This window comes from Eucalyptus grandis, chromosome 5, assembly GCF_016545825.1.
Source record: "Eucalyptus grandis isolate ANBG69807.140 chromosome 5, ASM1654582v1, whole genome shotgun sequence".
NCBI classification, from domain to species: Eukaryota; Viridiplantae; Streptophyta; class Magnoliopsida; order Myrtales; family Myrtaceae; genus Eucalyptus; species Eucalyptus grandis.
In genome coordinates, this window is record NC_052616.1 from 48,120,240 (window position 1) to 48,192,328 (window position 72,089).

Sequence of the window (72,089 nt, forward strand, 5' to 3'; positions counted from 1 at the left end):
TGTGGCAAATGTATCTCCGGAAAGCGAGTTAAAATACGGGGTATGTGAAGTCCATTTTTTTTTTTTCTGGAAGTACTAGCTCCAGTTTCAATGAGCGCAATGATAGAATTAGGCTTGTCATATTTGGATGGGTATATTTTGGCAGAGAAATATGAGAGAATAGAGGAAGTGTATGCACAAAGATCTTGGATTATTGGTGATTGGGGCTATTCAACATCATTATCACAAAGTGATACTCTAGTTTGCTTTTTTATTTTCTGGATCAAATGAGAATTTCTTCCTATGGCTTTTGGATCATTTTTAGAAAAAAAAGATCTTTCTTGTTGCAAACATAGCATTTGTCAAAAAATTTATGCTTTCTAGAAGAACCCCATCTAGAGCCTTTTTTTGCAAGAATCTTCATTTTCACCTTCTCCCGATACCAAAGGAAAATCTTTTGAAGGGTTTTCGCTTCTTGCATCTATCACCACAAGATTCTTTCTTTGAGCATCTAATTATTAACTCGGGTTTTCGGCAAGCTCGATTGAGTTCTTTATTGCTTTGAAAATAACTGCTAAAAGCCTTAAAGCGAATACAGAGATCATCAAGAGCAAGATGTAATTCTTGTTGAAGTTCTCCAATGTGAACATCAATAATTTGTTTTACTTGGCCTGAAGAGATCTATCCACAAATTGTCCAATTTCTTTCGGATAGAGGACAAGAATATTTGCTTCAGATTTGGATTAGTTCTAAGAGCATAGAATAATTTAAGCATTTCTTGGAAATGCTTATTCAAATGCTTTTCTCGCAAAGAGCAACATTTTCTCTAAAAAAAAATCTCTTCTTCTAAGCTCAAGAAAATCTTTTAGTTTACCAATAAAGAAGTGGTGGATTACACGGATCGTTTAATGGAAATCTCTTTGGAGTGAAAATGCCATTTGATCCCGATTATTATAAGTTCTCTACTAATCTTTTAAGAGTCCCGTAAATCTACTCACAAAATCGATCAGTATATCAAACCGATTTCGACCATTAAGTTCTCTAGTATTGAGCCAAGTATGAAACTCCTATAATCTTTTTGGCCATTTTGAGTATAGACTATCATTGAGGGTGAAGTAACATTTTAAGGTTGAAGACTAATGGTCTGGGTTTGGGTCATAAAGGTGCCATACTTCTGGCTTAGATGAATTTGATTGCATTTCTGCCTTAGGGGGATAGCAATAAAGATAGCATGTTCAAGAGACTTTGGTGTTTCTGGTTCAGAGTTTAAAGTGTTTTCATAGGAATAGGAATCTAATTTTGAAGTCAATTTAGAGATGTTTTGTTTGGAAGAGTCAAATGTAGCAATGGTTGAGACCTCTTGTTGACTTTGGTCTCGCAAAAGCCTCAAGTGGATTTGAGATCATATAGGCAAAGGAGGCTCTTGGAAAGGTTCCAGCTGGCTTCTTTTCCTCTTTTAACTTCTTTTGCCTTTCCATTTCCTTAATATGATTTCAAGTATAACAATATCAAAGTAGCTAGAACTAACACCAAGACTTCTGCATATACCAGAAAATATGCAATAGATTTTAAATGAAGAGTTAAAAAAAAGAGAAGATTGTATACGGATTTTATAGTGGTCCGGTTTAGATCATGTCTAAGTTCACTCTCTTACGCTGACAGCAAACTAGTTGAACTTCACTATTGGATCAACAGAAGATTACAACTTATGAGTGCAAGCACTCAGTGGTAGAACTCTTTAACTTACTAAGTCACTCTTTTTGTGTTTATCTCTCTTGATGACAATTTGCAAAGCTCAAAGACAAAGACAAGTGGTTGAGAGAAGCTTCAAACTTTGGAATTCTAAATTCACGTTTCTATGTCCATCTTGATCGAATGACCTCCTTTAAAAATCCTCAACGCCATACTAGTCATTGATATTCTCCACAGGAATTTCTTCCAATCAAGTTGTTGGAAAGAATCCATCAAAGGGATCTTGTGGCCATTAGAAGACATGATTGAAAATTTCACTGATTCTAGTTGCTCATACAATTAGAAATAGGTTTTCATAAGTAGAAGTTCCTCATGAAGAACTTATTGTCGTATTGATCTTATCAATTTGTGATTGACTTAATCAATGTATATGTATAAGGAAAGTGAAGTCCTTGGCAAGAAAATAATCGTTGAAAGAAATTGTTTCCAAAAAAAGTTCATTCTGAATTTTTGTCGTATGTCATTGAGTTTGGTTCTAGACTCTTCCTCGTTCTGGACACAATCTTCTTTTGTACTTCATTAGAGTGGGAAATACTTCTGGGATTGAATAGGCTTAGACAATAGTCTTTGATAGATCCTCAAAAACAACTCACAAGCAATTTGTACTTAAGATAAGCATTAGAAATAGTAAGTTTTGTCAACTTCAAAATCTTGGTAGGAGTTTTCTAAACAAATATCATTTCGATTTGTCTTTGGGGCTTCTTCAAAGATTGAAGTAATCGATGTAACCTTAGGAGGAATCACTTCCATTTGAGTTAGACTCCAAGGTTGAGAAAATGGGTCTGAAGGAAAAATAGACTTTCCTCTTGAAGAGTTTGATCTATCTCCTCAATTTTTCAAATTCAGCCGTTTAATTCTCTAGATAATGATAAGGAAAACAAATTTGCTAGATTCCATCTATTGTAGTTTCTTTTGGAATGTCTCAAGCAATTTATTTGTGACTAGAGCCATTTAATCAACTTTCTAGTCAACATGATCAATAAATCTTAAATTGGTACACTTATAATAAATTTATCCTCTGTTAACTTTTTCCAAATTTTACCATTAAACTTATTGATGTGGATGAAGGGTGGGCGCGGTCAAGCGGCTTTGGTGAGCTCAATAATGCTTGGACGACGATGAAGGGTGGTCGACGGCTGCAAGGGGTGTTAGCTGGTTTCTCTGGTTCTTTGGCTTGTGTTGCAGCAACAATGGAAGCTAAGGAAGTAAGATGGAAGAAGGGCTATTGCTGGCTTGAGGGGGACAAATGGCCACCAAAGTCTTCTCTAAATATCTCAAACACTCAAGTGTAGGCCCCCAATGTCCACAGCTGTGCCCAGTTGCCTCATCCCCACCAAATCTTCCTCAATAAGCCAAGGATGAAGTTGAAATGTTGCACCCCACAAGACATATGAATTTCCAAGCGTTTCACATTCAATTCAACTCAATTCCTCTTCAATTGGCCTCAAATCAATGGCCAAATTTCCAAGGTAAGAACCCACATCAAATTCCATAATTTTCTCCATCATTTGATCCAACGAGAAGGCCAAAACTGCACTCAATTTAGTCCATTCGGATTCTTGAATCAATTTCACCAAATTTTTATTTTTTGCCGAAAATCCAGGCTCGTCGAAAATTCTTCAAAGGATGAGTCGACATTTGTAATATAAATCGTGACATGACTGAACTTTCAACTTTTGAAATCGGATTCAATTTCGTGGTTAATTTCAACCGGACACGATTTTAGCATGAGTCAACCTACCATAAAGCTTTTAGAATATTTAGCGCCTTTGACCCATGGTCGATTATTTTTGATCCACATTGTTTATCTTCGACTCATAGGTGACTCTCGGTTTTCGTAAAAATCTTGAGGTTTCAAATACGAGCACAAGGCGTGACATCTTGAAAATTCAGTTTTGTTTTCAATTGAATAAGTTGAGCCTTTCATCGATGCGACTATAGTACTTTTCTCTGAGATGGCCACTCACGAGATAACTAGCTTATCAAGTGAAGTTGTTAAGGAATATAATCACAATAGACTTGAGAATTCGACTAGAAATCGACTACTCAACCGTTCTAGTCTGCAAGGGTCATTACGGCACAGTTAAAAATCGATCAGAAGTCAGAGATAGGTCAGTTCGACTGAGATGTGTGGCTAAATGTGGGTGATCCTACTAATTTACAAAATTCTCGTCGATCGGCACTAGACCAAATTTTCTGTCGTTTTGGCACCCAAAGTTCATATTTGAAATCTTGAGATTTTCATGACAACCGAGAGCCACCAATGTGTTGAAGAGGTACGTGTCGCTCGAAGAAAATCGACCATGGATCAATTGTACTAAAAATCCTAAAAGCTACCTAAAAGCTACCTAATAGGTTAGGTCATGTTAAAATCGTATCGATTGAAATTAAGCACAAATTTAAACCTGATTTCAAAAATTGAAATTAAGCACAAATTTGTCATGTCATGATTTATTTTAAAAACATCGACTCACATTTTTCAGGAATTTTCGTCGACTTCGAGATTTTTATGGAAAATTGATTCGACGATATGGAAAAGAATGTAAATTCAAATGGGCTAGTTTGAAAGGATTTTTGGCCTCTGTGTGAGCTATTTGGTGAAAGAAAATTGTGTGGGCTTTTTCTTCAACAAAATTGGACATCAATCGGAGAGATTTGTTAAGAAATCGGATTCCGGGAAAAATGAAATAGAATTCGGAATTGAGGAAAATGACCAATTTTGCTGTCCAAAGTTGGTTATTTGGGGAATTTGCATGCAAGAAAACAAGTGAGGATCAAACATTTTAGCGCAGATATTTTTTGGGACCAAATTGGATGAAATTGAAGTCCAAAATGGATAAAATTCGTAGGCTAGAGGGGTTGTCTTATTTTGGCCTTCAATTGGACTTCAAATTGTGCAAGTTGGTGTCGAAATTGGTCTTAGATGACCAATTGATATTATCAGTTGAAAGTGAGCTGAAGATAAGCTTGAATAAGCACTCAAGTATTCAAGATTTTTGTGTTTGATTTTCTTTTTCTCCTTTCCCCTTCACTGGACTCCCTCGCACACGTCTCACTCTATTTCCCTCTCTCTCGCACGTCTTCTCCCCCCATCCAACAACTCTACTGTGGTCTTCCATTTCTTTTTCCTTTGACTTTGTGGGTTCCATCTTATCCTTCCTCTCTACCGACATCTTTCCCTCTCTCTCTCTCTCTCTCTCTCCCTCCCTTTCCCTTTTATTTTTTGCACGTTCATTCCCCCTTGGCTAACACACTCTATCCCCCTTATCCCCTCTCTCTCCTTCGGTCCCTCTCTCTCATCCCTTCTCTTTTGCTTTCTATTTTGTCGAAGACTTTAGCCTGCATGTTCTCTGCGCCCTCCATCTTGTGCTTCCATTTTCCCTGTAGCAACCCACCGAAGCTGCCACAAAGTCCACGCCTCCACATTTAGTTAAATTGCAACCCCTACACACTGAAGTCAACCCACCAAACTTCTCTCTGCCTCTGCCCTTGTCGCATGCTTGTCCTTCGCTCACGCCAACCCCATGATCGCCATCTCTCTCTCTCGGTCTTTGTTGTGATCGACCGCTCCATTTCCCTTCCACCAAAGCCGCTGGCTTCATATGCTTGACCAAGCCGTGCCGCTGCAACATCGTTCATCCTCAAGGCAAGCAGGAGCCAGCCCACTTGGACAGACCAGCAACCCCCTTCAAGACCACAACAACGATGAGCTTTGCAGGGCCAATTTCGGCCTCGATATGGTCCCCATTGATGCTGTTGCTTTGGAGTTTATCGGCCACTATCGTGTCGCCGTTGCCGTGAACCGGTTTTCGCATTAATCTAGTGAGTTTACTCCCTAATCCTTGCTTAGGAAGTTAACGATATTTAAAGATTGATTAGTTTAGGTTAAGCTTGGATTAGGCGGTTAGTTAGAACAGATTAGTGATTTAATAATTTGATATTGCATGTTAAGTGGTTAGAGTAGTGCAAATAGGTTTGGAAATTTTCCGAGCCCATCTTGACTTTTAGTTAGGCTTATTCGGCTTAAGTGTGCATTTTTGCTATTTATTAGTATTTATTAATTAATTTTGGTAATTATTTATTTATTTATTTAGAAATTAGACCAGGATAGTCGGTGACTGGAATTTCATGCTGATTGCATTGGTGTGATTGATTTATTTAATCGACTGTTATTTTGTGCAATTTGACTGTAAATTGTAATTTTGGGAATTTATCCCAAAATTTAATAATTTCGGTATTTAATTAGAAAATCACCGGGCGTCGGTTTATAGCGCCAATTTTTTTTATCGACTATATAATTAGTGGGAGTTTATAAAGTAAATGTATTATATTTTTGGCGGAGGCTGACCGTATACCAACACATGATTATTTTGATCAGGTATGATAAAAGTGATAAAACGGTTGGTTGGGTAGAACGGTATATTATATCAGCCTGAGGGCTTGGTATATTAGCTTAGAGTGAGCAGTATACCCTAAGTATCACACAGCTTTGGTGAGCTAAGTACTACACAACTTCGGTGTGGCATCCCGGAAATTCAAAGCCAAGCTTTAAGGTGTGTTAAATGTCTTTAATTAGGTGATCGAATTTTATGGCTTATGCTTTAGCCAATTTGTCCTTTAATTTGATGAATTTTGCTTGTATTGTGGAAATTTAAATTTAAATGCTTGGCCATATGATTTAAATTTCAATAATTAAAATATCCCAAGACTTTGGCCAAGATGAAATTTGAATTTAGAAATATTTATAGAAAGGAATTCAAAAAAAGAAAAAAGAAAAAGGGGATTAATTTTCGAAATGGGCCTTGAACCCATTAGCCTAAAGCTTGGTGGGCCAAGCTAGTCGGCCATTAGGGCCCAATAGGTGGCTGTCGACCAGCCCAAAGTGAGTGGCCGGTTGGGCCTAAGCCCAAGCCCATTCAAAATTCAAAAAAAAAAAAGATTATAAGTGGCCAAAGGAAGAGCATGCATTGGTTGGTCATTAGGTGGATCAATCATTGTAAATGATGGGATTAAGGGATATAAAAAGAGAGAGAGAAGAGGAGTGGCCGGTTCCTCTAGCTCCATTCGGTAGAGATAAGTGAGAGGGAGAGAGATTTCGAGAGAAAGGGAGAGGAGGGACCGAGAGAGAGGAGGTGGAGCCGAGAGTTGCCGCCGCCCGTCCGCCGTACGTCCGCCTAGTCCGACCACCGTACGCCGTCGTCCATCGCTGTTTGTTCATCTTGGAGGCAAGTGGAGTCCTTAACTTCTCTTGCATGTCTGTTTTGTTGGTTGCATGTTCGGTTTTAGGTGTGATTTGGGCAAAAACCGAGGTAAGGGTTGGATGTGTTCAAGCTATGTGACTGTTTTCGTTTGGTTTGTGGTAGTCAGTATCTTAGTCGAGCTTGCATGTGTACTTGGAGTGCGATTTTGGCTTCGGTGTCTTCATGAAAGTTGAAGCTAACATCTTGTAGTATGACATACTCGAATTTCATGGAAAACGATGGTGATATGTGGGGTCAAAAGCTTTGTTATACGGAGACCTCAGATCTGCGAAATCTTCACTGACCTTTTGTTGATTTCTTGGTTGCATGTTGATTTCTGTTGGAGATCTCACCTTGTTGTCTTCTTGAAAGTTGTAGGAAACACCTTAAGCTACAACATACTCAAATTTGAAGCAAAAATAACAAGTATAACTTGGTGAATCTGTTAGATCTTGGAGATGGTTGATTCTGGTGAGGTGTACCGAGACACCCGAGACTTCATGGGTTAAAATGGTGACCATAATCTGGAGATGGTTGTCTTCAGAAGGAACGAAAGAGATTTGATGGGTGAAATCTAAGAAATACGGAGGAGTGTGTTCTGGACGTCGCGGTAGAGATTCCAGAAGCTTCGTAGGGCTATAGAAATTAATCTAAAAAGAATTTGGCTTAAAGTTCTTAATGAAAAAGGTACGAAAATGTGTTGGATATCACCCTGTAAATTTTCCTAATTTTTGAAGACCGAATGGTTATTTTAATTTAATTTATTCGGAAACTGTGCAGTGGGTTTAAATCCGAGAATTTTAGGATGTTTTTGGAGGAAATTGTGAAATTGTGAAAAATACGACTTGGCCACGAATTTTATATAAAATTTTAATCCTATAAATGATTATTGAATATTATGATTTTGGGAAAATCATAAATATTAAATATTTATTTATGAAAATAAATAAATATAATAAAATAATAAAATAATAATAAAATAATGAAATAATAAAATAAAATAGATTTTTATTTGGCCATGGATTCAATTCCATTTGTGTGGCACTTGTGTGATGAGGTCTTTGTACATGCATTAAGTTGAAATACTTATGTGATTAAGCTATGACATGTGCATGACATGCGAATTGAAATGCAAGTGTGATATGTTTGATGCCATGCCAAATTTCCATGTTAAATTGAGATAAAAGATAAATGTGGATGAGAATGAGGTTGTGGTGGAGGATGTTGTCTGGTGGCCTGGTGGCGTAATTCCAGAGATTCCCCGGGAGTTTCGGGATGCCCGAATGTGGGGGCCTAAGCCCCATCGGAGGTTTCGTCCGAAGGGAGTGACTCGCGATGCCGGGATTGGGGTGCGAGATCCCGGCTAGAAGGGTAAAGGCCGGAAGCCTGTCGGAGGTTTCTGCCCGAAGGGAATGCCTCGTGATGCTAGTTGAGATGCGAGATGCCCGGAATGTGGGGGGCCGGAAGCCCAGTGGCCATGAGATGGCTGGAATGCTGGGATCCCTGTCGGAGGTTTCTGCCCGAAGGGATGGTGATGATGGTGAATTTGATGATTTGAGAAAAGATAATGTGGGGATCAATTGATAAGTAAAAGTGGAAATTGATCTATGATGTGATATGCATGGTGATGCATGGCTAATGATGATATGACATGCATGGTGATGCATGGCTAATGATGATATGATATGCATGGTGATGCATGGCTAATGATGATATGATGTGATATGCATGGTGATGCATGGCTAATGATGATATGATATGCATGGTGATGCATGGCTAATGATGATGTGATATGCACGGTGATGCATGGCTAATGATGATGTGATATGCACGGTGATGCATGGCTAATGATGATGTGATATGCATGGTGATGCATGGTTAATGATGATGTGATATGCATGATGATACATGGCCATGATGATGATATATATGCTATAATGATGCATGAATACGCTTGACATAAAAAAGGTAAGCAATGCATTGTATGATGGTATGCATGGTGCACCGAGTTGTTATTGGATTTCCTTATCTGCCGAGTGGTTGTACTCACCCCTTTTGGGGATAACATTTCAGATTAGCACTATGCCGCTACCGCTGTTTCGCGTGGGGTATTTTACGGTCTACCGTCGATGTTGAGGTGGAGTGTACGGAGATAGATTGTCCTCTGTGCTCGGATTGACGTTTATTCGAGTGCGATGCTTAGTTATGTATGATATCGGCTCGGGGGGGCCTGTCATACAAGAGTTCTGTCTGTGCACATTCGACGGGATGGAGCGATGCGAGGGATGCTGCCGCCACCACCACCTGACACACCGGGTTGGGTGTGAGACCTATATGCGAGGAGTAGGAGCTAGATCACTTTTTGATGTAGAAAACCGACGCTTTCGATGGGAGGGTTCCTTGTTCACATGATGTTAGGGGTCGAGGTTTCTTTTTGAGAGTTTAGGTAGGACATGGCGAGTCCTAACCCTTCTTGTTTTTTGTACCGACCCGAAGGAAACCCCATCATGCTTTATATATGTATGTAAGCCAAGCGTCGAAGCTGTTTATAAAAATCATTATGTTTAGTTGGTGTGTATTTGTATCATGGGTTAGAAGGGAGATAGATGACGATGTGAATTTTGCTTCCGCTATGAGTCGCGCATGGGACCGCTTTAAAAAAAAAAAAAAAATGCCTGTAATCTGGCAAGGCTTAATTTGGCCAAGAGATAGAGATGGTAAAAGATGTAACACCGGCGCTGGTGACGACCTGCGAAGGGTTCGGGGTGTCACAGCCTCCCTTTTTGGTATCAGAGCGAATGGTTATAGGTGGAGTGATAAGGATCCTCATTTGGAAATTGATGAACATGATGACAATACACACCATAGGGTCCAAAACGAAATAATTGAATAACGGGTGATGAGAAATCCACTCGTAGATCCCTAGTAGTTTGTTTTGAGTTATTTTAGGTGCCAGTAACATGTATATGTTACTTATGTAGTGATAGTAGTTGCTTTGAGTGGAGGCAGTGAGTCTCAGATTATTCCTGAGGCAATGCTTGGAAATTGGAGGAGAGTCATGGTGCGAGCTGGAAGTGCTCATCCATCGAGGGCTGAAGCCTCTGCTGCAAGGGCTGAACCCCGAACGGAAGATATCCTGCAGGCATTAGCCAATATTGGAAATCTGATGGAGAGGTAGGCGCAGCAACAGCCCGGAGCAGAACGTCATACTCAAGGACTAGTGGAGCAGTTTTTGAAGCTGAAGCCACTTAAGTTTAATGGAATGGGAAGTCTTGAGGAGGCAGAGCAATGGATTGATGGGATGGAAAGAATTTTCCGGCTGTTGGACTGCACCGATGCTGAGAAAATAGTCTTAGCAGAGTACCAATTGGAGGGAAATGCGAAGTTTTGGTGGAGAGCTTCGAAGGATATAATCTTTCCACCAGTGCCGATGTGAGCCGGGAGGAATTTGTTAGAGCCTTCAATAGGAAGCATTTCTCATTGTGCTAAGGATAGGAAGATTACCGAATTTGTTCAGCTAGAACAAAAGGGGTTGGGTAGATCGGTATGAGGCTAGATTTTCTGAATTGTCTAGATATGCTCCTAGATTGATTGAGGATCAGGAGGAGAAGGCTAAGAGATTCCTGAAAGGGCTGAGGAATGACATTAGAAAGCATTTGGTGCCTTTGAACATAAGAGATTATAATGAGATTTATGAAAGGGCGCAGTTAGTGGAGCAGGAGCTGTTGAGGGAGCGGTTGGAATTTAAGAAACCATTGAATTTTAGTGATGTGAAGAAGGGGAAGAGGCCTTATTCTGGTCAAGGTCATACCTGGAATGTGAAGAAGAAGGGTAATTTTGGAAATTTTGGAGGGGCAAGGAGTGGTCTGAACATAGGGAAAGCACCCTATTAGCCTGGACAACAGAAATGTGTTGGTTGTGGACAAGTGGGACATCTTAGGAGGAATTGCCCGCGAGAGGTGTCGCAAGTGAGTGTTGGCTCAGTGCGACAGGGATATCAGAGTCTGTTAGGTCAAACCCGCAAGGAAATCCTCAGAGACCACCTGCACAAGGAAGGGTGTATGCGATCACCCAGGAGGAAGCGGAAGCTTCCAAGAATGTTATCTCAGGTACGATTCTTATTAATGGTGAAAAGGCATATGCATTGTTTGACACGGGTGCAACGCATTCGTTTGTGTCTGAAAGATATAGATGCTTGAAAAAGATAGAAGTTATGCCGCTTGAGACGCCTCTTTGTGTTTCCACGCCTTTAAGGGATATGGTATTGTCTACATTGGTGTGTGAAAATTGTAAGATCTCAATGGGAGGAAAGGATATGGAAATAGACTTGGTTGTAATGGCTATGTATGATTTTGATGTTATTATAGGAATGGACTGGCTTCGTAAGTATCGAGCTAGAATGGATTGTTATAGAAGAGTGGTGCAATTTGTTCTACCTAATCAGTCTAGTTGTGAATTTCTAGGAGGTCAAACCCATTTTCCTGTAACTCTTATTTCGGTAGTAGAAGCATGTAAGTTACTTGACGGAGGATGTCAAGGGTACCTAGCCATAGTTAGAGATTATGCCAGGGAGGAGCCTAATCTCGAGGAAGTTCGTGTAGTTAACGAATTTCAAGATGTATTTCTGAGGAATTGCTCGGATTGCCGCGGAGCGGGAGATTGAATTTGAAATTGAATTAATGCCTCGGAATAGGACCAATATCAAAAGCCCCGTATAGGATGGCTTTAGTTGAATTGAAGGAGTTGAAAGTGCAACTGCAAGAATTGCTTGATAAAGGATTTATTAGACCAAGTGCTTCACCTTGGGGTGCACCGGTCTTGTTTGTGAAAAGAAGGATGGGTCAATGCGCTTGTGTATTGACTATAGGCAGTTGAATCAGGTGACTATTAAGAATAAGTACCCTTTGCCTAGAATTGATGATTTATTTGATCAACTTCAGGGAAGTTCGGTCTTTTCTAAGATTGATTTGAGGTCGGGATATCATCAGTTGAGAATCAAGAAGGAGGACATTCCTAAGACTGCGTTTAGAACTCGTTATGGGCACTATGAGTTCCTTGTTATGCCATTTGGATTGACTAACGCCCCTGCTGCATTTATGGATTTGATGAATAGGATATTTCAGCCTTACTTGGACCAATTTGTGATTGTGTTTATTGATGATATTTTGGTATATTCAAAAGGGCCTAAAGAGCATGAGCAGCATTTGAGGATAGTTTTGCAGACTTTGAGAGAGCATAAGTTGTATGCTAAGTTTAGTAAGTGTGAATTCTGGTTGGATCGGATAGTATTTTTGGGACATGTGGTGTCAGGAAAAGGAATTGCAGTAGACTCGGCAAAAGTTGAAATGGTAGTAAATTGGCCGAGATCGACAACACCTACTGAGATACGGAGTTTCTTAGGATTGGCTGGTTATTATAGAAGGTTCATCGAAGGATTTTCAAGGCTAGCAGGACCTTTAACTAAGTTGACCCGAAAGAATGTGAAATTTGAGTGGAATGGAGAATGTGAAAGGAGTTTTCAGGAGCTCAAAAGGAAATTGACTTCAGCTCCAATTCTGACTATACCTACTGGACCTGATGGTTTCACGGTGTATAGTGATGCATCTCACAAGGGACTAGGATGCGTGTTGATGCAGCATGGCAAGGTTGTAGCCTATGCATCCAGACAATTGAAACCTCATGAGCTAAATTACCCGACGCATGATTTAGAGCTAGCAGCTATAGTGTTTGCCTTGAAGATATGGAGACACTATTTGTATGGGGAAAAGTTTGAGATCTATACGGATCATAAGAGTTTGAAGTATTTGTTCTCACAAAAGGAGTTGAACATGAGACAAAGGAGGTGGATGGAGTTGTTGAAGGATTATGACTGTGAGATAAGATATCATCCGAAAAAGCGAATAGAGTAGCGAGATGCTCTTAGTCGAAAGTCGGCCGTAGAGATAGCTAGTTTGAGGATGGCGAGAATGGAAATTGTTGGAATCAGAAATTCCGAATTTAAGTTAGAAGTGGATTGTCTTCTTGGTATGCTTAGTGTATTAAGGATTGAGCCAGAGATTATCCATAAAATTAAAATTCTGCAAGAATCTGACCCAGAGATTTTGAAAGTGAAAGATGCTGTATCTTTAGGGAAAAGATCGGAATTTCAGATCTCTGATAATTGAATAGTAAGATGTCAAGGATGACTTTGTGTTCCCGACAATGAGGAATTAAGGAAGGAAATTCTGTCGGAGGCACATAAGAGTAATTATAGTATCCACCCAGGTAGTACAAAGATGTACAGAAATTTGCGTAAGCAATTTTGGTGGAATGGTATGAAGGCAGATACGGCTAAGTACGTTTCTCAATGTTTGACATGTCAGCAAGTAAAAGCAGAGCATCGAAAACCCGCAGGACTTTTGAGACCATTAGACATTCCTGAATGGAAATGGGAACATATAACGATGGACTTTGTGCAAGGATTGCCAAGGACATCAAGTAGTCACGATTCAATTTGGGTTATAGTGGATCGTTTGACTAAGTCGGCACATTTCTTAGCAATTCGTATGGACTACCCAATGGATAAGTATGCGGACATGTATGTAAGTCAAGTGGTACGCTTACATGGTGTTCCAGTGACCATTACTTCAGATCGAGATTCGAGGTTCACTTCGAATTTTTGGAAAAGTCTTCAAATTGCATTAGGATCTAAGCTTCAGTTTAGTACAGCTTTTCATCCCCAGACAGATGGTCAATCAGAAAGAGTAATCCAGATATTAGAGGATATGTTAAGGGCTTGTGCAATCGATTTCAAAGGAAACTGGGATGAGAGATTGCATTTGGTAGAGTTTGCCTATAACAATAGTTTTCAGAAGAGTATAGGCATGTCACCTTATGAAGCATTATATGGAAGGAGATGTAGGACTCCTGTCTGTTGGAGTGAAGTAGGTGAAGGGAAATTGACAGGACCTGAATTGGTACAAGTTACCGCTGAAGCTGTCGATATTATCAAAGAAAAACTTAGAATAGCTCAGAGTAGACAGAAAGACTACGCAGATAGACGTAGGAGGCCTTTGGAATTTAGTATAGGAGATCATGTATTCCTTAAGGTGTCTCCAATGAAAGGAATATCTCGATTTGGGAAGAAGGGAAAGTTAAGCCCTAGATTTGTCGGACCTTTTTAGATACTTGAGAAAATAGGTGACGTGGCTTATCGTTTAGCGTTACCTCCTAAGTTAGGAAATCTGCACGATGTGTTTCATGTATCGATGTTAAGGAAGTACCAGCCGGATCCTGGTCATATACTCGATCATGAAGCCATCAAAATGGATGAGAAAGTGAGGTATATTGAAGAGCCTGTGCAGATATTAGATCGAAAGGAGCAAATTCTTAGGACCAAAAAGATCCCATTGGTTAAGGTGTTATGGCGACATCATGATGTGGAGGAAGCCACATGGGAAAGTGAGGATCAGATGAGGGAAAAGTACCCTTATTTATTTCAGGAAGGCGCGAGTAGTGCTTGAATTTCAAGGACGAAATTCTCTAAGGAGGGGAGAATTGTGGCATCCCAGAAATTCAAAGCCAAGCCTTAAGGTATGTTAAATGTCTTTAATTAGGTGATAGAATTTTATGGCTTATGCTTTAGCCAATTTGTCCTTTAATTTGATGAATTTTGCTTGTATTGTGGAAATTTAAATTTAAATGCTTGGCCATATGATTTAAATTTCAATAATTAAAATATCCCAAGACTTTGGCCAAGATGAAATTTGAATTTAGAAATATTTATAGAAAGGAATTCAAAAAAGAAAAAAAGAAAAAAGGGGATTAATTTTCGAAATGGGCCTTGGACCCATTAGCCTAAAGCTTGGTGGGCCAAGCTAGTCGGCCATTAGGGCCCAATAGGTGGCTGTCGACCAGCCCAAAGTGAGTGGCCGGTTGGGCCTAAGCCCAAGCCCATTCAAAATTCAAAAAAAAAGATTACAAGTGGCCAAAGGAAGAGCATGCATTGGTTGGTCATTAGGTGGATCAATCATTGCAAATGATGGGATTAAGGGATATAAAAAGAGAGAGAGAAGAGGAGTGGCCGGTTCCTCTAGCTCCATTCGGTCGAGAGAAGTGAGAGGGAGAGAGAGATTTCGAGAGAAAGGGAGAGGAGGGACCGAGAGAGAGGAGGTGGAGCCGAGAGTTGCCGCCGCCCGTCCGCCGTACGTCCGCCTAGTCCGACCGCCGTACGCCGTCGTCCATCGCTGTTTGTTCATCTTGGAGGCAAGTGGAGTCCTTAACTTCTCTTGCATGTCTGTTTTGTTGGTTGCATGTTCGGTTTTAGGTGTGATTTGGGCGAAAAACCGAGGTAAGGGTTGGATGTGTTCAAGCTATGTGACTATTTTCGTTTGGTTTGTGGTAGTCAGTATCTTAGTCGAGCTTGCATGTGTACTTGGAGTGCGATTTTGGCTTCGGTGTCCTCATGAAAGTTGAAGCTAACATCTTGTAGTATGACATACTCGAATTTCATGGAAAACGATGGTGATATGTGGGGTCAAAAGCTTTGTTATACGGAGACCTCAGATCTGCGAAATCTTCACTGACCTTTTGTTGATTTCTTGGTTGCATGTTGATTTCTGTTGGAGATCTCACCTTGTTGTCTTCTTGAAAGTTGTAGGAAACACCTTAAGCTACAACATACTCAAATTTGAAGCAAAAATAACAATTATAACTTTGTGAATCTGTTAGATCTTGGAGATGGTTGATTCTGGTGAGGTGTACCGAGACACCCGAGACTTCATGGGTTAAAATGGTGACCATAATCTGGTTATTTGACCTAGATCCCTTCATGAAAATTGTAAAGGACATATTGTTACATAACATACTTAAATTTCAGAAGGAACGAAAGAGATTTGATGGGTTAAATCTAAGAAATACGAAGGAGTGTGTTCTGGACGTCGCGGTAGAGATTCCAGAAGCTTCGTAGGGCTATAGAAATTAATCTAAAAAGAATTTGGCTTAAAGTTCTTAATGAAAAAGGTACGAAAATGTGTTGGATATCACCCTGTAAAGTTTCCTAATTTTTGAAGACCGAATGGGTATTTTAAGTTAATTTATTCGGAAACTGTGCAGTGGGTTTAAATCCGAGAATTTTAGGATGTTTTTGGAGGAAATTGTGAAATTGTGAAAAATACGACTTGGCCACGAATTTTATATAAAATTTTAATCCTATAAATGATTATTGAATATTATGATTTTGGGAAAATCATAAATATTAAATATTTATTTATGAAAATAAATAAATATAATAAAATAATAAAATAATAATAAAATAATGAAATAATAAAATAAAATAGATTTTTATTTGGCCATGGATTCAATTCCATTTGTGTGGCACTTGTGTGATGAGGTCTTTGTACATGCATTAAGTTGAAATACTTATGTGATTAAGCTATGACATGTGCATGACATGCGAATTGAAATGCAAGTGTGATATGTTTGATGCCATGCCAAATTTCCATGTTAAATTGAGATAAAAGATAAATGTGGATGAGAATGAGGTTGTGGTGGAGGATGTTGTCTGGTGGCCTGGTGGCGTAATTCCGAGATTCCCCGGGAGTTTCAGGATGCCCGGAATGTGGGGGCCGGAAGCCTGTCGGAGGTTTCGCCCGAAGGGAGTGACTCGCGATGCCAGGATTGGGGTGCGAGATCCCCGGCTAGAAGGGTAAAGGCCGGAAGCCCTGTCGGAGGTTTCTGCCCGAAGGGAATGCCTCGTGATGCTAGTTGAGATGCGAGATGCCCGGAATGTGGGGGGCCGGAAGCCCAGTGGCCATGAGATGGCTGGAATGCTGGGATCCCTGTCGGAGGTTTCTGCCCGAAGGGATGGTGATGATGGTGAATTTGATGATTTGAGAAAAGATAATGTGGGGATCAATTGATAAGTAAAAGTGGAAATTGATCTATGATGTGATATGCATGGTGATGCATGGTGATGCATGGCTAATGATGATATGATATGCATGGTGATGCATGGCTAATGATGATATGATATGCATGGTGATGCATGGCTAATGATGATGTGATATGCATGGTGATGCATGGCTAATGATGATGTGATATGCTTGGTGATGCATGGCTAATGATGATGTGATATGCTTGGTGATGCATGGCTAATGATGATGTGATATGCACGGTGATGCATGGCTAATGGTGATGTGATATGCACGGTGATGCATGGCTAATGATGATGTGATATGCATGGTGATGCATGGTTAATGATGATGTGATATGCATGATGATACATGGCCATGATGATGAGATATATGCTATAATGATGCATGAATACGCTTGACATCAAAAAAGGGTAAGCAATGCCATTGTATGATGGTATGCATGGTGCACTGAGTTGTTATGGGATTTCCCTATCTGCTGAGTGGTTGTACTCACCCCTTTTAGGGATAACATTTCAGATTAGGACTATGCCGCTACCTGCTGTTTCGCGTGGGGTATTTTACGGTCTACCGTCTGATGTTGAGGTGGAGTGTACGGAGATAGATTGTCCCTCTGTGCCCGGATTGACGTTTATTCGAGTGCGATGCTTAGTTATGTATGATATCGGCCTGGCTGGGGGCCCTGTCATACAAGAGTTCCTGTCTGTGCACGTTCGACGGGATGGAGCGATGCGAGGGATGCTGCCGCCGCCACCACCTGACACACCGGGTTGGGTGTGAGACCTGTACGCGAGGAGTAGGAGCTAGATCACTTTTTGATGTAGAAAACCGACGCTTTCGATGGGAGGGTTCCTTGTTCACATGATGTTAGGGGTCGAGGTTTCTTTTTGAGAGTTTAGGTAGGACATGGCAGAGTCCTAACCCTTCTTGTTTTTTGTACCGACCCGAAGGAAACCCCATCATGCTTTATATATGTATGTAAGCCAAGCGTCGAAGCTGTTTATAAAACTCATGATGTTTAGCTGGTGTGTATTTGTATCATGGGTTAGAAGGGAGATAGATGACGATGTGAATTTTGCTTCCGCTATGGGTCGCGCATGGGACCGCTTAAAAAAAAAAATGCCTGTAATCTGGCAAGGCTTAATTTAGCCAAGAGATAGAGATGGTAAAAGATGTAACACCGGCGCTGGTGACGACCTGCGAAGGGTTCGGGGTGTCACATTCGGTGAGCAATTAAGTATCGCATAGCTTCGGCGAGTAATTAACTACCGCATAGCTTTAATGAGCATTAGTCATATACTATATCAGCCTGAGGGTTTCATGTCACGCCCCGATCCTCGAACGCGTGCCCATCCCTCACCTAGTCGATTAATAGCGATGTCCCAGGACGCATCACCGACCTTATTCATTTAATATGCGCAAGCGGAAGTATAAAGAAAATCCCCAGACAATAAAACGATGGGATAGATAAGCATGGCCATATTTTTCATATTGAAACTTATAACCAAACTTTTATACAAAACACAAACCAGAGTACTTCCCAACTATTCACAACTTTTTACTCTAACTCTATTCACATCAAAATGGACTTCACAAAAGAAGTTGGAATCTCAGTCCATCCGGGTCGTACTCAAGATCCCTCTCGGTATTATCTTCTTCTTCCAAAAATCCTTCTCCTTAGGTTTCATCTCAGAGTTCTCCTTATCAGATTCCTCCTCCTCATCTCCTCATTGGGATCTTGAAATGTTGTCCCACAACCGGGATGAGACTACGTCTCAGCGAGTTCTACCCCACTAAGACTCAATTAGGGAACCAATACACTACTCGGTTGCCTAAGCACAGCATGAGTGAGAGGACTTACCTTGGCCTCAGTCTTAACCTGCAATTCAAGGTTATATACAAATGCTTCATAAATCATAACGAACAATCAATCAAATCACGAAAATCTGATTAAATCATTGATCAATCGAACTAGTCAATTACATGTCAGACAGACCATTTTAGGTCATTGATTCCACACCATATAACCTCCCATCGGGCACTCGGTCACAGAGCCACATCAATGGTCTTAGGCGTCAAGTTCGCCAACAATTGCATGCGTTCATTAAGGCGCCGTTTTCGCTAGTGGCATGCTTAGTCACCAAACAACACATGCCTATAACCATGTATTCAACAGACAATTGTGTGCGTTCTTTAAGGCGCCGTTTTCGCCAGTGATGTTCTTAATCACCGAACTACACATGCTTGTGATAATGTGTTTAATAGACAAGTGCGTGCGTTCTTTAAAACGCCCTTTTTGACAGAGATGTCCTTAATTACCAAACCATACAAGCCTATAACAATATGAGTACTAGACCGATACATGCATTCTTTAAGGCACCATTTTCGCCAGTGATATCCCAATCACTGAACCACCTAGGTCCACAATAATGTATGTACTAGACCGATACGTGCGTTTTTTAAAGTGCCATTTTTGCCAATGATATCATAAATCACCAAACCACGTAGGCCCATACACCATGTCTGATCGGTTCAAGCCCAGAGTATTTCGGATTCACTCTCACGATTCTACTCACTTTATAACCCAACTAAGCATTATAAATGCTAAATAAACATACTCCGTCAACAATTTAGGATAAATCCCTAAAATATTACAATTTATTTAATTCCATGCAACGTAGAGCTCAATTAAATAAACGGACTGTGCCACGACAATCAGCACGAGATTTTGGTCGTCGGCCATCTCAACCTTAATTTCCGAAAAAATAAAGAAATAATTAATTAATTTTGAAAATTAAATAATTAATATTAAAAATTCAATTTAGCTCAAAATAAAGCCCGATTAAATAAACGGACTTTACATGGTTACAACATAATCTTCCAGTCATTGACCATCTCAGTTGAATTTTCGAAAAATAATTAATTAATTAATTTAATTCCGAAAAATAATATTTAAATACCAAAAATTTCACTTAGGCCCGAATTGTCAAATTGAAGCCCCATAAAGGGTCGGAAAAATCCCGAGCTACCCTCAATAAATAGTACACCATGTCTACTTGCTAAATACACATTCAATTTGTCTAATTTGCATCACAATTAACTAATAACACTAATCTAACCACCTAAACCTAATTAAATAAAACTAAACAACCATTAAGTATAATTAGCCCACTAAGCAAGGATTAGTGAGATTACTCACCAGAATTGCACGCCAATCGGATCAATTCGATGGGGATCACGTGAGGAACGATAAACCCCAAAGCAAGGCTAGGGTCCGCGGCTCAGAAACGGCCCAAAAGCGGTCTCGAAGAGGGGTGGAAACACATTCGTGGGTTTCTGCCCTTGGCTGGCCGGAGCTAGTCCGGTGGCTAAAATGGCGAGGTGAGGCTGGCAAAGGGTGAGGGGGACGTTGGGAAGGCCGGGCGGTGGCTGGAAAGAGTTGGGCGGTGGCCGGAGATGGCTGAATGCAGCTGAACAGAGGCAAGGTCGCACGAGAGAGGACGCTTGGGCATGAGGGGACGGCGGCGAGCGGTGGACGCGCGAGTGCGGGCGGCGATGCTGGTGGCAGTCCAGCTCTGGTACGGCGGCGACGGGTGGCTGACTACTACTTCTGGTTCAGTCCGCTTCTGTCTTCGCACAAACTAAAAGGAAAAAGAAGGGCGGCGACGGCTAAGGGGCGTGAGGGAGAGGCGAAGGCGAGCGGTGAGCGGCGGAGCACGGGCGATGATGGCGAGTTGCTCTGGTCTTCTCCTATCGGTGCTGCTGTCTCCACTTCTTCTTTGCCGGTTCGTTGGGCGTCATGCGAACAAGGGGAAGGAGAGAGAGCGTTGAGAGAGAGAGAAAGAGGCAAAGTGGGAACTAGCAAGAGGGAAAAAAGGGGAATGGTTGGCGTGGGGAGGAGGGTTTCGCACAAAAGGAGGGGAGAGGAGAGAAGAGAGAGAAAAAGAAAATTTAAAAAAAGTAATCAAATAGTAAAAATCCTACTATTCAAATTACTTTTATTATTTCCCCTTTCTCTTTTTAATTTCTTCCGATCTTCAATTTTTCCTCGATAATTTCTTTCCCGAAATTTCGGACTCGTCAATAATTTGACGAATAATGAGACAGATCCTAAAAATGAATTGTGACATGCTTAAATATTGGATTCCCGAAATCAAATTAAATTTTATGGTTAGAATTGATTAGCTGCGATTTAGCCCAATCCAACTAATTAGGTAGCTTTTAGGGATTTTACCGCAGATACATCCCTTGACGGCTTCACCCAATAGATTAGTTAACTCACGAGTGATCAGCTCAAAGAAAAATGACCATGAGCATGTTGACGAAATACCCATTTCACTTTATCGAAATGGGGTCGAATTTCAGGATGTCACAACTCTTCCCCTCTTATAAAAATTTCATCCTCGAAATTTAAACCATTACACACTTTGATCAAACAGGTGGGAGTACAACTACCTCATCAATTCTTTAGTCTCCCAGGTTGCTCCTTCAGTACCATGGTGTTGCCAGACCACTTTGACCAACGAAATGGTCTTGGTATGCAGAACTTGCTCTTTGCGATTAACAATCTGAACCGGGCTTTCGACGTATGTCACACGGTCATCCACATCCAATTCCTCGAAATTGAGCATGTGGGTCGGGTCAGGCTCGTACTTCCTTAACATCGATACGTGAAAGATGTTATACACTTGCGCAAATCTTGGCGGCAACACAAGATGATACGCTAGGTTTCCGATTCTTTCAAGGATCTCAAACGGACCTACGTACCTCTGACTCAGCTTGCATTTCTTACCAAAGCGTGAAGTTCCCCTCATTGGTGACACTTTCAGAAAAACGTGATCACCAACTTGGAATTCCAAAGACCTTCGACGCTTATCTGCATAACTTTTCTGCCTGATCTACGCTGTCTTTAATCTGCCTCTGATCACTGCCATCACATCTACTGATTGCTGAACCAACTCTGGGCTTGTGATTTTCCTTTCCCCGACTTCATCCCAACGTACTGGAGTTCTGCACGCTCTACCATACAACGCTTCAAAAGGAGCCATCTTGATGCTCTGCTGATAACTGTTGTTGTAGGCAAATTCTACCAGGTGAAGCTGATCTTCCCAACTTCCTTTGAAGTCCATTACATAAGCTCTCAGCATATCCTTGAGGATTTGAATCGTCCTCTCGGACTGGCCATCCGTCTGAGGATGATATGCCGTACTATACTAAAGTTTTGTACCTAAAGCACTCTGCAAGCTCTTCCAAAAAGCAACAGTAAACCTCGGGTCTCTATCAAATGTTATCGTAACCAGCACTCCATGTATACGAACCACCTGACGACGTACATGTCTGCATGCCTATCAAGACTGAGGTCCTTTCGAACTGCAATGAAGTGAGCCGACTTTGTCAGCCTGTCGACTACTACCCAAATCGAATCATTCCCTCTCTGACTCCTTGGTAGTCCATTCACAAAGTCCATCATGATATGCTCCCATTTCCACTCAGGGATCGCAAGAGGTTGTAAAAGTCCTCCCGGCTTGCAATGCTGGGCTTTTACTTGCCGACAAGTCAAACACTTGGCGACATGCTTGGCAATGTCCGCCTTCATACCTGACCACCAATAGTGTTGACGCAGATTCTAATACATCTTAGTGCTTCCAAGATGATAACTACTACGATGCGCTTCATATAAAATTTCTTCTCTAAGCTCTACATCGTCAAGTACAACCAAACGTCCACGGAGCCTTAGTACCCCATCTTCAGAAACCTGAAAATTAGCCTTTCTTTTATCGGTATCCTCCTGAAGAATTTTTTGTAAGTCTGGATCTATCGGTTAGAGTTCTTTGAATCTGACCTGGACATCCGGTTCAATTCTGAGGGTGGCCATAAAACTTGAAAGGTGGCCTACCTCAAATTTGAATTTTGAATCCGAGCTCCCTCGATTAAGTTCCACTCCTTAACCAAGATCCGCGCCACTAAAGACTTTCAACTCATTGCATCGGTGACCTTATTCGTCTTTCCTAGGTGATATAGAATATCACAGTCATAATCCTTCAGCAATTCCATCCATCGGCACTGTCTCATGTTCAACTCCTTCTGAGAGAACAGATACTTGAGACTTTGATGGTCCGTGAAGATCTGAAACTTTTCCCCGCACAAGTAGTGCCTCCAAATCTTCAATGCAAATATGATGGCTGTGAGTTCTAAGTCATGTGTCAGATAGTTCAATTCATGAGGTCTCAACTGCTGGGAAGCGTATGCAACGACTCTGCCATGTTGCATCAGCACACAACCCAATCCCTTGAATGATGCATCGCTATAGATCTCAAATCCTCCAGGACTAGATGGAATCATCAACACAGGTGTGGTAGTCAGCTTTTCCTTCAGCTCTTGGAAACTACGCTCGCACTTATCTAACCATACAAATTTCTCTTCTTTCTTCAGGAGCTTTGTCAGAGGTGACGCTATCGATGAGAACCCTTCCACAAACCATCTGTAACAACCTGCTAACCCCAGAAAACTTTTGATCTCTGTCACTTTCGATGGTCTCGGCCACTTGATCATGGCTTCTATCTTGCTCGGGTCGATTGAGATTCCTTCCCCAGAAATCACATGACCTAAGAACGCAACACGGGTTAACCAAAACTCGCATTTGCTAAACTTAGCATACAACTGATGAGTTCTTAATGTCTGGAGTACTACTCTCAGATGATTCTCATGCTCTTCATCACTTCTCGAATAGACCAAGATGTCATCAATGAACACGATCACAAACTGATCCAGATATTCCTTGAACACTTTGTTCATTATATTCATGAATGCAGTTGGAGCATTCGTCAATCCAAATGGCATCACTGTGAACTCCTAATGCCCATACTGGGTTCGAAATGCTGACTTTGGGATATCCTCTTTCCTAATCCTCAGCTGATGATATCATGTCCTTAAGTCGATCTTCGAGAATATTGACGCCCCTTGCAATTAATCAAACAAGTCATCTATTTTTGGTAATGGATACTTGTTCTTGATCATTACGGAATTGAATTACCGATAGTTGATGCACAGGTGCAATGAACCATCTTTCTTTTTTACAAATAGAACTGGTGCTCCCCAAGGTGATGCACTAGGATGAATAAATCCTTTATCCAGTAACTCTTGCATTTGCACCTTCAGTTCCTTCAATTCAGATAACACCATTCGGTAAGGTGCCTTTGAGATCGATTCTATCCCTAGTGCTAGCTTGATTACAAATTCAATCTCTCTTTCTGGCGGTAACCCTGGTAATTCTTTTGGAAAGACATCTGCAAACTCCTATACCACTGCAATATCTTTCATTTTCAGCTCTTCAATTGTCGTATCCACGACAGTTGCTAAGTACCCTTGGCAACCCTCGTCTAACAAACGAGCTGCTTCCGGTGACGAGATTAAGGAAATTGAGGGTCCTCCTCGATTCCTAACAAACTCGAAACTCTTACCCCCTAACAGGTCAAGTTGAATCGTCTTGCGATAGCAGTCCATTTTAGCTCGTTGATTGGTGAGCCAGTCCATGCCAATTATCAAATCAAAATCATACATGGGTAGGACTAACAAGTCAATTTTCCCCACTCGCTCACTAATCTCTAACTTGCACCCTGAACATCCTAAAGCAGCAATAACTTTATCTTTCAAGGGTGTAGATATGCAAATTGCTCGGCAATGAAGGAATGGGTTGCTCCCGAATCAAACAAAGCATAAGCAGGTTGGTCGTTGAGTGAAACCGTACCTGTGGTCACGTCAAGCGCAGCTTCTACTTGACCTTGGGTAATCGCCTACACGGTGCCCTGAACTGGAGGTCTCTACTGTCCTCCTTGCGGTGCATTCTGAGGGGCATACCCTCCTATTTGTCTCATCGGCGGCGGCGACAACAACTGAGGTTGTCCTCTTTGCTTCCTCGGACAATTTCTGACCATATGGTCCTATTGGCCACATTCAAAACACGCACCCGTCCTAGCTAGGCACGGTGCTGTCCCATGTCTTCTCCCACACAAACGACATGCACCAACACTACTGGGTACCGGCCTATTAAATCCACTTTTCTTGTTGGGCGGGCCTTGGAATCTATTTCCAAACATCGGCCTCTTTCCTTGGCAGATGTTGTCTCTATGAGAGCTAAACCTTGATCCAGATGAGGCAGCTTTATCGTTTTGATCTTTCTCAATTTTCTGAGCCCTCCGATATATGTCGTTATAAGTCTTCAGATCCAGAATGACTAAGGCGCTTCTCAAATCCTGTCTGAATGCATCTCTGAACCTCCTCGCTCGGTTCACAAGATTCTCAATTAACTCGGGGGCATATCGCGAAAGTTCAGTGAGCTTCGCCTCATACTCATCAACAGATAGGGAACCCTAGCGAAGACGTTGAAATTATGCCATCTTCACTTCTCTGGCAGTCTTGGAGAAATACTTATCATTGAAGGCTTCACGAAAAGTGTTCCAGTCCTAAATAACGCCTTCTAGAAAGATCGTTTCATGGGTAGTCATCCACCAAGTATTCGCAACTCCATCCAGCTGGTAAGTTGCTAACATTACCTTCTCAGTCTTGTTGCACATCAGCAGTGCGAACGCCTTCTCGAGCTTCTAAACCCATGAAAAAGCAACTTTGGGATCTCCAGACTCGGTGAACAACGGTGGATTTAGTCTTAAGAAATGCTCCACTAGCTTATGGATTGGTCTTGCAGCAACCACTATCCTCGATGGACCTTCAACATTCACGGCGGCTAGAGGAACAGCAGGTGCAACTACAGGTGCGGTAGCAGGGGCGGCTCTAGTGGTAACGGCGGCAGGGCAGTTGCAGTAGCCTGAGCAGCGGCTTTAACGGTAGTGGCTTGCTGATCCATTCTAGTACCCATCGCTTCCAGAACATGCAAGATCCCATCCACATTAGGATCATTAGGGGCTGCTATCCCGACATCTACAACAGGTGGAATCACTCTACTTGTGCAAGCCTGTGCTGGCGCATGACCACGTCCGCCTCGGGTCCCGACACGAGTCGGAGCTCTACCCCAAATAACGGCCCTACTAGTCCTCTTTGTAGGAGTTCTCGGCTTCTGATCGCTCATAGTGTAGCTTTACTTAACTAAAACCTGTTTCCAATTCAACACCGAATTAGAAATGGAGAGATCAAAACAACAAGCAATTTTAGCACTCAGCTAACACAGACATGCATCGGTTGTGAATTTAAAGGCCTTTCCTACCAACTATCCCATGGTCAACGCTCCTTATCACTCCATTCTTGAACTTCGCTCTGATACCACAAAAAAGGGGATGTCACACCTCGATCCTCGAACGCGTGCCCATCCCTCACCTGGTCGATTAATAGCGACGTCCCAGGACACATTGCCGACCTTATTCATTTAATATGCGCAAGCAGAAGTATAAAGAAAATTTCCAAACAATAAAACAATGGGATAGATACGCAGGGCCATATTTTTCATATTAAAACTTATAACCAAACTTCTATACGAAACACAAACCAGAGTACTTCACAACTATTCACAACTTTTTACTCTAACTCTATTCACATCAAAATGGACTTCACAAAAGAAGATGGAATCTCAGTCCATCTGGGTCGTACTCAAGATCCCTCTCGGTATTATCTTCTTCTTCCAAAAATCCTTCTCCTCAGGTTTCACCTCAAAGTTCTCCTTATCAGATTCCTCCTCCTCAGCTCCTCATCGGGATCCTGAAATGTTGTCCCACAACCGGGATGAGACTACATCTCAGCGAGTTCTACCCCACTAAGACTCAATTAGGGAACCAATACACTACTCGGTTGCCTAAGCACAGCACGAGTCAGAGGACTTACCTTGGCCTCAGTCTCAACCTGCAATTCAAGGTTATATACAAACGCTTCATAAATCATAACGAACAGTCAATCAAATCATGACAATCTGATCAAATCATTGATCAATCGAACTAGTCGATTACATGTCAGATAGACCATTCTAGGTCATTGATTCCACACCATATAACCTCCCATTGGGCACTTGGTCACAGAGCCACATCAATGCTGTCGGACGTCAAGTTCGCCAAGGTGACTTATCCACTAGACAATTGCGTGCGTTTATTAAGGCGCCGTTTTCGCCAGTGACGTGCTTAGTCACCAAACCACGCATACCTATAACCATGTACTCAATAGACAATTGTGTGCGTTCTCTAAGGCGCCATTTTTGCCAGTGATGTCCTTAACCACCGAATCACACATGCCTATGACAATGTGTTTAATAGACAAGTGCATGCGTTCTTTAAGGCGCCGTTTTCGTCAGTGATGTCCTTAATCACCGAACCATACATGCCTATAACAATATGAGTACTAGACCGATACGTGCGTTCTTTAAGGCGCCATTTTTGTCAGTGATATCCCAATCACCGAACCACGTAGGTCCACAATAATGTATGTACTAGACCGATACATGCGTTCTTTAAAGCGTCATTTTCGCCAGTGATATCCCAAATCACCGAACCACGTAGACCCATACATCGTGTCTCGATTAGTTTAAGCCCAAAGTATTTCGGATTCACTCTCACGATTCTACTCACTTTATAACTCAACCAAGCATTATAAATACTAAATAAACATACTCTGCCAACTTCTAGTAAATCAATCAATCCCACTCAATTTCAAACAATTTAGGGTAAATCCCTAAAATATCACAATTTATTTAATTACATGCAACGTAGAGCTCAATTAAATAAAGGAACTGCGCCACGACAATCAGCACGAGGTTTCGGTCGTCGGCCATCTCAACCTTAATTTCCGAAAAATAAATAAATAAATAAATAATTATTTTTGAAAATTAAATAATTAATATTAAAAATTCAATTTATCTTAAAATGAGGCCCAATTAAATAAACGGACTTCACCACGGTCATTAGCATAATATTCCGGTCACTGGCCATCCCATTTGAATTTTCGGAAATTAATTAATTAATTAATTAATTAAAGTCCGAAAAATAATATTTAAATACCAAAAATTTCACTTAGGCCCGAATTGTCAAATTGAAGCCCGATAAAGGGTCGGAAAAATCCCAAGCTACCCTCAATAAATAGTACACCGTGTCTGCTTGCTAAATACACATTCAATTTGTCTAATTTGCATCACAATTAACTAATAAAACCTAATTAAATAAAACTAAACACCCATTTAGTATAATTAGCCCACTAAGCAAGGATTAGTGAGATTATTCACCAGAATCACGCGCAAATCAGATCAATTCAACGGGGACGACGCAAGGAACGATAAACCCCAAAGCACAACTAGGGTCCGAGGCTCGGAAACAGCCCAAAAGTGGGCCTGAAGAGGGCTAGAAACCCACTCGTGGGTTTCTGCCCTTGGCTGGCCGGAGCTAGTCCCATGGCTAAAACGGCGAGGCGAGGCCGGCGGAGGGTGAGGGGGATGCCAGGGAGGCCGAGCGGTGGCCGAACGTAGCCGGGGCGTGGACCGGAGGTGACCGAACGCGGCTGGACAGAGGCGAGGTTGCATGAGAGAGGATGCCTGGGTGCGAGGGGATGGGCGGCAGCTAGCAGGGGCACGGCGGCGATCAGTGGACATGCAGGCGTGGGCGACGGTGCGGGTGGCAGTCCGGCTCCGGTGCGGCGACAATGGGTGGCTGGCTGCTACTTCTGCTTCGGTCCACTTCTGTCTTCGCACAAACAAGAAAGGAGAAGAAGGGCGACGACGGTTGAGGGGCGTGAGGGAGAGGCGAAGGCTAGTGGTGAGCGGCGGAGCACAAGCAGCGACGGCAAGCTGCTCTGGTCTTCTCCTCTTGGTACTGTTGTCTCCCCTTCTTGTTCGCTGGTTCACCGGGCATCGTGCGAACAAGGGGAAGGAGAGAGAGCATCGAGAGAGAGAGAGAAGAAGAGATAAGGGTTTGACTAGTCAAAAAGAAAAAAAAGGAGAGAGAGAGAGAAAGAGGCAAAGTGGGAACCAGCAAGAGGGAAAAAGGGGGAATGGTCGGTGTGGGGAGGAGGGTTTTGCACGAAGGGGAGGGGGTGGAGAGAGGAGAGAGAAAAAAGAAAGGGAGAGAAAATGAAAATAAAAAAGTAATCAAATAGTAAAAATCCTACTATTTAAATTACTTCTATTATTTCCCCTTTCTCTTTTTAATTTCTTTCAGTCTTCAATTTTTCCTCCGATAATTTCTTTCCTGAAATTTTGGACTTGTCAATAATTTGACAGACGATGAGACAAGATCCTAAAAATAAATTGTGACACGCTCGAATATTGGATTCCCAAAACCAAATTAAATTTCATGGTTAGAATCGATCGACACGATTTAGCCCAATCCAACTAATTAGGTAGCTTTTAGGGATTTTACTGCGGATACATCCCTTAACGGCTTCACCCAATAGGTTAGTTAACTCGTGAGTGATCAGCTCAGAGAAAAAGGATCATAAGCACGTCGACGAAATGCCCATTTCACTATATCGAAATAGGGTTGAATTTCAAGATGTCACACTTCAATATATCAACTTACGGTGAGTTGTATACATGGTTATCAGTTTTTGGTAAACATTTCTATCTATATTTAGCTTAAGGGGAGCAGTCCTTGATATGATCGGACTTTATAGATAGTATTGAATGAGTTGATCGAGAGATGGTCTTGATGACATGGAATTGACTTGGTCGATTGATCGATAATTTAATCTGATTTGATGACTTGAGTTGATTTGAGTTGAGTTGAAATGATTGGATAATTATATGAATCGTACTGACATGCAGAAAGGAATGGAGGCAAAGGTAAGCCCTATGACTCGTGTTTATGCTTAGGCAGCCCTTGGGGTATATTTTCTTCCTAGTCAGAGCTTAGGGGGTGAACTTGCTAAGATATCATCCAATCCCATTGTGGGATCACATTTTTAGGTCCTTAGATGGCAACTGAGGAGGACCCGAAGCTCCAGAGTTTGATGCGGAGGAGATTGAAGAATCGGCGAACATGTTTGACTAGCGCGTCATAAGACATTTCCCTTTTTGTTAAGCTGATCTTTTGTAAATAGCCTAGTATTGTGTATAAACCTGGAGTGTTTACAAAGGGTTTGCTTTGGTTGAGAAATGTTGCCTGCTTTTCTATCCCATCATGTTGTTTTTTAGGGATCTATTACTCACTTACATATGCGCATTAAAATGAATGGGTCAACGACGCGTCTTGGGACGTCGCTACTTAATCGATCACTAAGGGATGGGTATGTGTTCGGAGGATCAAGGCGTAACACAGGGTACATAAATGACAGAAAAATCACTTTAGTGCCGTTCAACAAGAATTTTGCAATCGGGTGGAATCACCCACACTTTAATTACATGCATTTGTCGAATCGACTTGTCTCCGGTCTCTAATCAATTTTGATGGTGCCATATTGACCCTTGCAAATTATCATGGTCGAGCAATCGATTTCTGATAGAATTTTCAAATCACTCACGTTTATATTCCATAATGGTTTCGCCTGATAGATTAGTTATCTCCTGAGTGATTAGTTTAGAGAAAAAGACTGTAGGCAGATCGATGAAAAGCCCATTTCATTTATTCAAAAGCAGGGTTGAAAATCAAGATGTCACATTTACCTTATGGATTTCCATGTAAACTTGTGATGTCACCATACCATGTCACTATTGACACCTAATTTTTGTTTTCAAATACATAAAAAAAATTAGAGAATAAAAAGAAAAAAGATAAATAAAAAAACAACAAAAAAAAAAAGAAAAAGAAAAAGAAAAAGAAAAAATGCCTCTTTTTCCCTTTGCACGGCCCAGCCCGTTTCTCCTTTGGCCTAGCCCATGCCAGCCTTCTCCCTCTTCCATCTTCGCGCAGGAAACCCTACAGAAAAGAGAACATCATCAAGAGACAGGGATGAGAGGAGGCGGAGAGAGCTAGAGGGAGAGAGTTGGAGAGAGGGTCGAGAGAGAGAGAGAGAGAGAGAGAGAACGCGAGGGAGAGATCACCGCACGGCCGACAACTCGCCACCGTGCCTCCTTTCCCACTCCAAAACTCTAACCGAGAGGAGACCTAAGAGAGCCGAGCAAAAAAAACAAAAGAAGAGAGAGAAGGAACGAAGGGGCGGAGGGCAGCGGTGGTCGCGGCCCATCGCCGTCCGAGCTCACCGCCTCAACTTGACGCCATTCGAGCTGGTGCCCTCCGAATGCCGTCCCCCTGCAGCCTGAAGCTACGACGCTGCCGCTTCCCTCCTCGCCACGACACCCGACGCTGCTGGAACCCGACGCTAGAAGCCATTGCCACGCTTGCCGTTTGCAACACCTTTGAGCAACCCTTTATAGTAGCTCATCTCAACCACAACACAAGAGCTCGGCACCGCATCCGACGGTTACCCTCCTCCGTCCGTGATGACCTAATGCCCCCACCCGCGATGACTCGCCGCGCTCTACCTATAGTTTGACTCTACTACCCCCGATGCCAACAGATCCAAGGCTGGCCACCGCGTCTCCGCTTCTGCTTCGTCGTCACGGCCTTAGCCGAAGGGGTCACCTGTGCCGCCACTAATCACACCACCATCGTGCCAACACTTGCCGTGTCATCACCGCAACCGAGTCACCACCCGTGCCATCACTCGTTACGTCCCAACCGTCGTTGAGTCAACGTTGTCGCCATTGTCACCATGAAGCTCGTTGTTGTCGCCGTTGCCGCCGTCAAGCTCGTCATCGCCATCGTTGCCTGTCCCCCCAGCCTACCCAGCACTACGAAGGAGCAGGGGGAGAGAAGAGGTAAAACCGGGTCGGGCGAGCCCTCTAAACCTGGTGGGGTTTGGTCTTCGAAGTGGGTCGGCCTTGGGTCGCTCTTTGGGTCGGACTTCAGATTCAGGTAAATTGGGTTGGGCTCTCACGGGCTTAGGAAATAGGTGGGTTTGATTTTCTTTGGGCCCCGACTAAGGTATTACAAAAAAAAAAAAAAAATTTGCACCCACTCGGGTCCATTATCATCTACTTGGCCGAACCCGGGTTCGATCTACGACCGAACCTAACTCGCACCGATCGGGCTGAACCCGAGTCGGGTCAAATCAGACCCGACCCGGTTCACCCATTTAAAAAAAAATTAAAAATTAGTTTTTTTAAAAATGATAAAAAAATTTCAAAAAAATTTTAAAAAAGAATTCAAAAGAATTCAAAATTAAAAAATGATGGGGTTTGATTAGGACCCGCCATGTATTGCCATTTTAGTGTAATTAGACTTTTATTTGCTCGTATATTAATTATGTTGCATGTTTAATTTGCATATCTAATTATGTTTAAATGCACGTATTTAATTTTACTACTATTAGGATCTTGATAGCTATGATTGTTGTTTTAATGTTTGCACACCTGCATGATCACCTTACATGTTAGTGAATAAGCATGAAATCAATCCAAACTACTTGATAAAAATTCTTTATTTTAAAATGAACAAGATTAGGTACCGAAAGGGCACTAATTGGATAATTAGTGTAATCAAGTCCCCGACCCTAAATTCTCTGGTTGCGTAGGAAGTGAGGTATACTGACATACCTCACTTGGTTTCTAGCTGACCTCAATAGACTAGTGGCAACTCATTTTTGCAAAATTCTTAAGAATATCCCAACATCACACGGGGTATGGGCTTGGGAGAGCCTACGCCTAATCATGACTTTAGGTCCGTCCTTTAGGCATTACCCCTAAACCTACTCCCTCCCCCCGAGGGTAAGTCGCGACAACTTGGCGACTTTATTGGGGACTTGGTTTTAAACCATAGAGGACTTAGGCCAAAATTAATCCTGTTCAAAAATATTTTTGTTTGTCAGCAAGGATTTTAGGTACGCCCCTAACATTATATGTGTTAAATGTTTTTGCAGAATGGGAGGTATGATGGGAAGTGTTTGATCACCGTTGCCTTGCAAGGAGGTGTAGAAATGTAGGGTTTATATATATATATAAAGTGTTGCTTTCCTATAAATTGTTGTGCATGTATCATTTGCATTGCACTACACCTTAGCACACACAACTTGTCGTTGGACCTGAGCCACATAGGATCACATAGTATGGTGTTGAGGTGGATACCACTCGGACTACAACCATGTAGTACAAGTCACCCATCTCTACCCCAAAATTTCTTTCATGTCAAACATACCCACCCTGGTCTGCAATCATGCGACACGGGTCAATTTTTTGACAAAGCCAGAGTCATGGGTAACATAACCTAGCTGCAAGCATGTTGGTTTAGTCTTGTGATCCCATGGCTTCATTTTGAGTCGGATACAGTAGAAACCGAACCACTTCCCATGTGCATGTCTATGTAATTGAAAAAAAAAGAGCAAAAAATAGAGACCAAAGTCGATACCCCTTGTAAGTATCATTTTCCTTTTTATTTGCTCATTTTGTATTGAACTTCCATCTTGAAATTTGCAAACATCAATCGATTGCCCTCAGTGTTGTAGGCTTATAATTGAAAAAATTGGCAGTCACTTTTGACAAGTGAACATTGAATGCAAGTTCTAAACACTTTGATTTGGCCCTATTAAACACATGATTTTGTTTAAATCTCTAGTTTTGGACTCGAAATTATTTTGAAAAAAAAAAAAATTTCAAGTTGTGATTTATATAGGGTACAAAAATTGAAATTGCATTTTTATCAAATTTTCTCATTCTTACATTTTGGGACTAAAATGCAAATCATTTTGTGTACAAATTTCTCAAAATAGAACTCAATTCGTTTTTCTAGGAGTAAAATTACAAATCAATCTTTCAAAAATCAATGATACTTTTGTATACAAAACTTTTGGAATAAAAGTGGTCATTCGATTGATGGCCGTGGATTAATCATTCTAATGTCTTCTCTTATGATAAAATCTTGGCGAAATACTAAAATCCCGTGATAAGAATTGTGGGGGCATGTATTGTCACCTCGATTTTATTGTAAGAAGCGACCTCATTGAGATATTATATTTCTCTCATTCACATACTGATATTGTCGTCTTTTTGCAAGTTATGCACAATGCTCCTTGACATTCTCGTGGTGACCACACAAATAAGTGAATTCTAGAGCTAGGACAAGAGTTGATTTTTACTATTATCTGTGCAAGGATTTCTTATATTTTATCACTGTCTTTATTCTTGTTAAGAATCATGTTTTCCGTTTTGGGTTTTGATTGCGAATTCAATTGATGCTTTTGTAAATCATGCGACACATTTTTTTAATGATGGAATTCAATTTCGGGAAAATCCTAAACTTAAAAGGAAAAAAAAAATCAGAAGTGTTTCAAGTGAACCTATACATTTACCTTCCAAAGTGAATTTCAAGAAAACTCTACTCAAACCCTCTCTTCACGTGATCACTTTCTCAGGTAGCATGAGGAGTTTATCTAAGTTCGGCATCTGCCCCTTCAAAAAAATAAAAGTGTGGGTTCATAGGACTCGACAAGCAAACATGCGTTGAGGCTTCGTTAGTGCCAATCTTCCATAAAGGCATAACAAAGTTGAATTCCGTTCTAAAAAGTTGAGGAAATGACGCAAATGCCTTAGGTGCCAAAATAACTCATCAAGCTCGTTCACTTTACATAATGAGACAAATAAAGGGAGTTGTCAAGCATCCAAAATGGCGAATTCAAAGGAAAAGTAAACTTTATCGATTCCGTTACCTGTTTCTAATACCGTTTCTAACATGACTTTCTTTTCGTTGTCAATGAGATATCGAGAGTACAAATTTTTGTAATGTTCCAACAGATGCAATGGAGCATTATTAAGTCATGTTCATCTTAAACAAAGAAGGATTCACAAATGAAACAGAGGGCAATATTACCCCTTCCTTCATAAGGGGCACCTTTGGATGTTGATTGCCTGACCATGGAAAGGGATGTATTTCATTCCTAAACTTGATTCTCTTTAATATAAAAAATGACATATCATTTTCTTTAATACAGGACAGACTTGAACAGAACGAAGGTTTGTCATATAAAGAATGGGAGATCAACTTTTGATTTAAAGAAAAATCTCTCCTTCCCCCACCAATGAAGTGTGTTGGAACAATATTGTCAAATTCATCAAGAAAGGATGTATCGTTCCTCAATTGAACCTAATTAAGTATGGAGATAACCCGTTTCATCTCCTCTTCTTATAGGGCGATAAATGAAAAAAAAAAAAAAAAAAGATTGCACCTTGACCGTAAAAGCATCACCTTCAACCAAGGAATTAGGAAAATGTTAAACATTTAAAGGTGAATGCAAGGTAAGGGTATTGTCGAGTTACTGAATATCCACGAAGGTAAATTTAAGAGATGTTAGCGCCCAAAGGATGAAAACGAATGAAGGGTAATAATGTATCGTTTCCAACATTTCAGTCCCTAAAGATTTTTGCGCTAACATATTCTTTCACATTCTTTACAAGATTACCGAGTCACCATGCCGCAAGTAAGTACCATTTTCTCAAAAAAAAAAAAAAGGAGAATTTCCATCATAAAAAAAGAACCTTTTGCGCTTTCCTAGAGACAAGCACAAAAATGAATAATTAAAAAAAAAAGTACTTTCTACAAGCTTTTTGAACATCATTTTTATCTCAAAATTGTTTTCTCATTTTGGGGACTATTCATTTTGAATCAAAATTCCCTATGGAGATTGATCTACTCAAACGATCTCAGTAGAGTGAAATGGAGACGTTAACTATGCCAAACAAGAAGTGCATAGAATGAAGAAATGCAAGCCATTTTCAAACACATCCTTCAAACACTTTTGAGAGTTGAGTGAAAAACAACCTTCTCTTAGCACAAGGGATTCATTTGCATTGAGCGCAAAGATCAAAATGATGAAGGCGTCTCCTTCATCAATCTCAAGCATTGCACTAATCTCTTACTACCCCTTTGGACAGAATAAAGATGATCCTTCAAAGTACCCCTGTCAAGAACGACCCTACATTGGGGCAGCATGTGAGGTTATAGTCGTGTTGTAGAACAAAATATTGAGAAAGATTCTATTACTTTTACTTGCATCAATCTTCTTGCGGTAGCTTCAGAGGAATTCTCATCAGAGCTTGACTCATTCCAAGGTAAAGAATAGCATTTCATTCTCTACCCAAACACTGATACCCATTGCTTTAACTAATTCTGGTATGATTATTCATTTATGAACCCCGAGCGGTGATCATCTCCCTTAACTGGGGCAAGGCATAAGAATTGACCAAATACAATTGATAGTTATGAGAGAATGTGAAAAGTATCTCATAAGTCATAAGAGCTACAAAAGTTCAAAGAGTAAAAAATTCGACAAAATTATGGGACATGAAAAAGTAGTGTCTGGTAAAGGCAAGGCTAATGCCCGCCAAGAAAAGAGCCAAAATGCTACATCTTATGTGAAAAAATTATCAAAGTCCAAGTGTTTGTGTAAAAAAAAAAAAAAAATTCATTTCAAGTGCAAAGGAAATTAAAAAAGAAAAGAAAAGCAAAGCTCCTATGCAGAAATGATTGGTCATGGGACTTTCGAGATGCGCTGTGTTTCAAAAGCCAAATGATTCCAAAAGATCGAGTGACCTAGTCACGATGCAATGATAATCACTGACTCTTAAAAGCCCTCTTGAAAATTTTAAGCCTTTCGAGCCTCTCCCAAGCCAACATTACAACCCTCTTCCAAAGTCTCTTCTGATTGGGATGGTTTGAGTGAAGATGAGAATGCCACAAAGAAGCTACAGCTTGAAAGACTAGACGTAATTCTATCTTGTCTTATCTTCCAAATTCCTGACTTGTAAATCTAATGAAGATAGTGACAAATGTTCCTTTATTAGCCACAAAGCGATAATTCCCTTTGTGTAAACCCTAACCGAGCCTATATTATAGTCCTTTCAAATACCCTTTTGATTGATAAGACTGTGCTCATCGCGAATGTTTCTGAAGGCCTTTGACATGGATTATGTGAGATACCCTTAGCAATTAGTTACTTCCCATGTGAATAGATGGGATCAAGCAACCATTTTATCAAGAGTGTATGAGAAACCATTTCTGACTATGAAGCTCTAGTTTGGCATGCTTAATGAACAAGATGACAATTTTGTACCACATAATACTAATTGACATCGAGTGTTTTTCTAAAGCAGTCGAACTTAACTTGATTAGCTTGTTCAATTAATGCTGTAATATTGCCCATGCGTCTCTTGATAACGTCTTTAATGACATTTGCTCAAGTTGAGTTTGACAGGATTTCTCAATGAAACCATGTAGTTTTCAAGGAGTTAGCGGGTGCCTCCCTAAAACCAAATTTTCATGATTAGCTTTAAACCATGCTATCTCTAAAGGTTCATGGTCAACCTTAAACCATGTCATCTTCTTATGACCCGGTGGGCTTCTATAGTCTGAAGTTATCCTCTCTTCGTATGACCTGATGGGCTTCTGTAACCCGAAATCTTCCTCTCTTCTTATGACCTGGTGGGCTTTTGTAGCTCGGAGTCTTCCTCTCTTCTTATGACCCGATGGGCTTCTGTAGCTTGGAGTCTTCCTCTTCTTCTTATGACCTGGTGGGCTTCTCTAGCCTAGAGTCTTCCCTTCTCCTTATGACCCGGTGGGCTTCTGTAGCTCAGAGTCTTCCTTTCTCCTTATACCTGATGGGCTTCTGTTGTCTGGAATCTCTCCCTCCTCTTATGACCTGCTGGGCTTTTCGTAGCCCGGAGTCTCTCCCTCATCTTATGACCCGGTGAGCTTTCCGTAGCCCGAAGTTCTTCTCTCTCTTCTTATGACTCGGTAGACTTCGTAGTCCGAAGTCTCTCCCTTCTTCCCTTCACTTCAGCATCCCCACGGAGTCGGCTCTAAATCAGAAAACACGAATCATACCCACGAATCGAAAATGAACAAACACCCGAATGGACGAACAAGAATCGGGGAGAAATCCAGTAGATCTAGAAAACCAGAGAGAAAGAGTTTGATTTGGGGACCCGAGAAACCCTAGGGATTGAACCCGGAGCGAGTGGGATGAAATCGAATGATCTCTTGCTCTTTGCGGAGGCAACGACGCAGAGAGAGACGATAGAAGAAATCAACTCAGCAAAAGCGCATTCCACAATGGAAGGCTTCTTCTCAAGGAAGTCCACTCACTAGGGATCGAACCGAGAGGGCGTCGGCCTTGTGATCGGCGACCCCGCATGGCGCCTCAAGGGAGAGAGAGAGAGACGAGGATGATTGGTTGCAAGAGTGGAGGCGATGCAGCGAGAATCGGCGAGAGCGAATGTGCGAAGAAGAAAAAGCCTTCGCGTGGTGGACAATCAGCAGGACAGAAGAAGTGGTCGAGAGAAGGGTAGGGTTTTGTTTTGCATGGGATAAAATTGGACTTTTAATAAAATTTTGAGGGTAAAATAGGCAATCAGCAAAAATTCATTAACCCTCTCACTAGCATCCTGAAAATGCTAGCATTTGGCCAAGTAGCATTCAAATGCTGGACCAAATACCCTTAAATTTTTCCCAAGGAGCTTTGGGGGCTCAAAACCCTTTTGTAGGTTAGCGAAAAAAAAAAAAAAAAAACCGACTTCTTCTTCTGTTTTCTTGGTCTTGAACGAAACTTGAAGAAACTAAATGATGAAAACGCCCCATATGTTGCCTTGTGAGTTGACTAGGAGAAGCATGAGGATGGCTGCCGCCAACCACGGTGGGCGGTGGAGGCGTGACCGGCCATCGTTGGTGACATAGCCCACGACGGAGGGGTACTATCTGGGGCGGCTCCCTCTTATTCGACATCATAGTTTTCTCTTTCTTTATTATTTTTTATTTATTTTTTATTTTTATTTTTTAATATTTCTTTAGCTAATAACCTTTTTAAGCTTAACTGGGTTAGAAGTGAGTTTGCCTTTAGACCCACTAAGATTCATATCTAGTTGGGTTTTGCCTCTGATATTGGAAACCCACTTTAATGCGTTTTGAAATTTTCAGACAACCCATATTTGACGTAGCTCATTGAATTTGAGTTAAAAAAAAATTGACATTGAACCCAATTTGTCAGCACTATATATATTTAAAAACAATACATGACGCTAGCCCACATTAGTACTATAAGACAACATTTATGCCCCTAAACTCTTTAAGGACAATCTGACATTACAATTTTTCTTCTCCTCTTTCTCACCTCACGCTCACATACATTTGAGAAATTATTGAGTAAACTTTAAACGTGTACTAAATCAAATTGGAACTGATGATTCACCATTTTTAATGGTCCAAATTTAGTTTAGTAAAATATATCAAGCTCATGGATAATTGCTCCACACTTTAACATCCCAAAGATAACTAAACATAATTTCTCAACCTCGCTGGCCTGTATGCTCTTCTGCTTGTTGCACGCACATATGCTCATTTAACAGAGAGCCGAACTTATTATGGAGGACAGGACCACAAATTTTAGGAGCAAAACGTGTTCCCCATAGGACAAAGTTTTGAGAATTCAAGTTCAGGTATGTGTTCTTACCTCGTGTATCACGTAAGATGTGAGCTAAATGTGAACCAGTGGAATAAAATCCGAGTATGTGGTCTTCCTTTTTTGCCGAAAAAGCCCTTGATGTCCTTTTCTTTTAGACAATGCGATCATTGCGCTTCTAATTTCTTGAAGACCATTGACACTCGAAACCTCTCCGAAATGTATATGCATTGATGTATGCTTTCAACGACGATGTTTCCTCGAATCGGGTTTTGAAAACGACAATTGTACTTACCCAAGTTTCTCGTCCACAAGAAAGATTCCAACTGCAGAAACTTACAAAAGATGTGTGCAGCACGTTCCCTATCAATATATTTTAGGCACTTTCTGTTTTTCACTTATAAATAGGCCATCTAAAGCAAATCAACCTCCTATCATTCTTAACAATCTTCGCACTTCTACTCTCCCCGTGATTAGGACTGGGAAAGGGTCGGCCACCGACTCCAGCTTCATAATGGATCGACCTAACCAAATGCAATCATCGAGCATTGCCAAGGAGAAAACTTATCTGGTAAATCCACTGATCCTAGCCTTTTCTTTTCAACTTTCCATTTCCTTCCTTAGCTTGTGTGAAAAAAAAAAAAAAAAATCGCAGACGTAGTGTTTGCCTCCGAGCATTATTTCGTATGGCATACTTATATGCCAACACCTCTTTGGATTCTTCATTGGCCTATTGGTGATAGAAAGAGGAGAAAAATAAAACCAAAATAGGATAACAAGGACGCTTATTTACCGAATATACGCAGGGAAACAAGAATGTTTTATTTCAAGGCTCAGTAGAAAGGAATCTGTAACCAATTTACTAACTCCCAGTTAGATTTGATCATTTGAAACAATTTCAACTGGACTGGCTTGTAAAGTCATATATCACCTTGTGCATATGAGCATACCAAGCTTTAATAGCATAAGATTAATATCAACAGAAAACCTTAACAATCTCATACTGAATTACTATATATTACTATGAAAAATAATCAGTTGATTATTTCATTGGTTGTGATTCTTTTTTCTTTTTCTTTTTTTTTGGTGCAGGAGGAACCAACTTGCACCGACAAAGGCGCCGTAAACCCCCGGTGACGCTAGCAGGGAATTCATTGGTTGTGCTTTTGTCTTTGCTTTTTTGAACTTTTGCTAATTTAATATTTTTTGCTTCATTACAATAATTTTTTGTTAAATTATAGTAGAAACAATATCGCCAATTAAATTCATTCTTGCTTAATTTTTTTTTCATTATAACATCGACCTCACTTGTAACTCTGGATTTCCATGATGTAGGATTATTCCGGGATCAAGCATGACGAAAAAACAAAGAGCCTTATAGATTTTCTGAATAAAGTGGTGAATGAGCCCATAGAAAGTTTGATCATTGTTGACATGATTCAGCGACTAGGAGTCAAATCCCAATTCCGAGAACAGATTAAAGCCATTCTAATGTGGCAATACACACATTTTAGCTCTTTGAATCATGGCAAAGATGATGTCTATGAGATCGCTCTCCGGTTTCGACTTTTAAGGCAAGAAGGTTATCGTGTGCCTGCAGGTTTGTTCCTATGAATTTCAAGTTGATTGCAATAGCGAAATACAGTGTTGTTATATATACATGACAAAAGAAGACAACTTTTTTGTTGTTGTTTTGTCCAGTTACGTGGAAGCCCTAAAATTTTCAATGTTTTGTTAAGGATGAAAATGGACAAGAATATAAGCTGATTTTTTTTAATATTTTGCTGATTTAAGAATTGGCAATGTTTAATTGTGATGAACTCTCCAATGGATATCCATCAATGCATGTTACATCGTGGACTTATGCCAGATATTAAGCAATCCATTAGGGTTCTGGAGTTTTGTTGAAAATGGAAAGTAAGAATTAATTATTCATATTACAAAAACCAAATTGAAAAAACCTAGATATATGCCCATTTCCTTCATTTGTTCTCTTTTTTAGTTTCTTTACATTAAAAAATTAAAAATTTACATGAGATGAAATAGTTTTAACCAATTTAGGATTTTTTTTTCGAAACCGAAGTATGCACATCATAATTCTGAATGAGTGAAGTGACTTATAAATTAGATATCGACTATGCTTTTTGATGTATTAGAGTTCTTGTGCTTTTTATGCAGATGTGTTCGCATACTTCAATGATAAGGGAAAAGGTTTTGTTATGAAACTGGAGGGAAACATCAAGGGTATGATGGAATTATACGAAGCGTCACAAGTGAGCACGGAAGGAGAGGATATACTCGACGAAGCCGAATGCTTTAGTAGCAAGTGTCTCGATGCATTGTTGGCGTGTGATCTTGATCATGAACAAGTGAGAATGATAGAAAGTACATTACAATATCCATATCGCAAGAGCTTCGCAAGATTGCTAGCTCCTCAAAGTTTTGTAAATGATATGCCAAGCACGAACTCATGGATGGAAGACTTGCTAGAAGTGGCCAACAGAAAGCGAAGAATTGATCAATTTGTGCACCAGAAGGAGATTCACCAAATTAATAAGTAACTAATTAACTACTTACGCAAAGTTATGCTCAATTGAAGGACTATAAATGACCAACATATGATAATAGGAAAAATCTTAATAGTTGGCCCTAATACAAGTAAATCAATGCATAAATAAGATGCTATATTTAAACTTATATATTTAAGGAGTTGGTATTTAGGTTCAGATTAATATCAAACTCACAAATCACAGTTTGAGGCATTAAACCAGTTTCACCAAAAACCATAAGGAAAATGAAGGACTCTATATCTCCATTTTCTCAAATCTCTATGTCATGAGATCAATAGAATTTTCAAAAGTAAAATTTGTTTCATTTAAATGAGTATACTATTATGTAATGTTGCTTTAGTTTTTCCTCATGCGTATCCTATATTCCAGGTGGTGGAAAGAGTTGGGATTGGGAGAGGAGATGAAGTTTGCTAGAGACCAGCCACTAAAATGGTACATGTAGTCCATGGCAATTCTCACAGATCCATGCTCGGCTAAGCTTAGGGTTGAGCTCATTAAGCCCATCTTTCTCGTGTACATTATTGATGACATATTTGATGTCCATGGCACAGTTGACGAACTAATTCTCTTTACATAAGTCATTAATAGGTATACAGTTGAAGATATCCCTTTTTACCTATTATGTTGTAACTATTACATCCCAAAAAAAAAAAAAAAAAAAACTACATTCCACATTTATATTATGTTGACAATTTAAATATTTCTTGCAATTTTTTCCTTTAGATGGGATAATGCGTGTGCTAAGCAGCTTCCAGTACATGAAAAAATGCTTCAAGGTTCTCAATGATATTGCAAATGATTTTGGCAAAATCATCTTCGAGAAGCATGGATGGAACCCCACAAGATTCTTGAAACAGATGGTATAAATATAAAATTATTATTAATAAGAACCTCTATTCGCAACAATGTTGCTAACTCCTATCTCAACTCTAAATGAACGCGACTTAATTGGAGATTCACAGCACTGAACTAAAACTCAACCTTGATCATATCCTCGTCCCTTTTTCCACTCTTTGTCTCACCACCCTCCAATATTTTGGTCATCATTTTGAAGTTTGTGTTCACTTCTTCATATTAAAGCCGCAAAAACCAATTGCCGGCTTATCATCGTCGAGTTTCATTCAATCTTTTATAGAATTCCTTATAATGCCATACACGGAAATATCACTGATTGGGTTAAGCTGCAACCGTCCGTCCGTCCCTCCCGCCCTCTCCCATACACACTCACACACAAATCTTTTTTTTTGGCATTATAACATCGACCTCACTTTTAATTCTGGATTTCCATGATGCAGGATAATTCTGGGATCAAACATGAAGAAAAAGTAAAGAGCATTATAGGTTTTCTGAATAACGTGGTGAGTGAACCCGTAAAAAGTTTGATCATTGTCGACATGATTCAGTGGTTAGGAATCAAATCCCTATTCCAAGAACAGATCAAAGCCATTCTACAGTGGCAATACACATATTTTACCTCTTTGAATCATGGCAAAGATGATGTCTATGAGATTGCTCTCTAGTTTCGACTTCTTCGGCAAGAAGGTTATTATGTGCCTACAGGTTTGTTATCCACGAGTTTCAAGTCGATTGCGATAGCAAAATAAAATGTTGCTGTTGAACCGTAACAACAGAAGACATATATTTGTTTTTGTTTTGACTAGTCAAGTGGAAGCCCCAAATATATATATATATATATATATATATATATATATATATATATATATATATATATGTGAAGGATGAAAATGGAAAAGAATATTAGCTGATCTTTTGAATTTTTTGTTGACTTAAGAATTGGAAATGTTTAATTGAGATGACCTTTCCAATGGGTATCTATCAATGCATATTACATGCGAGAACTTATGCCAAATATTAAGCAAGTCATTAATTTTATAAAGTTATTTTTAAAATGGAAAGTAAGAACTTGGAGGGAATCTTGTCTAATCTAATCATTCATATTACAGAAACCAAAATGATAAAACCTAGATTTTTCAGTTGATTTGTCCATTTCTTCCATTTTTTCTCCTTTTAATTTTCTTTACATTAAAAAATTTAAAATTTACATATGATGAAATAGTTTTGACCAATTTAGGACTTTTTTTTTCCATATCATAATTTTGAATGATGCAACTTATAAATTAGATAGCAGACTGTACTTTTCGATGTACTACTGTCCTTATGCTTTTTATGCAGATGTGTTCGAATACTTCAAGGATAAGGGAAAAGGTTTTATTATGAAACTGGAAGGAAACGTTAAGGGAATGATGGAATTATACGAAGCATCACAAATGAGCATAGAAGGAGAGGATATACTCGACAAAGCCGAATGCTTTAGCAGCAGGTGTCTCAACGAATTGTTGACATGTGATCTTGTGGCATCCTAAAATCTCGTGACAACATCTAGAGTACCATAAACCATGATTAGGTAATGGAAGTGCCGTTTGATTTTGTATTAGCCATTGAGTTAATGAATTTCAATTAATTTAAGGCCGAGCATTGTAAAGGATGATTGTTTGGGTGGAGATGTGTCTACAAGTGACCCAAGAATTTTCTTAAGATGCAAATTGATATAGAAATCTTATTCTTGGTGGTGCACTTTATAAGTAGAATTTTATTGATTTGAATTATAAAGTTGAAATTAGGTGTTTATTTAAATGAGGATTAAATGGAATAGGACTAGGAGAGGGTGGGCTGATTTTTAGGCCCAAAGACCATCCAACCAGCCCACGCCAGCCCCCTATTCGACTGGCCCATGAAGGCCCAAGACCGGCCTAGCATTGAAGCCCATAAGCCTTGCATGTAAATTGCCAAATGGCATGGAGGAGAAGCCAAGTGTGACTGCCCCCATTGGCTTCCTTGGGCGGCTTCATGCAATCAATCGACCGAGAGAGAGAGAGAGAGAGAGAGAGAGAGAGTGTGTGTGTGTGTGTGTGTCGTCCGAGAGAGAGGAAGAGGGAAAGAGAGGAAGGAGGAGGATCGTCCGCCTAGCTTGCCGCCGTCTGTTCGCCGCTTTGCCCGCCATCTTTGTTGCTGTTTGTGCTTGAGTTTAAGGCAAGTAGAGTCCTAAAACCTACCATTTGCATTGCTGTGATGTGTGTGTAGAAGATGGTGAATGTTGGTTGTGGTAGATGTCATGAAAAGTTGAAGTTATGGGGAGAAATTCGTTGGTCTAGCATGCTGTTTCTGGAAAGACCAGTCCGACCATCCATGCGATTGTGTGCTGCATGCGACTTTTTAGTTGGAATCTTGTTTTGATTTCTTCATAAAAGTTGTAGATAACACCTTGAGAAACAATATACTGAAATTTGAGGCAAAACTAACAAGTATTGGTTAGTAATATGATTTTTCTTTGGAGAAATTAGATCTGGAATTTGTTGTGCTGACCTTTGGAGATTTCGTGGTCTGTAAAGTAACTTTCTTGTAAAAATATCACTTTGATCTCTTAATTAAAGTTGTAGTGTACTTCCTGAGTTAGAACATATAAAAAATTTAGAGGAAATGAACAAAAATAGGTCGGTGAAATCGTTGTTCTTTGCAGACACTGGATCTGGGGAAAAACGCTACCTTGACCTAGTATGATTTCGTGATTTTTATAAAATCATACAGTTAAAATTTGTATCGTGTTTCCTTAATGACAGTTGTAGGTAATATTCTGAGGAATAACATACTGAACATTTAGAAGAAACGAACATATGTAGGTCAGTGAAATGAGTTTCGTTTGGAAGATGATAAGCTGGGAAAATATGACACTGAGAATAGGGAGAGAGAATTGTCTATATCTATTAACCTAGAACGATTTGGGTTTCGATTTCTTCATGACATATTTACCTCTAGGACTTATCTATAATATATAAAAATTTCATAATTTTTGGAGTTCATTTGGGTATTTAATTTAAATTTCTTCCAAAACTGTGCAAGTTGAAATATTGAAGTTTTGAAAATTGTGATGCATGGACCGTGCTGTTTTGTGTGAGGTTCTTTTGGTATGATGTTATTCATGAGATGTCACGTCCCGATCCTCGGGCACACGCACATCCTTCACTCTTGGTTGATTTTATAATGTGATATCCCAGGACAATGTATCGCCGACCCTTTCCATTTTTATTGCACATGCGGAAGCGAAAAGAAATCCCCTGACAGTAATCATCTCGGGATAGAAAAGCAGGGCCATATTTTTCATATTGAAATTTATAACCAAACTTTTATACAAACCATAAACCACTTCGAAACTATTCACATCAAAATGGAGATCTCAAAAGAAGACAGAAACTTAGACAAACTAGGCCGTACTCAAGGCCCCTCTCGGTATTATCTTCTTCTTTCAAAATCCTTCCCTTCAAGTTTCACCTCCAAGATCTCCTTCCCGCACTTCTCCTCCTCGCTCCTTATCGGGTCCCGAAATGGTTTTCCCCAAACCGGGATGAGACTACGTCTCGGCGAGTTCTACCACACTAAACCCGATTAGATAAACTATTATACTACAGGCTGCCTAAACACGCACGGGGCGAGAGGACTTACCTTGGCCTCCGATCCCACCTGCAAGCCGACAATTCATAATAGGCACCCAAGCAATCATATCACCGATCGAAGATCGATCAAATCGACCTAGTCGATTATATTCCAACAAGACCACTCACGGTCATTTCCATTCAATCAATCAATTCACAACATCAAATCAAAGCATCGACCTAGTCGATTACATGCCAAACAAATCAATCTCCGCTGTGGGATATTTAAAAGCTAGGCCATGTGTATTCTCCAGGACGACCTTTCAAGTCTCCAAGTCACGTGCCTCGAACCTTGGGCCCACGTGCATTCTCTAAGGCGACCTCTTCGCCAAGGTGATACATCAAGTCACCGAGCCACGTGCCCTTTTAGATGCCCGTACTTAGTCACGAGCTCCATCAATGCTCTCGGGCGTCAATTCGCCAAGGTGACGTACAGTGAACACTTTACTATGCTCTCGGGCGTCTTTTTCGCCAAGGTGATACACCGATCACGAGCCAACGTAAACAATTCAATATGCTCTCGGGCGTCTTTTTCGCCATGGTGATACACTGATCACAGAGCCAACGTAAACAATTCAATATGCTCTCGGGCGTCTTTTTCGCCATGGTGATACAATGATCACAGAGCCAACCTAAACAATTCAATATAATCAACCACTAATCTCACGTGCATTTTCCAGGTGATATTCCAATTCACCGAGCCCACGTGCTTCCTTTCGGTGATAACCAATACCCAACGATTTCTCAATCAATTAATTAAATCAACTCAACAAAGCATTATAAATGCTGAATAACATACTTGGTCAATCACCAATCAATAATTCAATCTCAATCGATTCCAATCAATTTAGGGTAAATCCCTAAAATATCACAATTTATTCAATTCCATACAACGTGGAGCTCAAATAAATAAACGGACTGCGCCACGACGATCAGCACGAGATTTCGGTCGCCATCAAAATCTTAATTTCCGAAAAATAATTAATTTATTTATTAATTTCGAAAATTAAATAATTATTATTAAAAATTCAATTTAGCTCAAAATAAAGCCCGATTACATAAACGGACTTCACCACGGTCATCAGCATAATTTTCCGGTTCCAGACCATCTCGGTTGAATTTTCGAAAAATAATTAATTAAATAATTAATTTCGAATATTAAATAATTAATATTAAAAATCCCATTTAGCTCAAATTAAAGCCCGATTAAATAAACGGACTTCACCATAGTCATCAGCACAATATTCCGGTCCCGGCCATCTCAGTTGAATTTCCAGAAAATAAATAATTATTTAATTTAATTTCGAAAATTAATATTTAAATACAAAAAAATCCACTTAGGCCCGAAAAGCCTAATTGGAGCCCACTAAGGGTCGGGAAAAATCCCGAGGCACTTCCAATAATTAGTAGACGACGTCTACTTGCTAATTGCACAATCAATTTATCTAAATCACATCACAATTAACTAATAATTGCTAATTTATTCTAATCTAACAACCTAAACATAATTAATTAAATCTAAACCAACCTTAAGCATAATTAGCCAACTAATCCAAGATTAGTGAGATTACTCACCAAATCGCGCGCAAATCGGATCAATCCGACGGCGGCGACGCGAGGAACGATTCTTCCCAAAGCACCGCTCGGGTTCGGGGCCGGGAAACGGCCCAAATCGGCCTTGAACAGTGCTGGAAACCCATTTTTCCAGCCACTGTTCTTGGCTGGACGAAGCTCGTCCGGCGGCTAGGGCGGCAAGGGGAGGCCGGCGGAGGGCGAGGGGGACGCCGGGAAGCTGCGAGGTGGCCGGACGGAGGTAGGCAGTGGCCGGAGGTGGCCGGATCGAGCTGGACAGAGGCGGAGCAGAGCTGTCTCGCATGGGGAAGGGACGCCTGGGCAGAGGAGAGCGCAGGCGGTGCAAGGTGGCGAGCGGCAAGCGCGCGGCGTGCGTTGCGGCGGCGGGACAGCGGCGAGCGGCGAGCGGCTTCGATCTTCAGACTACGGTGGCCGCTGCTTCTATCTTCTTCGGCTGGTTCGCACGAACAGAGAGGGGGAGAGGAAAAGAAGTCGGTCACGTGGGGTTGGGGGGAAAGAAAGAGGAGAGAGAAGAAGAGATAAGAAAGAGGAATTTTTGACTAGTCAAAAGGAGAGAAGCCAATTTAAAATTGGAAAGGGGTGTTCGGTGGGTGGGGAGGCTACGCACGAAGGAGAGAGGAGAGGAGAGAGAGAAAGAAAAAGAGAGAAAAGGGAGAGAGAGGAAAAAGAAAAGGGAAATACATAATTCATTTATGCAAATTCATTTTCTCTTTTCCTTTTCCTTTCTAATTTCTTTTGATCTTCGATTTTTCCTTCGATAATTTCTTTCTTGAAATTTCGGACTTGGCAATAAATTGATAGACGATGAGACGGTCCCTAAAAATGAATTGTGACACGTCCGAATATTCGATTCCCAAAACCGAATTAAATTTCATGATTAAAATCGACCGGACGTGATTTTAGTCCAATCCAACCAATTAGGTAGCTTTTAGGGATTTTACCATGGATATATCCCTTAATGGCTTCACCCAATAGGTTAGTTAACTCGTGAGTGATCAGCTCAGAGAAAAAGGACCATAAGCACGTCGACGAAATGCACATTTCATTTTATCGAAATAGGATCGGATTTCAGGATGTCACATGAGATATCTGCCTTTAGGTCTCGTATATAACGTGTCAAGTTTTCAGAATTTATTAATGTCATTTACTAATTTTTCTGGAGTTTTAATTAGAGGAATGCATTCTGATTTATTCGAAAAATTGATGTGTTTTGAAAAATAAATGAAATTATCCATGTGATGAAATACTTTGAGTGGTTGATTTTTTCTGCATAAGTGATGGCATATGGCACGTTATATGGCATGAAAAGTTGATTGAGACCCTTAATATTGTTGCATGAAATGCCATGTTGAAATTGAGATACATGTAGAAAAGTAAATTGAGATAGTAACAAGACCGTCGGAGGTGTGAGCCGACGATGCCTCGGGAGTTTCGAGATGCCCTGAATGTGGGGGTGCCGGAAGCCTCGGAGGTGTGTGCCGGGGGGATACCTCGTGATGCCTGTTGGGGTACGAGATGCCCGAAATATGGGGGTGTCGGATGCCGGGAGTGTGTGTGCTGGATGTCCTCGGGAGTTTCGAGATGCCCATAACGTGGAGGTGCCGGAAGCCTCGGAGGTGTGTGCCGGGGGATACGTCGTGATGCCAGTTGGGGTACGAGATGCCCAGAATGTGGGGGTGCCGGATGCCCGGAGGTGTGTGCCGGAGGTTCCTTGTGATGCCAGATTGGACACGAGCGATAAATTGTGGGATACAAACATTGGTCCCTGGGAAGAAATTGATGTGATCTAATTTAAATATAAAGATTGAGAATTGAATCATGCGCATGGATGTGTACATATGGCATGGTGATATATGCATAAATGCTTGATGATAAGTGCATGGTGGTATATGCACATATGGCATGGTGGTATATGCATGAATGCTTGATGATAAATGCATGGTGGATGTGTACATATGGCAAGGTGGTATATGCATGAATGCTTGATGATAAGTGCATGGTGGTATATGCACATATGGCATCGTGATATATGTATGGCTACAAGGTAAGTTATGCTTGGATGCATGAATGATATGTGCTTTGTTTATGATGCCTTGATTGTTCTGTTTGATGCATTGAGTAGTTTGGTGGATCTTTACTGTTGAGTGGTTGTACTCATTCCTTTTGGGAATTAACATTTCAGATTAAAAAGATGCCTTTGCTGCCGGTTGCACACGGTACCTACTATTGTTTACCTACTGATGTGGATGTGGAGTGTATTGAGCATGTCCGTGTCGATGCTCCCAGTTTAGTTTTTGTTCAAGTCCGTGTCCTGGTGACGTATGATGTGGGTCGAGCTGATGGCCCGGTTATCCAGGAGTTTTTATTTGTTCATGTCCAACATGATGGAGCGATGTTAGGGATGTTACCACCACCGCCACCCGATGCACCAAATTGGGTATGATGGCGTGTATAGCTGTTGGGAGCTGACACTTTTTAGAGATAGCCGACGTTTGTTTGATGGAAGGTTGTACATGTTCGATGTAGGGTCAAGTCCTCTTTTGGGTGGTAGCCAAGTATAGTTAAGAATCTTGGCCTTTTTGTTGTATCGACCTTGATGTCCATCATGAAAATATAAATAAGAGTGAATCGGCTTTATCTTTTCTTATGGTGCGTAGTTGGTGTCAATTGCATTATGGTTATTAGAGGGAGAAATTGTGAGACTTGTTTATGCTTCCGCTAATAAGCTGCGCTGGGATCGTTTTCAAAAAAAAAATCTCTAGTCATAGTTATATGAGATCGAGTAATTAAAGAGAGAGTACTGTGGCAACCTCGGGCGAGTCGGGGTGCCACAGATCTTGATCCCGAACAAGTGAGAATGATAGAAAGTACATTGCGATATCCATATCACAAGAGCTTCACAAGATCGCTAGCTCCTCTAAGTTTTGTAAACGATATGCCTAGCTTGAACTCATGGATCGAAGACTTATTAGAAGTGGCAAATAGAGAGAGAAGAATTGTTCAATCTATGCACCAAAAGGAGAATCACCAAATTAATACGTGAGTAACTAATCAATTACTTATGCAAATTTATGCTCAATTGAAGGACGATAGATGATTAACATATAACAAATATGGCCTTTTGACAATTGGCCCTAATTCAAGTCTATCGATGCAGAAATAATATGCTATATTTATATTTATACATCTATGAAGTTGGCATTTAGGTTTGGACTAATACCAAACTCACAAATCACAGTTTGAGGCATGACTTAAACCAATTTCACTAAAAACTATTTGGAAAATGATAGACTCTAGATCTCCATTTTCTCTAATCTCTATATATGTGAGATCTATGGAATCTTTAAATGAAGAATTTGTTTCATATATATGAATATACTATTATGTACTCTAGATATAGTATTTCCTCATACGTTTCCTGTATTTCAGGTGGTGGAAAGAGTCTGGATTGGGAGAGGTGATGAAGTTTGCTAGAGACCAGCCACTAAAATGGTACTTGTGGTCCATAGCAATTCTCACAGATGCAAGCTTGTCTGAGCTTAGGGTTGAGCTTGTTAAGCCCGTCTCTCTTGTGTACATTATTGATGACATATTTGATGTCCATGGCAAGGTTGATGAGCTAATTCTCTTTACAGGAGTCATTAAAAGGTATACATATATAGATATCTCATTTTACCTATTATTCGCAACTATTACATAGAAAAGAAAATTCTACATATAGAAAATTCTTCATTTTACCTATTATGCTGCCAATTTAAATTTTTCTTGCATTTTTTTCCCTTCAGATGCGATGATGCATGTGCTAAGCAGCTTCCAGAGTACATGAAAAAATGCGTCAAGGTTCTCAGTGATATTACAAATGATTTTGGCAACATCATTTTTGAGAAGCATGGATGGAACCCCACGGGATTCTTGAAACAGATGGTATTGATATAAAATTATTATTGATAAGAACCTCTGTCCCTAGCCATGTTGCTAACTCCTATTTCAACTCTAAATGAGCATCACTTAATTTGAGATTCACAGCACTGAACTAAAACTCAACCTTCATCATATCCTCATCCCTTTGTCAACTCTTTGTCTCACCACCCTCCAATATTGTGGTCATCACTTTGATGACCCAGACCCTAAGGGTGGGTAGCGTGGTTGGGATGGAAAGGGAGGTGGTGCTGGCTGGTGACTAGGACCTAAAAGAGGGCAAGGTTAAGTGCATGTCTTTTGTCTCACATTGCCAAGGAGAGAAGTACTGGGCTGGTTGATAAGGCTTGAGTTTTTCACTCAGTGTAATATGTTTTAAAGCCATGAGAGCCATCAATCCAAAGTGGACAATGTAATATAGTGGTAGCCCTTGGATCCTTACAATCATCGTTGAGTTTCATTCAATCTTTTCTAGAATTCCTTATAATGCCATGCACGGAGATCTTGGAGATCTTACCTCTGATAGGAATAAGCTGCAACGCTCTCTCTACCCCAACCCCCCAACCCCCCTCCTTCCCCACAAATCTTGGCGAGATCGAGGTGTTTCTGTCAGGATCTTGTAGCCGTGGCCTGGCTTCTTAGAAAGGTCAGTGCAGCATTAAGCTCCCTAACTGGCAGAGAGGGACAGAGAGAACTCCTAGTGATTCGTCATTTACGACTACTAGGAAAGCTCAATAAGCACACGATTTTGATTTATGATTTCTTTTAGATGTGTCATTTATCAGTCGGATAACATTTGAAGTTGCAGTGGGCGAATTTGTGCAATGCATTCCTGGTGGAGTTTTAGTGGAACGCTTCTGGGAAAATGCTAAAGGCAGATGATTACTTGAAGAATGGGATTATCACTTCGGGTGTGCCCTTGGTTCTAGCTCACCTGTTCTTTCTAATGGGCCAAAACATTGCCAACCAAAGTATGGATTCAAAGAAAGAAGAGGTGCCGCTGCCAAATACAATATTCTTAGTCGCTGAAATTCTTCGCCTTTGGGATGACCTCGGATGTGCCCAGGTAAACTACTTTATGGTTTCGTGCCGGGCAACATTTGGGTTTTAATCAATTTTTTGATTCATGTTCTGTCGTTATTTTATTGATTTAATTGTTTTACTCGGGGGGATTCGATTCCTTGAAGGATGAGAATCAAAATGGCTACGACGGGTCATATGTGGAGTGTTATTTGAGAGAAAATCAAGGCTCTTCGTACCAAAGCGCGAGGGAGCATGTGATGGAGTTGATATCGAAATCGTGGAAGCTGCTCAACAAAGAGTGCCTCTCTCTATGTCCGTTCTCTGCGCCTTTCCTTGAAGCTTGCGTGAATGCTGCTAAAATGGTTTCATTGATGTACAACTATGAAGACAAGCATGGTCTTGGACTCCTACAAGACCATATGAAGTCGTTGACCTGTGATCACGAGACACTTTAGCATCATTTTTCATGTTTTCTTCTTTCATGCTTGTTGAAACACTTCCATCTACTGTACTGCAGTTCACCTTCGTTTGCATCAAAGTTGCCTTCCTTTTTCTAAGTTGTCTTGTGTTCTGGATAGACATTATTTTTAGTGTTTTCCCCCGATAAGTGGCAACGATATTTGTTTGCATAACCAAATGAAAAAAAAGAATGTGAATTTAACGTGTAGGAAAATTTATGCGTGCAAAACATCATAAAATGTAAGAAGATCCTAAAATTTGAAAAGTAGTATGGCATATGTTCATTAAACTATTTAAAATGATAACATCAAAATATTTGGGGGTAAGTGCAATGAAATTCCCAAAACTTGTTATGAATGTGTAATTGAGTTATCAAGCTTTTAATAAGTACAATTAAATCCCAAAAATTATTAAGAAACTGTAATTGGGTCTTAAAACTTTCAAAAAGTGTAGAAGTTTTAAGAAATTTTTAGGACTATATTACACTTTTTATTAGTTTTAGGATTCGATTGTATTTTCATGACAAGTGTTAGAATTTGTTTGAATATGTTAAAAGTTTTAAGATTCAATTGCATTTTCATGATAAATTTTAGAACTTAATTATACTTTTTGAAAAATTTTGAACTCAATTGTATATTCGTGACAAGTTTAAGATTTCCAATATACTAATCACAAGAATCTATGACACCTTGTGAACTGAATACTAAAAAATAATCTTTCTTTTTTTGCTAATGCTATTTTCATTCTCTTATTAGCTCTTGACACTCTCACCACATTGAATTTTTCTTTTTTTGGCAAAACCACATTGAATTGACTATACTATCTATTACAAATTTCACTCTTGCTTTAAGGCTATTTCTTACAATTTTTTTCCTTCTTTGGCCTTTGTTTCAATTATTACGAGACAAAACTACTCATATCCCTTTCAAAACACTATCTAGATGGTTTTGGGTTCAAATGGCTTTTTTGGCTCATCCCTAATTTCAACTATGCTTTTTTTAAAACGGATGGTATATGAGACCGCCACTGCTTGCGTAAATTTTTTTTTTAACACTAAATGTGTGTGCTTTATTTATTCTTTAACAATTTATGACATTATTGATTCATGACCGCCTGTGTAAAACCTTTTTTTTTTTAACGCTGCCTATGTATGCTATATTTATTCTTTAACAATTTATGACATTATTGATTCATGACGAAATCTCATAAGCATTGTAAGAACTTCTTAGATATTACATTTTATATACTTACGGTGATTTGAACTCCGTAAGCCTTTGAAGAACATAACTCTTTTAAAAAAATTAGAATAATTCAATATCTATTACGTTTTTCATTGAATGATGATGAAAAAACATTGTAAACCATAGAGATTTAAGATACTTAATATTTTCGACCTCTATCAAATACATTATTATAATGAAAAAGGAAAAAAATTCCCTCGCTGTTGCGAGCTCTCTTTACCTCATGGTAGCGTCTTCCTTCCCATAAACCCTAGATCTACTTTTTAGCATTCCTTTCCTCGTCTTCTTTTACACTTTCGTTTTATCGAAATAGAAAAAACCCAAAAAGTTCCTTCGATCTTGATTCCGCTGAGTATGGCGGGTCTTGGTCACTCTTATAGATCAGGAGACTGGAGTTTCGTTTTGGAGAAGGCAGTGTCTTCCATGATCGATCCAGAGGGTGGAGGGCTTTGTTCACTGGTCTAGAAAAGTAGCTCGGAGTTCTGATTTGGTGAAGGTAGCGGGTTCCATGATCGATTAAGGTAGAGTCCCGTCTTTATCTTTCAATATGGGGCTTGGACTCATGGATGTCAGAAATACAGTGATGAGTGTAAGTGATTTGTGCGGCTGGGGTAGGTAGGGCTGCATCAGACTGTCTGGACTACTGTTTGTCGTAGCGGAAGATGATGTTGGAACATGATCGAGGAGAATCTCTGAATCCAGAAGGGGGCAGTCAATATCGCTAACTTATTTGTCTGGCAACCAATATTTTGAGTAGTAATCCTAAAAGAGGAGAGGTGGCAGTAAGATCTTACCCAGTTTTGTTGAAGTCAAACATGCCCTGCATTGCACACCTATGTAGTCTCGAGTATCTTTTCTGTTAATTTTGGCTGTACAGGTTAGAAATCATGGATAGTAAGGAGGAAAACAAGAAGCAGGTAGCAGCTTTATGTAAAAAAACTAGGCCATCTGTGGTCAGAAGTAGATGTGGTTGAAGTGTGTTCAGAAATACCTTTACAGAAAAGAGATGAATGCAATAGAACTGTTCTGAGTAAACTTTACTCTAAACCTAATGTAAATTATCTAGCATTTCTCTCTATTATGAAGAAGGCATGGAAAACAAATGCTATCTCATGTGTACAAAAAGAACCAGGGCTCTTTACCTTTGTTTTTCAATCAGAGGAGGAGAAGGAGAAGGTTTTGAAGTCTGCTCCATGGTCTTACTCTAGCAATCTACTTGTCCTTAAACAATGTGATCCTGTAATTCCAGAACATTGTTATGACTTTTACAGAGCAACCTTCTTGGTAAGAATAGGGGGCATCCCCCCGAGATGGAGAGTCGAACCTGTATATCATGATCTGGGCAGAAAGATAGGCCAGGTCTAGGAAATTCAGCTGGAATCTATGGGAAATGTTCAAAAAAAAGAAGGAAGAGTCAGAGTGGAAATTGATTTATTTAATCATTTAAAATCAGGGGCTATTATGGATATTGGTACTAAATGGTTGTTGGTTGAATTTAAATATGAGAGATTACCTCATTACGCTATTCATGTGGCGAATTGGTCACTATGCATCAGATTGTCCCGAAATCCCTTATGTAGAATCACCATGGGCAGCAAACAAAATCGGGCCCTACGGACCCTGGTTGAAAATAGAAGCAAGTGAACATAGCCCTTATTGGGAAGTTTTTGTGACATCCCGAAATTCGACCCGTTTCGATAAAGTGAAATGGGCATGTCAAACGCGCCATGGCCCTTTTTTTCTCGAGCCGATCACTCACGAGTTAACTAACCTATTGGGTGAAGCCGTTAAGGGATGTATCCGCGGTAAAATCCCTAAAAGCTACTCAATTGGTTGGATTGGACTAAAATCGCGTTTGATTGATTCTAACCATGAAATATAATTCGGTTTTGGGAATCGAATATTCTGGACGCCACAATTCATTTTTGTGACTGCTCTCATCGTCTATCAATTTATCAGCTGAAATCCGAAATTTCAAGAAAGAAATTATCGGAGGAAAAATCAAAGACCAAAAGAAAATAGAAAGGGAAAGGGAAAGAGAAAAGGAAAAGTGGAATAATGATATTATTTATTTCTTTTCTCTCCTTTTTCTCTCTTTTTCTCTCTCTCTTCTCTCTCCTCTCCTCCCCCTCGTGCGAATTGCCCCACCGCCCATTCTCTCTCTCTCTTTTCTTTTTCCCTTTGACCAGTCAATGTTTATCTCCCCCTCTCTCTCATCTCTCTCTCCCTCGACATTTCCTTCCCCCTTCCGTTCGACTGAACCAGAAGCTGCAGGAAGCTCGAGTAGAAGCCGCCGTCGCTGCACCGTCGCCGCTTGTCCCGCCGCCGCCCGCGCCCGAGCGCCCGCCGCTCGCCGTCGTCTCGCCGTCCGCGCGCGCCCAGGCCGCGCGATCCAGCTCGGCCCAGCCGCTGTTCGCCCCTGTTCCGCACCGACCAGCCACCGTCCGGCCATCTCCGGCCACCGCCTAGCCTCGCCGGACCTCCCCCGCAACCCCTCACCTTCCGCCGGCCTTCCTCGCCGTTTTGGCCGCCGGATCTGCTCCGACCAGCCAAGGGCAGAAACCCACGAAATGGGTTTCCAGCTGGTTCGGGCCCGTTTTGGGCCGTTTCCCGGCCCCGAACCCGAGCCGTGCTTTGGGAACAATCGTTCCTCGCGTCCCCGCCGTCGGATTGATCCGATTTGCGGGCGATTTGGTGAGTAATCTCACTAATCTTGGATTAGTTGGCTAATTATGCTTAAGGTTGGTTTAGATTTAATTAATTATGTTTAGGTTGTTAGATTAGAATAAATTAGCAATTATTAGTCAATTGTGATGCGATTTAAATAAATTGATTGTGTAATTAACAAGTAGACGTGGTCTACTAATTATTGGAAGTGTCTCGGGAATTTTCCCGACCCTTAGTGGGCTCCAATTAGGCTTTTCGGGCCTAAGTGGATTTTTTTAGTATTTAAATAATAATTTTCGGAATTAAATTAAATAATTATTTATTTTCCGAAAATTCAACTGAGATGGCCCGGGACCGGAATATTGTGCTGATGACCGTGGTGAAGTCCGTTTAGTTAATCGGGCTTTATTTTGAGCTAAATTGAATTTTTAATATTAATTATTTAATTTTCGAAATTAATAAATAAATTAATTATTTTTCGGAAATTAAGATTTTGATGGCCGATGACCGAAATCTCGTGCCGATCGTCGTGGCGCAGTCCGCTTATTTATTTGAGCTCTACGTTGTATGGAATTGAATAAATTGTGATATTTTAGGGATTTACCCTAAATTGATTGGAATCGATTGAGATTGAATTATCGATTGGTGAATGGCCAAGTATGTTTATTCAGCATTTATAATGCTTTGTTGAGTTAATTTAATTATTTGATTGAGTATTGATTGGTGAATGACCAAGTATGTTTATTCAGCATTTATAATGCTTTGTTGACTTGATTTAATTATTTGATTGAGAAATCGTTGGGCATTGGTTGTCGATATTGAAAGTGAATTGGTAACCACTGCAAAGAGGACACGTGGCTCGGTGAATTGGAATGTCACCTGGAAAATGCACGTGAGTTCGGTGGTTGAATATGTCACCTTGGCGAAAAGGTCGCCCGAGAGAATGCACGTGGCTCGGAGACTCGGTATGTCGTCCCGGGAGAATGCACGTGGCTCGGTGACAGGATTTGGCATCTAAAAGGACACGTGGTCTCGGCGACTTGATGCATCGCTTTGGTGAGATGCACCTTAGAGAATGCACGTGGGTCCAAAGATTCCGAATGGCATCTAAAAGGGCACGTGGTCTCGGCGAATTGATGCATCGCTTGGTGAGATGCACCTAAGAGAATGCACGTGGGCCCGGGCATCTAAAAGGGCACGTGGTCTCGGTGACTTGATGCATCACTTTGGCGAAAATGTCGCCCGAGAGAATGCACGTGGGCCCAAGGTTCGAGGCACGTGAACTCGGAGACTTGGAAGGTCGTCCCGTAATGCACGTGGCCTAGCTTTTAAATATCCCACAGTGGGGATTGATTTGTCGGCATGTAATCGACTAGGTCGATGCTTTGATTTGATGTTGTGAATTGATTGTCAATAGAAAGGACCGTGAGTGGTCTTGTTGGAATATAATCGACTAGGTCGATTTGATCGATGCTTCGATCGGTGATATGATTGTTGGGTGCCTATTATGAATTGTACCGACTTGCGGGTGGGATCGAGGCCAAGGTAAGTCATCCGCCCGTGCGTGTTTAGGCAGCCTGTAGTATAATAGTTTACTAATCGGGCTTAGTGGGGTAGAACTCGCCGAGACGTAGTCTCATCCCGGCTTTGGGGAAAACCATTTCAGACCCCGTTGAAGAGCTAAGAAGGAGGAATCCGAGAAGGAGGACTCGGAGGCGAATCTTAAGGAGAAAGATTTTTGGAGGAAGAAGGCATCCCGAGAGGGGCCTTGAGTACGGCCGGTTCGTCTAAGTCTCTGTCTTCTTTTGAGACCTCCATTTTGATGTGAATAGTTTTGAAGTGGTTTGTGTTTTGTATAAAAGTTTGGTTATAAATTTCAATATGAAAAATATGGCCCGCGTTTTCTATCCCATCGTTTTATTGTCTGGGGATTTTAATCGCTTCCGCATGTGCTTAAATAAATTGAAAGGGTCGGCGATACATTGTCCTGGGATATCGCATTATAAAATCGACCAAGTGAGAAGGATGTGTGCGTGCCCGAGGATCGGGGCGTGACATTTTTTATGGAAACATTGACGAAGAACTCATAGTCGAGGAAACTATACCTGTGGAACCTTCTACAGCTAATGAGGCAATCCCAACAGCAAGAGAGAAGGATCAAGACATGCAAATAATAGCCTATAGTAAAAAGAGAGCAGAAGTTTCAATGGAACCTGTGACCATGGATGCAATTATAACTACTCAGAAGGCCTCCAAGGAGTCTAGAAAGCAGATTATAGGCACAGAAGACCCTGTCCAAACTTCTTTGAAGATAGGCAAAAGCAGCAAGAAAAGTATGAAGGTACAGAAAGCAAAAAAACAAAAGTGTATACCTGACCAAACTCCTCTCCTTGTAGATGACTCGGATCTAAAGAACACTCCAGTAAAGTTGCTCCAAGATGGTGCAAAATGGGCTCTGGTGGCTAACCCTAATAAGCCACCCAAGACGAAATGAAGTTAATAAGCTGGAATTGTCAGGGGTTGGGCAACCCCCTGACAATTCAGGAACTTAGAGCTCTAAATGCTCTTGAACAGCCTAGTTTAATTTTCCTTATGGAGACAAAAAAAAATAAAGCAACGATGGTGGAAGGTATATGCAGAAGATTACAAGTTCAAAGATTTATTTCTAGAAAATCCTACGGGCATAGCGGGGGATTGGCTTTGATGTGGAATGACTCCGTAACATTGCAGGTGAAAGATAGTTTTAAACAGTATATAAATGTGGAATGTACTAAAGTAAGTAGAAATATGATGATGCAAATTACCTTTGTTCATGCTTCCACGAATTTTGGAGAAAGGCAACAGCTATGGCAACTCTTAAAGGCACTTAAACCCCATAATTCAACTCCATGGATATGCATGGGGGATTTCAATGAGATCTTATATGTATGGGAAAAGGTGGGGAAGAGAGAAGCAGATAATACCAGAATTGCAGCCTTTCGACACATCCTGAATGAGACATCCTTGATGGATATGGATAGCCATGGCTGCGCATTCACCTGGGCAAATAAAAGAGAAGGGGAGGAGTTAGCAAAAAAAAAGGCTTGGCAGGATGCTTTGTACATTGGAATGGCACATAACTTATCCTGAAGCAGAAATCCATGTGTTACCAGCAATAGGATCATATCACAGTCCTCTTGTCCTTCAATTATATCAGGAACCTAGGAAAAGAAAGAGGGATTTTAAGATGGAGGCTTACTGGATTGAAAATGAGGAATATCATGACCTTATTTTTCAAATATGGAATCAGCCCTCTATTACTACGATTACCTTTTCGGAGAAACTCAGGGAGACTACTATAGAATTAATTAGGCGGAGTAAAGAGAAGTATGCCCATGCACCCAGAAGGCTAAAAGAACTAAATCAGACTCTTACTGAGATTACAAATCAACCAGATCAGCACAGTACTTAGAAGCAAGTTCAAAGCATAATACACCAAATTGATACACTAAGGAAGGAAGAAGAACAATACTGGGGATTGAGATCTCGAGTGAAATGGCTACAATGGGGAGATAAAAACACTCGCTTCTTTCATGCGACTACAGTCCAAAGGAGACACAGAAATAATATAACAATGCTGCAACTGGAAGACAACAGATGGTGCCGTGATCCAGAAGTACTCAAAACTCACATTCAAGCTTTCTACAGCAATCTATACAAAATAGAAGGGCACAGACATTACCAGCCAGCCCCGAACCAATGTCATTATCCTATTAATGAAAGAATTAATGCGTAGCCGGAGGCAAACCCCATGGTGGAGGAGGTGCAAGCGCAGTTGTTTTAGCCGGATGCTTTGAAAGCCCCGTGCCCGCATGTGTTCAATGGCCTTTTACCAGAATTCATGGGAAGTATTAAAATATGATCTGTTCCACTAGTGCAGAATTTCTTCAAAGACAGTATAATGGACCCGTTGCTTAATCGAACTCATATAGCATTGATCCCTAAAGTGAAAAATCCGAATCCATCGGTGGGCCTCGCACCAATCAGTTTATGTAACTTCAGCTATAAAATTATTTCCAAAATACTAGCAAACAGATCAAAGAAGTGGCTGCCAAAGATCATAGAACCAGAGCAAAGTGCATTTGTCACACCCCGAACCTCAAGCGTGCCAACATCCCACCATGGTCATGGAAATGCGACATTCCCAGGTAGTGTCACCGACCCCATACATTTATTAATGCGCAAGCGTAACGTATTATAAAACCCCGACAATAAAATACGGGATAGAAAAGCGGAAGCAAAACCACAACATAACACTTCCATAATTCAACGGGAATTATAGACAGAGTCTACGGCCAAAAGTCTACAAAAGACCGGCTCTTAAAAAGGAATTGTCCTACGACCTATAAGTCGGACACGTTCTCCAATCTTATGACTTCACCTCCGCAACTCCTCAAGGCAAACCAAAGCTATCTGGTCGCTCCGTCCACTGCGGGACCTGAAATTTTAATCCCACAACCGGGATGAGACGATGTCTCAGCAAGTTCAACCCCTAAACCCCAATTAGAAAGAAAATACACCCAAGGGTGGCCTAGCCACATCACACAGAGAACTTACCTCGCCTCAATTCCTTCCTGCAGGTTAGCAACATTTGTATCACATAATCTCAGGTAGTAATAATAATTCAAACAATTGGAACGCCATCACTTTCATATAAATCATGATCGCACTTAACACGAATTCCAATTATTATTCACTGCCACACAAGGGCATAGCCTACTTGCGGGTCGGCTATCTACTAAGATTACGGCATTTCTAGAAGAATAAAGGTCCAGTCGGTCTCGCCACTACTGCGACCCAGCCACGTCATTCTATTGACAAAGATTTCTAGAAGAATAAAGGTCCGCTTGGTCTCGCCACTACCACGACCAAGCCACGTCATTCTCTTGACTTATTTCTAGAAGAATAAAGGTCCGCCGGTCTCGCCACTACCGCGACCAAGCCACGTCATTCTCTTGACGGCATTTCTAGAAGAATAAAGGTCCGCCGGTCTAGCCACTACTTGCGACCTAAGCCTTTCAACTAGCACACGACAATTCGATACCGATCCTGGATACTTTACATTTCACTCACATAATCCAATTACGATATTAACCATTAACAATCCAATTTCAATGCCAAACTCGACACTTGGGATTTTCTAAATAAAATCCATACTTTTCACAATCCACACTCAATTTATAATATCCAATCATCAATTTCAAAATCTAACTACACAAAGAAATGCCAAAGACGAAATTCCGAGAATTTAGGGTCCTGACAAAATTTTTGGAATTTAATAATTAATTAAATTTATTCCGAAAATAATGAAATAATAATTTTTTAATAATTTCGAATAATATAATATTATTAAATTATTAAACAATTTCGAAATATTTAAATAAATCAAAAGTAAATTCCTTTATGTCACATCACAGTTTATGTTAGTATAACCACTCACTTAACCTTAAATTAAACACAATTTAAGTTAATCAAACACCTTAATATAATCTATACTTAAATAAATTAAACAAACCACCTAATAACAGTTAACATAAACTAAGTACCCATAAAGCATCATTAACCCTCTAATCAAGGTTTAGTGAGTTAAACTCACCGGATTAACGAGCCGAGCGAACCAAAACGACGAGGATGATGTGAGGATCAACTTTCCTCAAGGCGGGCCGAGCATCCGAGCTCGGGAAGGCGGCCAAAACGGGCCAAATAGGTGCTGCCATACCCATTTTCTGCAGTTGCTGTCCGCTACGGTTTGAGGCCAAGAAAGGGTAGATCCGGCGCTTGGATGAGATGGAGAAGGACCGGGGAAGGTTGAGGGGTCGAACCGGACCTAGGCGGGGCACGAACGGTGGCCGGAGGTGGCCGAACGGCTCCGGCACGAGCTGATGCAGCAGCTGCGACGCGAGCTGAGGTGAAGCGGAGACAATGCGACGGCGGGCCGGCGAGCGTGCGCGGGTCTTCGCGCGCGGACGGGCGGTGACCGCGACGGATGGCGAGCGGTTACAAGCGGCCATGGCTACTCTAGCTTCTTCTCTGCATTTTTCTCCTCTTCGCACAACAAAGATGGAGGAGAAACCAACGGAAGGGAGAGAAGAAGGAGAGAGAAGGAAGAGAGAGAGAGAGATGGGACCATTCCTTTTTCTTTTCCTTTTTCTTTAATCCCACAAAATGGCCCACCATGACCTCATGGATGATGTCATACTCCACTCACTCAAAACTCCCACAACCTTATTCCAATGGGTTCAATTCCATTTTCCGCGGGGTCCAATTCTTGTACATCCAATTTCTTCAATTCTCATCAATTCTCTTCTAATTGAATCAAATTGAAGTCCATAAAATTAATTCGATGTCACCACGCTTCAATTCACATCTTCACTTCTCTAAAGAACCAACTTAAGTCCCAAAAGCAAGACCAAATGCGGCCTACTAATTTCTCGAGCCAAAATAGCCATACCTTGATTATTTTGCCGAAAAACTCGGCTTGCATGAAAAAATCTTCTGAAAATTAGTCAATGTTCCTAAAATGATTTGTGACACACCCAGACTTCTAATTTCTGAATTCGATCTCAATTTCACGGTTAATTTCACTTTGGCACGATATTAGCGCGGTCCAACCTACCAAGTAGCCTTTAGAAATTTTCATGCATCTGACCTGTGGTTGATCATCTCAAGCCACAATGTACATCTTTGAAACATTGGCGACTTTCGATTGTCGGAGTAATCTCAAGGTTTCAAATACGACACAGGGTACCCAATCGATAGAAAAGTCGGTCCAGTGCCGATTGACACGAATTGTGCAATTTGGTGGAATCACCCACACCTGATCACATGATCACATGCCTCTATCGAGTCGACCTATCTCCGATCTTTAATCGATTTTAATTGTGCCGTAATGACCCTTGCGTACTAGCTCGATCGAAGGTCGCTTCGGTCAAATTCTCGAGTCGATGCATTAGAAACTCTTAACACTTCACCCGATAGACTAGTTTCCACATGAGTGACCAACTCAAGGAAAAGAACTATATGCGTGCCAACGAAATACCCGTCTCAATTTATTGAAAATAGAATTGGAAAATCGGGATGTTACAGCATTTGTACAGGATAGACAGATCCAAGATAATATCCTAATCATGCAAGAAGTGATGCAAAAAGCAATAGCAGATGGCAGCCTTCAAGGAATACAGCTGACTAGAACATGTCCCAGACTATCTCACCTGTTATTCTCGGATGATGCTATCTTCTTCCTAGAAGGTACTCTAATGGAGTGTCAGAACCTAACACTTACACCGAATCAATATTGTCATGCAACAGGGCAAACTATAAACTTAAATAAGTCAGGGGTGTCTTTCAGCAAGCATTGTCCTGTAACCTTACGAAGGAACTTGGCTCAGGAACTGCGAGTACCTATTATCGAAAAGACATGTAAATATTTAAGGATTCCTATAGAATGGGAGTAATCGAAAAAGGATATATTTGCATGGATATTAACTCAAGTAAATTTAAAATTGGAGGGATGGAAGGAAAACTACTTACTAAAGTAGGAAAGGAAGTGTTGATCAAGAGTGTAGTGCAAGCCATCCCATCCTATGCAATGGCGATTTTTAAATTGCCAGTGTCCATATGCAGAGCAATTGAAAGGAGAATAGTGTCATTCTGGTGGCAGAAAGGAGATAGTAAAAGAGGGGTGCACTGGAAAAATTGGGATGCTCTAAAAAGAAGGAAGGATGAAGGAGGGTTGGGTTTTAAAGACCTGATTACTTACAATGATGCAATGCTTGGTTAACAGGCATGCCGCTTACACCACTCCCCAAACGCTTTGTGGACCAAAGTCTTCAAGGGCATCTATTTCCCATCTGGCGATATCTGGACTGCTCAGAATGGCCAGAGAGCGTTATGGGGCTGGCGGAGCCTCTGAAGGGTCGAGACATGATCAAAGACGATATAAGATGGGCAGTTGGGGATGGGAAATCCATTAAAATCAAACAAGATAAATGGTTACAGGGGATCATTGAGGGCCAACCAGAACAACAAGAACCTACCATGGTAGCTAATTTGATCAACGATACTACACGAGAATGGAATCGGCCTACGATAGAACAACCGTTTGAGGAAAATATAGCCAACGAAATTTTAGCCATCCCCTTGAGCACGAACCCTAAACCTGATCACATACTGTGGACAAGAAATAGAGCAGGATCATTCTCTGTAAAAAGCAGATATAATAGGGCGTATTTATCAGCTACAAGGAGAAATCAATACCAGGCCTCTTGTTCGTATCTGCCTCCACACAACCTATGGACATAGATCTAGAGTCTCACAATACTACCGAAGATCAGAACCTTCCTCTGAAGTATCTGTCAAAACACGATTCCAACAAGGGAGAATCTATACAAAAGAAAAGTCATCCCAGATCCTTTATGCCAGATTTGTCACACACAGGTCGAAACCACAGAACATATTTTCTTATTTTGTTGATGGACAAAACAGATCTGGGAGGATTAGAGGTTGCATGGCATAAATCTCTAGAGAAACATAAAGCGAATAGATCAATGGCTGGTGGAGGTTTTTCAAGAAAAAAGGGAAGTACCTGTACGAGTGTTCATCGGGCTGGTTCTTTGGCAGATCTGGGAGGTTAGGAACTCATGAATCTTTAGGGGAAAACACCCACAGCCTCCAGAAATCATCGAGCTCGCACAGAACCAGAGTATTACTATGACGCGGGAGATGAAAAACCAGAAGAACAAAAGTCAAGGTCAGATCTTACCAGTGTGTTGGAACCCCTCGAAAAATCGAGAGATGAAAATGAATGTAGATGCGTCATGGATGTCAGGAGAGTTCCTTGGATCTATAGTAGGAATCGCACGGGATGAATCTGGATCTGTAGTCGAAGGGTTCGCGGCCAAAGTTAGGGTTTCCTCGGCGTCTCAAGCGGAAGCCGAAGCACTTCTCCATGGGATACGCTATCTGAAGGAGATAAGTTCGAAGCATGTGGGGGAGACGAAAAGTCAGATGGTTCGGTGGATATGTGAGAGCGACAGCTCATCGGTAGTAGACTTTGTGCTGGGCCGGGCCAAGACTCCTTGGAACCTGCGTGAAGTAATCAAACGCTGCCAACAAGAATTATCCCAGTGCAATTATATCACTGTTGGATCTTGCCCCCGAGATGCAAACCACACAGCCGTCTGGTTGGCGCGTCAACATCAAGAAAGGAAATTGCCCGCGAATTGGATGTACTCTCTCCCTCTATCTCTTGTGGATATTTTATATTTGGACTGTAAGCTGTCGTTGCTTTCTAAGACTAAGTAATATAATGCATATATATGCTTTTCGACCAAAAAAAAAATACATTATAATGAAAACTGCTGAGGCTATGTAAAACATCGTGAAATATTGAAATTAAAATATCAAAGTGTTGGCAACATTTTGCAACGCATCGGCAACCTTTTGGAAAACATTGCTTCTAGTGATATTAAATGTGTCGTGCATGCAGACTTAAGCCGCATTAGTTTTGCTTTGAGTGGATGTCAAGCCATTTCGCCAAAGACTGCCGTCAGCTAAGCGACTGTCATCGCCACAAATGTTGTTAGCAGAAGCTGAGCGGAGCTTTGGCGAGTTATGCATAGTTTGTGCCACTCTGGGAGTCGCCTTGTCTAGGGTTGCGTGACCCAAGCGCAGCGATGTTGAAGTCGTACGACCATCCGGTGTTCAAACCGGGAAATGAAAATATTGGAAATGAAAATATTGATGAGCAAAATATTTGGGGGTGATTTAGATCTACAACGTTAGGCCTTTGCCAGTGGAGCTTCATTAGCGACCGTCTCATAGACCATCCGGTGGAGATTCATCGGCGACCTACATCTACGATTTGACCGTCTCATTAGAGCAGAATTTTTTTATTAGCCTGAGGAGAGTGGCCTCTCATAAATGCTGAAAGCCCTATTTCGCCTTGGGCTTTCAGTTTTACCAAGGCAAGTGTTTTCGCAAAGCCTATTTGCAAAGCTGAGCCTATATGTATGCTTCATTGCGGTCGACATCCGAAACATCATGTCAAAACGCTCTTAATTTCAGATGTACAATTATTGCAGCCCATAAGATGCTGTTCATGATAGCTAGGTAGTAAACTTTTATTTCTCTTTTCATGTGCACAACATTTAGGTAGAGAATAATTCAACATGACTAGTAAATGCAAAACTTGTAAAACGCACTTAGGTCTAATCAATTGTCACCTTCCAAAAACAAGTTCGGAAATTTTTATTGGGGAACTTGATATCATTTGTTAAACGGTAAATGAAGTTTCTAAGTTTTAATTCTACTTTGTAAAATACCTGCAAAGCGCACATTTACATTTCAAAATACCTTTATGTCGTCGTGACGTATTCTTCCTAAAAGTCGGGTTACATTAAATGTTGAAGCCCTAATCTTAAACCCGGCAATTGAAAAGGCCAAAGCTTTACAACATAGAAGAAAAGGCACTTTCCAAGTATAGGAATGCAGAACCCGGGATTCACCAGGTGCCACCCTTCTAACATGGAAGGGGAAGGTGAGGGATTCAAATCCCCACCTTCTCAGGAGGATGGGATGGGAGGCGTAAATTTCGGGAGTGGGTTTCGACTCCCACGCCCGCAAGAGAGGCAAAAGTCCGAGAGTGAGTGTAGAGTAGGAATAGAGTAGGACCGACTCAAAAAAAAAAGTAAAAAAAAAAAGTATAGGAATGCAGAAACATTCGAAATACACAACCTGCCCATTCTTTTTCTAAATAACCTATATCCGAATCAATGGAAACGAAAGGGGGTTGGGAAAGACAGAGTAAAAACTTGTGTCCCATATAAGATTAAAATAAAAATATTGATAATTGTGGCAAGTAACATTAACATTCATGAGATAGTACGGATTTTTTTTTAGATATCTCCTTTGAATTTGGCAATGTTTTTGGCTTGTAATTAAAGCGGGATCAATGCGAACTAATTTTCTGAATTGATGTTCAATGTTCCCCGCATGAACTTAATGGATGCTTCCCTATGGGGTGACGTCCTCAGCATTACATTCAGAAAGCTCGTACTGTAATAATTTATGGTGCCCTTCAAGAAAATAAACGTTCATGGTAGTTCAAATAATTGCCGGCCATCAGATGTTGTAAATCAAAGTAAGGTGTCAAATTATTTTCCCTTCTAACAATATGCACAATTATTTACATAGCAGGCCACATTTTCGTCCATATGTGATGCGAGGACAGTTTTTCCAAGTAATTTTTGATTATGGATCAAAACCATGGACGTAAATTGTCAGTTTCACATCCTAAATTCACATCCAGAAAATACACATCCAAAATTTAGGAAGTGATCGGTCCTCTATTTTAACATAAAGAATAAAACCTTTAGCCAAAGCTAGTCATTTAACGAAAACATATTGACTGAATAAAACCTTTATAGAATAAAAGTTATAATAAAATATTGTCTATCATGAATTAACCAAAGCTATACAATCATAAACCCGGATCTAATAAACTTATTCAATTAGTCTAATATAAAGTCCCACACTAACTCCTAATCACTTTTCACGTGCATGCAATTAAACTCCTCACGTTCAAAATCTCAAATGGTAGATAAATAAGTGGGCAAAGTCACGGCTCAATAAACGACTATCACCATTCCCATGGAATTAAGCCATGGACAAAGAAATTAATAAAAAAATGTATGCGATAGCATGCATCATGAAAGTGACTCCAACCCATATTTTCAAATTCACGAGTCATGTAATATGCATCATCACATAAATCATGTATTATAGCCAGCCATATGTCAAATTTAACTGCTTATGCTGAATGCTCTACAACCACACTTTGCCAGGTGACACGACTTGAAAACTATATGGCCATGATTGGACCCTAAAAATCACATCCGCCGTAGTTAAGCTCCGTAACAGAACTAATCTATGCACATGTATCTTGCGTCTTCTCTAAATCACGGCCGAATTATGCACAGAAGTGATAGGGAAGGCAAAAACTTTGGTACTTCGGCCCTTGCGACAATTCCAAGAATCACTCAGCAGTTTTCGTTGAATAACCTCAACCTCGTAAGTGCAATGGGACCAGGGAACCTTTCACTTTCAGGTCTGACGTATACTGGTACTCTATAATTGTAAAAGATACGCCTTCTGAAGAAAGAATTTGGCAAAGCAGATTCCATGCACAAAGCTCGATAAGGCTCTATTTGGTAACCATCCAAATAATATTTAATTATGATTTTTTGTTTCTGAGAACAGTTTGGGAATATAATCGCTTTTGGTAAAAATTTTGTTCAAAAACAAATTTCTATTTTTTTGTTCTCGGAAGTAGATTTAAAACAGAATCAAGAATAAAAAAATAAAATAAAACAAAATAAAGGAAAAAGGAAAAAAAAAAAATATTTAAAAATTAAAATAAATTGATTTGAAATAGAATCAATGAACACTACTCAAACACAATTTTATTTTAGAATAAAAAAATTTGGACAGTTACCAAATAGCTTAAAATACTTAGATATTGTTATCGGGAACAAAATAAAAAATATAATTTATGATCGGAATCTGTTTTCGGGAATAGAATCGTTATCAAACGCGTCCTAAGCATCCGGCACGGCTGCAATTTTACTTTATACAACAAGACTGAATATTACGTATTTAACAAACATGTGAAACGTCTAGCAGGGTCGCTTCTGTTTTTAAAACCATTTCATATCCGTCGGGTCTGCTTTTCATGTCATTTAATCCACATTCACATCGCGTGATGACAGCGGGAGAGATGGCCTAAGAACTTTGCGACAGAACTTGAACGGTGTCCACATATCGTAAGAACCAAAGGACAAAGAAAACGTTATCCACATTTCATAAAAGTACACATTTTCAATTGATACTAGGAATTTAGGGTCGGCAAAAGGTGGGTCCAGCTTGGAATATCGTGAACATAGGACAGCCTCCTCTTGTTTGAACTTGCTAAAAGTAGTTATAGCTTTTCACGACTACAATTAAATTGTTTTCAATTTCAAATCAAAGCTTTTAAATTATATATATTTAGAGACACTTGAAGATCCATCAAATCTTTAATTAATCAAATCTATGCTTAATTGATTGTAATTGATACACTTTATATATATATATATATATATATATATATATATATATATATCTTAAGTGAGAAGTAATGACTAGTGTCGGCGACCCTTTGGTTAGAGGGTTACTATAAGAGTTTTACTTTTGCGATTGAGATGTTCTATTCTTAGCTATAACTATTGTTTAATTCTGAGTGAACACATCAAGATTGCATGATCTTATGCAACTTGGAATACAATTGGAATTATTAAATGCCCGGTGCACATGTCGAACATATGCCAAAACGAACCTGAATTTCCTTAGATTGATGAGTGATTAGGGGATAGGAACTTGTGATCAAGGCACCTTTAAATCACATGGGAGTAAGTCTTTTCCAATTTAGAGAACTATCTCGATGGTAACTATAATTGGTACTATAAATAAGAATTGGACAGAAATAAGGTTTTCTTACCTTGGATAACCACTTGTGCTAATCTACAAATATCGCTTGTAGGCTTCATTATCATTAACCACCTGTACAATCTACAACTATCTCTTATATAAAACTTACTCAATTCTATTTTGGCTATTTCACCTCGGTGTCCAAGCTAGCTCTGTTTGAAGAAGAGTTTTTTCCTCCACCAGGTGCCTGCAGGTCTATTTCCCATGTGTTTCAAGTTGATTGCAATTGCGAAACAGAATGTTGGCTTTGATACACGACAACAGAAGACAATTTCCTTTTTGTTTTGACAAGTTAAAAGGAAGCCCCTCATTTTCCATTTTTTTTTTTGTCAAGGATGAAAATGGAGAAGAATATAAGCTGATTTTTTTTGTTGACTTAAGGATTGTAAATGTTTAATTGAGATGAACTAAGGGTAAGCGTGGTTCTAGGGTAAAATATGAAATCTAAGAATTGGACCAACAAGAACCTATAGGTTCTAGATTCAGGTTCCAAGGTATACATGATAGGTTTGAGGTTCCAAAAAATAAGGAACCTATTTTGATAGGTAGGTTTCGAGTTCTTAGTTGGAGAAACTTAGAACCTAGAACTTGTAATTTAGAACATGGAACAAGTTCTAATGTTTTCTTGGTTCATGTTTTCATGAATCTTGCAATATTCCATGCCATTTAATGATAAGTGTATAATTTAGAAATACTAGTTTGAGCTTCCATTTTAAAATTGAGACTTTTACTTTATTAATGTTCATATTTTTGTATGTCTTTATGATTAGTGAATTATAATAGTAAGCAATTGTTATAAAATGTTTTAATTCACCGTAATCATTCAATTAATAATATAGGTGTAATCTAAATTGAACTTAGAACTAACTCTAGAACCTATGACAGAGTGGGTTTTAGATTTTAAGATATATAGGGTAGGTTCCAAATTCCAAAAATAAGTAATATGTTCGGTTCCAAATTTCACATGGAATTTGTACAAAACCTTAAACCCTTTACACCTAATGTCTACCAAGACGATGTCAAGTTACTCTACCAAATCCACCGCCTTTTGCCTAATGTCTACCAAGACGATGTCAAGTTACTCTACCAAATCGACCGCCTTTTGGACAATGTATCACCAGTTTCTATTGCTCATTTTGAAATTTCGCCATCAATTTTCCTACATCTTTGGCTAGTGGAAAATTCTTCCAATTATGTCTATGATTGGTGAGTCACAAATTATGAACATAATTTACATGCAAAATTAACTAAATATTAATGTAGATCATGTGCATGGTCATCGTGCTTAAAGTTTAGCGCGGGAACG

The 72,089-nt window shown here is 40.4% G+C and overlaps 2 protein-coding genes across 2 annotated transcripts; both read left to right on the forward strand.

Annotated features, from left to right (window-relative positions):
- The first annotated feature begins 28,455 nt into the window (after positions 1-28,455).
- Positions 28,456-51,848, forward strand: LOC104447396 ((3S,6E)-nerolidol synthase 1). The gene is made up of 10 exons (XM_039313801.1): positions 28,456-28,674; positions 40,577-40,841; positions 41,420-41,567; positions 42,181-42,243; positions 42,560-42,671; positions 43,107-43,169; positions 43,332-43,371; positions 44,005-44,152; positions 51,342-51,560; positions 51,698-51,848. The coding sequence occupies exons 1-10, from the start codon at positions 28,456-28,458 to the stop codon at positions 51,846-51,848; spliced, it is 1,428 nt and encodes a 475-aa protein (XP_039169735.1).
- An 809-nt stretch (positions 51,849-52,657) lies between these two features.
- LOC120293967 (probable terpene synthase 4) lies at positions 52,658-53,308 on the forward strand. Its single transcript, XM_039313802.1, has 2 exons — positions 52,658-52,896; positions 53,018-53,308. Exons 1-2 carry the CDS (start codon positions 52,696-52,698, stop codon positions 53,306-53,308), a joined length of 492 nt encoding a protein of 163 aa, XP_039169736.1. The 5' UTR covers positions 52,658-52,695.
- Positions 53,309-72,089: the final 18,781 nt, after the last annotated feature.

What these genes read in the sequence shown, in the direction of transcription:
- LOC104447396 (XM_039313801.1), top strand. Translation starts at nt 28,456, where the DNA reads ATGCAGGCGTGGGCGACGGTGCGGGTGGCAGTCCGGCTCCGGTGCGGC. An exon ending in AGGTTATCGTGTGCCTGCAG is followed by an intron (nt 40,842 to 41,419) that starts GTTTGTTCCTAT and finishes CTTTTTATGCAG; the next exon opens with ATGTGTTCGCATACTTCAAT. An exon ending in GCCGAATGCTTTAGTAGCAA is followed by an intron (nt 41,568 to 42,180) that starts GTGTCTCGATGC and finishes CCTATATTCCAG; the next exon opens with GTGGTGGAAAGAGTTGGGAT.
- LOC120293967 (XM_039313802.1), top strand. Translation starts at nt 52,696, where the DNA reads ATGCTAAAGGCAGATGATTACTTGAAGAATGGGATTATCACTTCGGGT. An exon ending in ATGACCTCGGATGTGCCCAG is followed by an intron (nt 52,897 to 53,017) that starts GTAAACTACTTT and finishes GATTCCTTGAAG; the next exon opens with GATGAGAATCAAAATGGCTA.